This window comes from Xenopus laevis, chromosome 4L (assembly GCF_017654675.1).
Source record: "Xenopus laevis strain J_2021 chromosome 4L, Xenopus_laevis_v10.1, whole genome shotgun sequence".
In the NCBI taxonomy this organism is placed as follows: Eukaryota; Metazoa; Chordata; class Amphibia; order Anura; family Pipidae; genus Xenopus; species Xenopus laevis.
This window is the reverse complement of record NC_054377.1, coordinates 88,254,820-88,315,767: the sequence shown is the minus strand read 5'-3', so window position 1 is coordinate 88,315,767 and position 60,948 is coordinate 88,254,820. Positions and strand designations below refer to the sequence as shown.

At 38.7% G+C, this 60,948-nt stretch overlaps 1 protein-coding gene across 1 annotated transcript; it reads left to right on the top strand.

Moving 5' to 3' along the window:
- Window positions 1-4,192: 4,192 nt before the first annotated feature.
- Window positions 4,193-24,333, top strand: lrrc41.L (leucine rich repeat containing 41 L homeolog). The gene is made up of 10 exons (XM_018258377.2): window positions 4,193-4,471; window positions 5,670-5,756; window positions 6,613-6,683; window positions 8,480-9,587; window positions 12,114-12,347; window positions 13,309-13,473; window positions 14,936-15,034; window positions 16,359-16,481; window positions 18,142-18,217; window positions 23,829-24,333. Exons 1-10 carry the CDS (start codon window positions 4,369-4,371, stop codon window positions 24,046-24,048), a joined length of 2,286 nt encoding a protein of 761 aa, XP_018113866.1. The 5' UTR covers window positions 4,193-4,368; the 3' UTR covers window positions 24,049-24,333.
- The last annotated feature ends 36,615 nt before the right edge of the window (window positions 24,334-60,948 follow it).

The window sequence follows — 60,948 nt, the reverse complement described above, 5'->3', positions numbered from 1 at the left end:
GGGCCGGTATTACAAATTTACCGGCAATGCAGTTGCTGGTAATTTGTAATACCCTTTAAAAAAAAGCCCCTGGCCTGCCCCCAATTCGCAAAGAACTTACCTTTTTCCAGCGCCGTGGACGTCCCTTCGATGTTGCTCCGCCCATTTTGCGGCACGTCTCGTAGCTACGCCCCCTTTTTACATTTTTTGTGCCCGCCCCCCATTGGCCGGTAATCTTTTTGAGTAAAGGTGGCAACCCTAACAGATACATCATAATGCATAACAGATGAGTCTGTGGATTAAAAAGGAGAATTTAACCCTACAAATTAATCTGGCTAAAAATGCCATATTTTATATACTGAATTTATTGCACCAGCCTAAAGTTTCAGCTTGCCAATAGCAGCAATGATCCAGGACTTCAAACTTGTCACAGGGGGTCACCATCTTGGACACTCACATGCTCAGTGGGCTCTGAGCAGCTGTTGAGAAGCTAAGCTTAAGGGTCAGTGCAAATTATCAAGCAGGAAATGAAGTTGGCCTGTAATATAAGATGATGCTACAGGGCTGATTATTAAATTCTGATGCTAATTGCAATGGTTTTTGTGCTACCATGTAGTAATTATCTGTATTAATTACTTAGCCTTATATTTGAAAGCTGTAAAGAGTTAGAAGAAGGCAAATAATTCAAGAGCTATACAAATGAATACCAATTGAAAAGTTGCTAAGAATTGGCCCCTCTATAACATAACAAAAGTTAACTATTAGTACCTCTTTAAACAGACAGAAAAACAAACAAAAACCAACCAATACAAGAAGAAAAGAGGGCCCTGCACCTATAAGACCACCACACTGCAATCTTCCTCTGCTTCTTGGATCTTCTATAGCGTACCTGAGCCAGAGTAAAAAAAACAGCATTCTCAGAGCTTTCAACCTGGCAGAGTGCGCAGTCTGGGGACCTGCGGGTATGTGACCTCTAAAGATGTGCACAACTGCTCCTGAAGCCAAACAGACTGCTCTGTGCATGTACATGCACATTGCTCCAGTCGATGTTACTTAGTTAGTCAAAAATCAGCAGAAATCGAGGGAATGTATTGAAGTGATTGGAAACCGGGGACACAATTTAGTGGGGGGCGGCTCTACATTTTCACTCTGTTGCTCATACTCTCCATTTAGAGCAGGGGTGTCCAAACATTTTGCAACGAGGGCCAGATTTAGTGAGGTGAAAATGTGTGGGAGCTGACCATTCAGCCTGACATTCTTTGAACCATTAACATCATTTAACTCATTTAAACAAGGAATTGCATAGCGGTAGCAGTAATATTTGGGCACATTACTGAAATGATCTGCCACTTGGTCTATACTGCTGCCTGTGTGCTGAAGGTGTTAGCAATAGACTTATACTGGGACGTAGTGACGTGCTGCTCTCGCATACTTCTTTAGTTTACTGTACAGGCACGCCAGTACGTCTATTGACACCTTCAGCCCTAAAGAAGTATGCAAGAGCGGTACATCACTATGTGCCAGTACATGTCTATTGCTAACATCTTCAGCACATAGGCAGCAGTACAGACCAAGTGGTAGATCATTTTACTAATGTGCCCAAATATTACTGCTACAGCTACGAGATTCCTGATTGCACTGTGCTGGCGGGCCACATTATTATTAATTTCATGATGGAGGCTGAGGGCCGGTGTAAATTTGAAAATGGGCTGCAATTGGCCCCCGGGCCTGACTTTGGACATGCTTGATATAGAAGATCCATGAAAAACAAGCTGGCAATGTTACTCTCCTAAAATTTTGGTACACCCCAGTGATTGTACTTTACACCTTTCCTTTTCGCTTAAGGGCAAACATGGACCAACTTACAAAGGAAAGTAAAAATTGTTGATGATAATTCATCATGGTATTTAGACAATATTAAAGGGGACCCGTCACCCAAAAAAACCCATTCCAAATCCTATTTTATCACATTAGTCAAGCAAAATGAACTTTAATTACACTATAAATTATTTGAATCTTGTTTCCTTCAGTCTGGGAATTCATAATTATAGCAAGCAGGCAGGAGCCATTTTGTGGACAGTGTTATTAAGGTAAGTCTTGTATCATTTTAGAATCTTGTTTGTGCACCAGAATGGGGGACCCGGTGCCCTGGCTACACAATTAAACGGTAAAGAGAATGGGGGAATGTGTGAAGAACAGTGACATCTAGGAAGTGCTAAATGGAAAGTGAAAGTAATTGTCTGCCCCGCCTCTATGCCACTGGCATAGAGGAGGGGCAGACAATAATTGATTGACAGCTGAGATTTTTAAATGAGCTTACAACAGCTATGAATGCTTTAATAAAAAATAGAAATTGGATTTCATGTTTAATTTGAAAAGGACTTTTATTATACAGATTTTTTGTCTGGAGGACAGGTCCACTTTAATGCAATAAACCATGATAATTTTCTGCAATTTCTGTCCCTCTTCCCCTGTTCCCAAAATGGTTGCACCCTAGGTAGACACCTCAGCTCCCTAATCCTAGTTCCAGGCCTGGTTATCTGGTGCCTATACCATTTCCCAAAAATTTTAGCAGAATGCTTACTCAGTTTTAGGTTTTACAACATGCACCACTCATATAAAATATATACATTTTATATACCATATAAGTAGTTTAAAGAAAAACAACCTGCATAAACAAAGTGATAGTGTCTCTTTCTTTTAGATTACCTGAAGAAACAATTGGCACCACAGCCCGGGGTGATCCTGGCCCCTCTGCCACCCTTAGGCAGCTTGCTACTGCCCCCCCCCTTGAACCTTGCTCACCTTTTTGGTGCTAAGGGTTGCCACCTTTTCAAAAAAAAATTACCGGCCAGTGGTGGGGGCGGGAACTAAGGGGGCGGAGAATGATACATGGCGTGTTGGCCAGAAGAAAAGGTACATTTCCACCGAAGGGCCCAAGGGCTTTTGTTAAGGGTATTACAAATTACCGGCAGCTATATTGCCAGTAAATTTGAAATACCGGCCCAGCCTTGGCAGGTGTTTTACCGGCTAGGTCGGTAAAATACAAGCCTGGTGGCAACTCTATTGGTGCCGGAGGGGCCCAGGGTAGGAAACAATTGGATCCCAATTCGGGAATTCCTGACAGGACATTAACGTTAATGGGATGGCAACCAGCCAATAGCTATTCGTTATAACCCCGCCCACTGATGCAACAGACCGACCCTAGACCGTCACCCGCCCTGTGCCTGTTGTCATCCACCCCAACCCCTATGTCAGCCGCCCTGCCCCTTGCCCATAGTTCACCTATGGAAAAGGTGGCAGCCCTAGTCCAGGGGAATCCACGATGCTAGCACAAAGAGAATTGTGCTCTCTGCCCTTGGAGAGCTAAATTTCCATTTTGAAAACTGGAAATTTGGCTCTTAAAGTTACCAGGAGCAGGATTTTTGCTGCACCTGCTAACCATTGGGGACTGCCTCCTGAGGCGAGTTTTTCAACTCGCCTCACTGGAGCAGCGCCTAATAGGGTTGCCACCTTTTCTGGAAAAAAAAATACCAGCCTGCCTATATTTATCTTTTTTATCTTTTTTCCCTATTAATAACATTGGGATCAACTGGCATTTTTACCGCCAGCCAGGTGACAACCCTAGCACCCAACCACAGAATAAATAAGATTTTTTTTTGCCAAGACAGGGTCCCCCCATCAAAGGGGCCAAAACGAGGGTAAGGCAAGAAGAAAAGGTACGTGTTTTCGCACCCAGACCCCCACCGATTTGGTCTAGGCATATGCCTCCTCTGTAGTGTTGCCACCTGGACGGTAAAATGATGCTTGATGCCAATGTCAGGTTATGAAAGTTTGAAAATAATTCTCCTTCTCTATTTTGTGTTACAAAGTATCTTATTTGCACCTGGTGTTCTGTGCTATCTGCCAAAATCCTATTAAGTTAGAAACTTTGTTTCTTTTTCTGGCTGTTCGGTGCAGAGAAAATAGGGACTTTCCAGTTCAAATGAGGGGACTGCAGGTTGAGCTGTCAAAAGAGGAACTGTCCCTCCGAAAAAGGGATAGTTGGGTATTTCATTTACCATTTTGATTAATTCTAGAAATGAAAAACTCTCATATAAATTTCAATTAAAAACGCTCGCAACAACGAGTTTGGGCATTTTATTTGAGTTACACCAGGTTACAATCTACTGCCATAAGACATTTGACCTTCGCAAGATGGCTAGTTAACGGCGATGCCACCTTCCTCACGTGATCTAAACAGAGCTGGCTGACCTTCTCAAGATGGCTGCCCTCTATCCTCGCTAAGTGGCTCGTCGCCCGTTCTGTTCCCTCTTGACTTGTCCGCTGCTTTTGGTTTCGGTTCGCCCCTGAAATGAGTAAGTGGATGTAATCAGGGTAACCCAGGCCATGGATCATGCGGTGGAAGATGCTGGAGGGACGGCAACCCTATTTGAGCTTTGTGCCAGGGTAGTGAATGCCAACATGGAGAAACTGGAACATGACGTGTGGGGTAAGTCTGTGAAACACCCGGGCGCCCTGGTGACGTTTGGGGGAATACTAGCATTCCTTTCATTTCTCTATACTCTTCTCACAAACGGAGGTTTTCTTGAATGCTTGTTATCTATCCCACTTGTTATTTAGCCCTGCGCTGCAGCTCTAAGTTTATTGCAACCCCACGGGGTTACTGTGGGAACTGCGGTTTCTCTATGTAGTTTCTCATATCAGGTATTGTGCTTAGAAAGATAAATGCTGATCACAATCCCTACAAGCAGGAACCTTACGTGGCATTGACAGTGTGTATGTTGTATGGCTGCTTTCATGGTCCATAGAAAGTTTTATAACTGCTTTAATGATGTCCCCATTAACCTTGATAATGAATTGTTTTACAGAGCTCCAGTGTGTGATAAATGAGTATTTTATATTTAAATAGAAGTCAAGCGCATTTTCAAAACCTCTGCTTTCGCTAAGGCTTTTTTTTTAATCCGCTTTAAGGGATGCTAATGCCTCTTTTATAATTCTATTTAATAATTATTAGCCCTGCTACAATAACTGTTGTGTTATTATGCCCTAAGTCAGTGCCCCTGGCTGCTAAAATGAACTGGTTGGTGACTGTTTTGTTTTAGCTGCAGAGCGTGAGCCAATCAGAAGCAAGTTTGCATGTCACGCCATGTGTACTCAATTGGCTCCCACTCCCTAATGTAGGTTGAGTGGCCTGTGTGATTACTATGATGGGTGGCTACAGGTAGCATAGTGCCAATGTCTTAGTAGGTACAAAGAAAGAAAAAAAAATTAAGAAAAGTCTGGTAGTACACACATGGATTTACCATATTTGTTATTCATCCGCCAAGCACACGTCGTTTGTATACTCCTGTCATCTCAGGGACATAACACAATAGGGCAAGCGGTGAGAGAGGTTCATCTTTAACATTCATAACCTTTCCTTCCTTCATATAACATGCTTCTGCAATATAGTATTAGTATATAGTATACACCTGAGATATGTTTAGAATAGGTCAAGGGTCTTCAGTTTGATTCCTGTGCACAGCTTGTTGTTACCCCGAGCCTTTGTGGGTTTCCTCCCACACTCCAAATAACTTACGAGCAAGCTAAATGTCTTCTGATGTAGTTCTCTCTAATGTGTGAATGTGATTTATATTGGAGGCCATTGAGAAAAATTGTTTCTTACTTGGAAATGCTTGTTCTTACAGGGCTGCCAGCTGTTGTCCTGCAAGGAATTCTGCCACTATTAAACATTTATTATCTTGAGAGAATAGAACAGACTGCTGTTAAAAAAGGTATGATTGTACATTAACATTATATCTGGGTGTGATGATTTGAAATGTACTTCTGCAGCAACACTGTAAAGGTATTAAATAACCAGTATCACCAAGAATAAAAAATATTAATTTGACAACATTTGAATACATTTATATGTAAAAATCATATGTCTTTTATACAAAGTAAAATACTTAGTTTTTAATGTACTGTAGCATCACCAGCCATCTGGTCTATTGTGTTAATAAAACTTTAATATATAAAAAAGTGGCTAAGAATTAGAAATTGTGTGACGTACTATAAGTTAACTTAAAGGTGAACTACTACTTTAAGGGAACATTGTGTGTAAATGCATTTATAGTACTTTTATTTCTTGGTGTTGCTGGTCTGTTGAAGGGACTTGTTTTTTTGAGGTAGATAATTAGATAACTGTCATTTAAGCCTCCGTTTTTCCTTGGTTGTGACTGTTTTGTAAGCAGGAGTCCATTATAGAGAGGTTTATTTATGCACTGGTAATCTATTGTCTACCTCACAAGGATCAAAGGATTGGGTTTGGATACAATTCAGCAATTTTTGCATGATGTAGAATGATTTGAATTTGAAACCCTTATATTCATAATGCTGTGTGATAAACCATGAGGCTTGGAACTGGAGCCTGATGTTTCTCACTCCCATCAGTTACAGCAATCTAGACATTTGCTTTTATTACCAAGTTGCACCTGTGTTGGTATTCGAGGACCAGAACAGAATATCCTCAGTTTGCCATGGTAAACAGTGGTATGAACAGATGATGGGGAGGGGGAATGATATTGGGAGCTGATTATTGCATTGTTGGCTAAGGTATGGCTTTTTTCCTCCTCTTTTTTTTTTTTAAAGGTCTTTCTACTCAGTCTATCTGGTGCAAGCTGTGGAATGACGTTATGAAAAGCAAGCCTTCTAGGTTTGGGGTGAGTTAGGAACTAGTGTTCGCATCATCCAAAGAGTGAATAGTGCAAAATAGAAAAAAAGGAACTGCTAACTTAAAGCAAATACAGGTATGAGATCCGTTATCCGGAAACCCGTTATCCAAAAAGCCCCAAATTACAGGAAGGCCATCTCCCATAGATTCAAGTTTAATCAATTTATTCAAAAGTTTAAAACATATTTCCTTTTTTTTTTTAATAATAAAACTGTACCTTGTACCTGACCCCAACTAAGATATACTTAATACTGACTAAAGGCAAAACAATACTAATGGGTTTATTTAATGTTTAAATTATTTTTTAGTTGACTTAAATATGGAGATCCAAATTACAGAAATATCTCTTATCCGCAAAAACCCAGGTTCCAAGCATTCTGGATAGCAGGCCCTACACCTGTATCTAAGCTATATTGTAATTTTAAAGGGTATGCCACCCGTCCAGCAATTCAAGTAAATGTGCTTCAGGAATTGATTTTAGTTTTTTCATAGTAGTAGATTTTGAGTAATAAAGAGGCTTCTGCTCTCTCGAGAAATGGATAGATTACCTAGAAACTTCTACCTTCAGCCCAGTCCTACTCTCTGTGGCCAGCAGATAGCCTCATACACAGACAGATCAGTTTAAATGAATAGTTCAGTGTAAAAATAAAAACTGGATAAATAGGCTTTGCAAAAAAAACATTTCTGAACAATTCCTTTAAAGCTAAGTATATATATATATATATATATATATATATATATATATATATATATATATATATATATATATATAGTGAAATAAAGAAGCTTGCACTCACAGGACTTATCAAAATCAAAAAAGGTGTTTATTTGGATCAAAAAACAACTAACGTTTCGGCTCACACTCAAGCCTTTCTCAAAGTGAACATACAAACACTCACCAACCCTTTAAACCCTAAAATGGCGGGAAACAGAACATAGTGACGTCACAGTGACGTGTGTGGGGGATTTTCCATTAGGGAACAAGGAAAACAAATCAAAAAAGCAACAAACAAAGAAAAACAGATCAAAACAGTTTGATCTGTTTTTTCTTTGTTTGTTGCTTTTTTGATTTGTTTTCCTTGTTCCCTAATGGAAAATCCCCCACACACGTCACTGTGACGTCACATATATGTATGTGTATATATATATTGAATATATATATATATATATATATATTGAATATATATATATATATATATATATATATGTATATATATATATGTATATATATATATGTATATATATATATGTATATATATATATATGTATATATGTATATATATATATATATATATATATATTGAATAAGTACCCCCTCTTGTAAAATATAAGGATAAGTTACCAAGCAAGGAGTTTCCCGACCATATAAACACCAAAGTGATTTCTAATATCCTCATATTTTGAAACAGGGGGTACTATATTTATTATAATACACAAGTTTCAGTGATTCGTGACAGAAATGACACCACTAAGCTCCGATTATAACCAATGACATCACTAAGCACTGTTAATAATATATATATATATATATATATATATATATATGTATACCATATATATATATATATATACCATATATATATATATATATATATATATATACCATATATATATATATATATATATACCATATATATATATATATATATACATACACCATATATATACATACACCATATAAATAATTTTTTTTTTATAGACTGAAGCCACATTTTTTATTTGCACAGAGAGGGTTTTATAAATGAGACCGCTATACAACTAATAAATCAACTTGTTTGCTTGCAGACTGTTACATGTTGGAGGAAGAAATTTCTAGAAGCTTTTTTTCACAATGTCCTTCGGGGGATTTTGAATGTTTCTTCTGATGAGCGTTTAAATGACCAGCGGTTTTCTCCTCTAGTGCACAGTGCACGGCATGTTTCTGAGCTTACCATTTGCAATAAGCAACAAGGTATATCGGAGCTTACACCGGCGGTGCTAGAATGTCTTGCAAGGTCTGTCGAATCTCTAAAGTTCCTCCACCTACGCTCTTCTGACCAAGCCACACAAAGGTCCCTGAGGTTGCTTCTCCACCGTCTCATACATCATGGCCAGGTGAACAGGGTTTCTCTACTATCCTGGCCTTCACCTGACTCGAATATTTTGCTTTTGATACTTAGTATAAGTGCAGGATTATGGCAGAAGAATACAAGCTTTCCCTGTCCATTTTGCATAAAAAAAACACTAAATGATAACAGTGATGTGCTCCAGGTAAAAAGACCAGAGACAGGCCTTCTGCAGTCCTCTAGCTCTACAGATTTCTCATATATGCATTCTAAGCACAATGTTGAAGAGGACACAGGCAGCCAAAGTGCCTTGCTAAGCCTGCAGCCTTTGAATATTAGTCACAGTGTTGTCACCGGCTGTTCTGATCGCAGCAGTGCTGAAACCCCACCACGTCGAGTATCTAGGAGCACCCACTCCAGTAAAGCAACATGTCATAAATCATTGCTGCCTCCCAATACTTTTGGCAGTAAAGTAGCATCTACCTCAAGAAAAAATCTCAAATCAGGCGCAGATATTCAGGACGGCATTCGATCAGAGCCAGATGACTTGTATGATTTCATTTTCAGTGTTCCCAGCACGGGAGAGGGAGAAGTTTTGAACATGAACAAAGGATATAAAGAAAGTGCCAAGGAGCCTTCAGAAGTGTCTACAGTGCACTTATTTGATGACTTGCCTCCTGTGGAGGAAAGAAGCATTTTTAGTCAGATTCCAGATGGTGCCCATCGTTTTCGAAGTGTGAGAGCTCTTAATTTGCACAATGTTCCCCTCACACTAAGCTCTTGCCGCTTTCTGTGTCATCTTCTCCGCTCTTGGGTGTCATTGGAAAGGTTGACCATGGCATACAATGGTATGTGAAAATAATTTTTATTTTTAAATGTCCATGTATTGCATATACTTGTAATTGAGTAGCCAACCTCTTTTGTTAGTCGTTTCTAATGTTACAGACAAGATGTGCTTCAGAGGGGATATAATAAACATGTAGAGCTATAGACTAGTTTAGTATAAAATTCACTAATTAACTTTTTCCGAGGTCTAGTGCAGGTTGTCATATTTTCTTATAATGATAAATGTCGGCTTTTTATATTCTCGCTCTTCCCATTTGATTCTCCATTGAGGATGTAGAATTTTTGCCCACAATGATTAAGTCTATCTTGAATTTGAATAAATACTTACTCAAAGTTTTCAAACCATTCAAATTCACTCAGAATATTAACCAGACATCTTTATTTGAGGTATACATTAATACAGAGTATTAAATAATAGCTCACGAGTACATGGGGGACCATTTAGCATTAGAAAATGTTGGTATTTAATCATTTATTCGTCCATGAGGCTCATCTGATGGTATCCAATTATCATCCTTGTTTTAGCATAACTGTGTCTCTCTTAAGGAAAAACGGACTCACTGTCTCAGCACATTAGCCAAACAGGTGTCTCTATGGCAAAATGGCTAATCCGCTATGTCAGCACAGTGTCCAAAATGGTATTAGTGCAGTTGGCGTTCCTGAGATTATTTGTGAATTTCTTGGCCTTGCACTAGGAATACTTGTGACAGAAGATAACATATGCATTCCTTGTTCTGTAGAAACATTCTAAGACCCTAGCAAATAGGATGACCTTTAACTTTGAACTCTAAAGTCCTTGTAGAACACAGCAGTTCTGTGTCAGTGTCCTGTTCGATAATCTTTGTTTCTGCAGGTCTGCTTGGGGGACACAGGGACAGTGGGGTATAGCTGGCACCACTAGGAGGCAGGACACAATAAAAAAAAAATAGAAACTCGATCCCTCCTCCTCCTGCTATACCCCTCCTCTGTAGGCAGAGACACTCCGTTTTGTTGTGTCCTCAGGAGGTTAGGACCGTCTCCTGCATTCAGGAGTATTTTAGTATTTATTTTCCTCTTCTTTTTATTTCATTACAATTCCTTCACATTATATGGAGCTGGACAGCTACACTGAGTAGTCTGATCCATTACTTCAGGATGTCACCGGGGTCTCTTGTGCTCTGCACTGACCATCCAGCATTGATTCCCTCCCTTTGTCATCTCCTCCAAGACGTACCATCGGATCTGGTTCACGTACCATCGGTGGTGCCAACGTAATTGTTTCAATTCACTAAAGTTTTCCACTCCACACCTTCTGGCCTTTCTACAGGAGGGACTGTCCTTGGACATGTCCCTCGGGTCGCTGAAATCTGTTTCCATCCTATTCCAAAGACGTCTTGCCTTGTTCCCCGATGTTAAGATTTTTCTTCAGGGAGTGGCCCACATAAAGCCACCTCAACCAGGAAATTACGATTCCTACCTTCTGCCCATCCCTTTCCAATGCGAAGGAAGCGGCACTGCACACCCTCCACCCCGTTAGGGCCCTCAAGTTTTACCTGCACCGGGTCGAGGACATCCGTCAATCAGACTCCTTGTTCACCCTTCCCTCAGGCCCTCTCAGAGGCACACCAGCTACTAAAACTACCATATTTCGCTGGGTAAAACAGGCCATCCAGAGATCCTATTCATCACAGGGTCAGGTTCCCCCAGACTCAATCAGGGCACATTCCACTTTCGGAATGTGTGTGCCCTGGGCTTTTCGAAAACCAAGCCTCAGCGGAACAATTGTGCAAGGCTGCAATGTGGACTTCAATCCATACTTTTGCCAAATTTTACCAGTTTGGCACCTTTGCTGCATTTGACACCCACTACGGCAGGAAGGTACTTCAGGCTGCAGTTGCTGGTTCCATGTAGGCCTCTACTTCCCGCCCTTGATTCAGGGGACAGCTTTAGTACATCCCCACTGTCCCTTTCTTTGATATTGACCAATATAAGTGTTTTTAGCATACATCTAAAACACCAATATCTACTGTACACAGGTGACAGGAGAAAAAGGGACATAACATAATTATAGTGCTAGCTGTGCATTCTGTAGCCTATTTCAGATCTCGCTTTGCACCTTACAGATAAATAACAAGATCACAATACTACAATGCCATTGTGTTCTTTTCCTGCATGTAATATATGAAAAAGTTCACATGGTGCAGAGACTGCATTTTCTGAATAGTATCATTTATAGACTACATATATGCATGTTTGGATAAGAATATCTGTTTGTACAGACGGCTGCAAACCTTTTTTTTTTTTTTTTTTTGGAAAGGCCCTGTCCCTTCCTGTTCATTAAAGGTTTACTTTACAACAGTAGACTTAAGTATTCATATCACCTGCTTTTATTAAATCTTGATAAAGGCCTTTATTATTAATGATAATAATAACATACAGGTCACATGTAAAAAACACAGTCACTGCTCCCCACTTCTACCTACCTATATTTCTCTTTAGGTCCTCTGTGCATGCTGATATCTACTGAAAACACTTTCTTTTTGTTTCAGATTTAGGTGCCAACATCTTCCTTATTGTGGAAGCCCTCTCTGCACTTTCCCAATGTCCAGGTTGCTCTCTTAGTATGTTCTCCATTAGCGATTTTACAACATATGTCCCCACTTTGGACTTGGCCAACACTATCCTGACCACATTTCCTTCACTTCAGCTTTTGTCTCTCAATTATGATCTGGAGAACCACAATGAGAAGGAGACACCGAAAGACATTCCAGCAGAATTCAAAGGTACTCTTGGTCTTTTTAAGGGAAAGGCCATGGAAAATGATCCCTACCTGTACAATAAAGTTTTTTATTTTTCCATTTTCTGCATATCAGACAGAGAGCATAAAGGGAAATAAAATATATAAACATAACTTAGTCTAAATAAGAGAGAAAACTAGTATTTTTATGAGAGATTTACAGTTTCCACTTTTGGAACAGTAAAAGGCAACATGTTCAGTGAAAAAATTACGCTGGATATAAATGCAAGATTTCCTGTGGTAGTTTGGCCATTTTTAACCATATTGCCTGACCATCTAAATCTATGCCCTATCTTGGAGGGTGTGTGTAGCATTAGCAGAGGCGTAAGTAAGAGGAGGCACATGCTAACTAATGTTCTCTCTCAAAACATTTCTTATGCTAGGGCAGTGATTGCCAACCAATGGCTTGTGAGCAACATGTTGCTTACCAATCTTTTGGCTGTTGCTCTCAGTGGCCTCAAAGCAGGTACTTTTTATTTTTTAAATTCTTGACGTGGAGGTTTTGTTGCATTAAAACCAGGTGTACCGCTAAACCGAGCCTCCTGTAGACTGCCTATCTACATAGGGGCTACCAAACAGTCAATCACAGCCATTATATGGCACCCCATGAACTTTTTTCATGCTTATGTTGCTCCCAAACACCTTTTACAATTGAATTTTGCTCATGGTTAGAAAAGATTGGGGACCCCTGTGCTAGGGCAACATGGATAGCATTTGTTACCTGGGGAGCCTGATATAGTTCTTTTGGTGAGACGGAAGCAACTTTTGCAAGTGAGAATTTGGCAGTAAAAATGGTGTCATTCTTTTGTGACCGAAAGAGAAAGTTTATGGACTTTCTATAAAACAGATTTTTTTTTTAACAAGATTAATGAAAGTAATTTCATCTGCACGGGAGGATTTTTGTGGCTTTGAACTTACTGCACATATGGTTTTGTATTTTGCAACAGAAAACCAATTAAAACAATTAGAAATCAGGTTCCCACAGGATCCTTTGCCAGCGGGGCCATTAATTTCTGTGCTGAAAGCATCTACATTCCTCTTGGAGCTTTCCCTGGACAATGCTACCTTTAGTTGCTCAGAAGATCTGAAGTGTGTGCTTCGTACACTTGCAGGTAATATGTATGTATGTATGAATAACTTTATTTATAAAGGGCTACAAAGATACAAAGCGCTGTAGAATCTTACAGTATGCAAAAGTACACACAAGGAGGACAAGTAACGTCATAAGTATAAATACAGAAATTTAAAGAGATACTGAAACCATTTTACATCAGAGCATTGTATTTGCATTCTATTTATAATTTTGCCATAAAAGTATTTGCCCCATGCAATTACCTATGTAATCACCTATGTTCCATATTTGTGCTGCAAAAGTCCTTTAGCATTAAAAACTCTTTAACTGACAAGGTGAGACGGGACAGTCAAGTTGGCAAAACAGTCAGGTTTAAGAACTTCAAGTAACAATTATATACAAAAGCAGACCTATTGGCAAAAAAAAACCACAATATGACCTATAGGTAACTTTAAGGGGCAGATTTTTTAAGGTTCAAATTGAAATTTTAATTCGAATTTCAAGATATATCAAATCTTGCCCCATTAAAAATTCGAATTCAACTAATCGCCACCTAAAACCTGCCAAGTTAATGTATAAGTCAATGGGAGAGGTCCATTGACCAATTTGAAGATGCTACTAGCCTTCCTGACATTTGAGTTTTCTTCTGAGAAAAAACTCGATTCGAGTTTAGTCAAATTCTATTTGGGTCAGTAATATTCGTTTAAGTGTTAGATATTCAATTTTTTTTATTAATAAACCCCCCAATCAAATTTCCAGTTTATTCAAATTTATTAACATTGAAAAAATTCACATGAATTCGAAATTTGACATTTGATAAAGTGGCCTCTTAATGTACATTAATATTTTGAAGAGTAGTTTTTAGTGTCAGTGTCACTTTAAAGGACCAGTAATATCAAAAAATTTAATTGTTTTAAAGTAATAAAAATATAATAGTGTTGCCCTGCACTAGTAAAACTGCTGTGTTTGCTTCAGAAAAACTACAATGTTTTATAAAAAAAAAGCTGCTGTGTGCAACTATTCAAAGGAGAAAAGGCTCAAGTTACACAGCAGATAAGCTCTGTAGAACATAATGTTATCTGTTATCCACTATTTAACCTGTGCCATATAGCCTTTTTTTAATTTCCACCATTGCTACTCAGCAGCTTGTTTATATGAACTATAGTAGTGTTTCTGAATCACACAGATCAGTTTTACCAGTGCAGGGCAACGATACATGATATTTTCATTACTTGGCGTTACTGTTCCTTTAAGTGCCGTGTGATATGAGACACAGTAGAAAGAAGGGCCCTGCCCCAAATAGTTGACATGTTGGTTATCTACTTGTTCTACAAGCTAGTTTTTACTGTAAACTAAATGAAATACAATATTGAAACGAAACACGCGTGGTTTCATGTCATAGTCCTCGTCACGCAGTCTTGAACTGACTTCTGGATCAGTATGCGCTGAACTTGTGTAAACTAGATTAACTTGTTTTAAACGATTTGTGTGTATGTTTGCAGAACATAACAGAGCCCTCAGGAGGCTGAGCTTTCATGACATGAAGATGACAGATATGCACAGTGAAATTGTGCTCTTATTGAACTCTTCTAGCCTAGAAGGTAAAATACATGTTTGATGCAAGATGAATTTCATTTATAGCCAATAAGTGTCAGAACAGTATCTGCTCTAGAGCATGCAAACCTAGGACTCTTTGTAGGCACCTAAAGGAGTGGTTTACAGCATCTAGAAGTGACATCTTTACGGGGGGGTTGGGTAGAATAGAACGCTTTCACATTACAGAGGACCAACATGAATGCCGTTGGGCTGTTTTACCTAACCTGCTTAAATCAAACATAAATAACTGGCATGCAATATAAACTACATGTCATTATTTATGTATTGTGGGAATTCACTCAAATGTGAATTGTAGAAAGGCAACAGCATTCAAGTAACTTTCAATTCACAATGGAATTTTTAAGTGAGAAACAAAATGTAATTTACAGATTAGCCAGAACAGCCTGTTCCACTGGCATTCTGGTCGCACAGTAGTGATGTGCAGGTCGGGTTTTTCCTGCACATCACTACCGCACAGGTCTTGCTCTTTGCTGCAAAGCTTTAGCCCTCCACATAGGGTAGTAGTCCATAAAACTGTTTGCAGCCTCCAGTGTCTTTCACAAAAACCCCTTTTACCAGAGAAACCTAAATAATACAGTAGCAATGAAAATAATTCAGAATGTAGGTAATGTAATAAATGGTCTTAAGATTCCTACTTGTCCAGTAACCCATTATTATTATCAAGTATTTTTAGAGCTCCAATATATTGTACAGCGCTGGTTTGCAACTAAACATCTTTCTATGGGTTGCTAGATGAGGATTTATTACTTTACCTTGCTACACTTTTTGACAGCAAAATACTGTTTCAGATAAGCAATATGGAATTTATCCATTGCTAATTGCGTCATAATTGATCAGGTTAGTTGCAAGACACCACTTAAGATTAATTGAGCTGGCACAATGCTATGAATTGTAATACATAGAGCCCCATGAAACAAAAAAGAACATGGGGGGAAAAAACAGAAACATGGATAAATCTGAATTTGCTAGCCACCTGTTTAGTTCTGATAGGCTGTGTGGGCACTAGCCAGAACAGACTGCTTGCTAAATAATTGCTAAAATAATAAAGACTAGGATTCATTATCACTTTGTTTGACTAGGACAGAACGTTTGATTCCAGAATCAGTCAACAAGGAAATTGGCCTTTCAGTATCTTAAAGATGCTGACCCGTTCTTCCTTAAATTTTACATAAAATCTGGTACAGCACAGGGTTTTATCTGACATACAATTTATCAATGATATTTAGTAAATAAAACACGGCTTTTACCAATATATATTTAATGCTGCAATATCTCTATATTTAATTACTACTCCCCTTTGTCCTGCAGAAATCAAAATTTCATTTTGCCGACTCTTTGAAAGAGGCACAGACGAGTTCCTGGCTGCATTTGTTGGTGCCCTGAGAAGAAACCCATCTGTAAAAATCCTGAAGCTGTGTGGGAACCGACTGGGTACTGTATTTTCAGATAGTAATTTTTATTGTAATTTAGGGTTAATTGGATTAGCTATACAAAGTGAATGTTAAAGGGGTTGTTCACCTTCAAAACACTTTTTTCAGTTTAGTTGTTTTTAGATTGTCCCCCAGAAATAAAGACTTTTTTCAATTCTACTGTTTTTTTTAAGTTTTAAATTGAATGTTCCTGACTCTGGTGTTTGAGTCTGGACGCTCAGTAATTCATGTGCAGACTCTAAACCAGTGATCCCCAACCAGTAGCTCGTGAGCAACACGTTGCTCCCCAACTCCTTGGATGTTGCTTTCAATGGCCTCAAAGCAGGTGCTTTTTTTTAAATCCCTGGCTTGGATGCAAGTTTTGGTTGCATAAAAACCAGATGTACTGCCAAACAGAGCCTTTTGTAGGATGCCAGTCCCCATAGAGGCCATCAATAGCCAATCGCAGCCCTTATTTGGCACCACCCAGGAACTTGTTTCATGCTTGTGTTGCTCCCCAACTCGTTTTACATTTGAATGTTGCTCATGGATGAAAAAGGTTGGGGACCCCTGTTCTGCTCCTGTAATGAAACCCAGTGATTCTGCTCAGCAGGGACAAAGATAAGAAATGTGTAACTAAATGTATCAATTTAAAACAGTTTACAGGGTCGGCGACCCCCCCATTACCAGAGCTGCTATAGAAAGTTGTATATGACACTTTACACTTCAACAATACAAAAACACACCTAGAAAATAGAAAGCTATTGGGAAAAGTCATCATTTCTGGTGATCTGTCTGAAGCCAACTAGTTGTTTGAAGGTGAACCACCCCTTTAAACTTAAACAAGGGATTTAGTGCCCGAAGGTTCAATAAATAAGGCTTGTGCTGAACATACTTTTTGCCTATTGTTGTAACCACAAAAATATTTGTTTTTTGTTATTTGAGCTAAACAGGGCAAACTCCATATTTGTTCATTGTAAGGAAAATAATAAATTTCCCAGTTTACAAATAATTCCCTGCATCATGGACATCTGATTGTCTTTATGCTGGTAATCGAATTATCTCTGCCGCAAGGATCAAACATAGAGTAGCTTCAATTTAAAATAAAACATGTGTAGAATTTTGTGCTATGTTTGTTGCTTCAGAGCTCCACAAATACATACAAGTAATGTCAAACTGCACTCACTCCAATATGCTACATGCAATCCTTGTGCAATATTTATTTGTGCCAAGATCTCTAAATAAATATTTCACAAGAATTTTATGTTGTGTTTTAGAGTGAGTGCCGTTTGACTTTACTTGTATTTATTTGTAGTAGCTTTAGTTGCCCTGTTTGGCTCATGAAATAACATAAAACAATGTTTTCATCATAAAACATGTGCAAAACATTTGTTCAGCACAAGCCCTTTTCACTGAGTTCAAGTTGAACAAAGGGTATACTGCAATTAAGGTGCTCCATTTCTAGTGAAATACTTGGCACGGTATTAATGGCTGGATAATGATGCTGGGAATTTACTGCAGTTGGACTGCACGGGTTTGACATTCCTGCTATATCTTTGACAATGCAGTTTTATCCTTTTGGGAATTGACAGATTTTTGTATAAAAATGAAGACAAGTTAGCAGCTATATAGCGAATCTATCCTGTCAGTAATGTGTCACTGTCTTCCATTAATCTCATCAGGTAATGATGGACTGGCTGCACTGGCAGATCTGTATAACCCAGATTCATTGTCTTCTGTTCACTACCTGGATGTCAGGTATTGTTAGCATTCTCCTTCCATGTTTAATTACATTCCAGTGATTAACCCTTTAAGTGCCAGCAGAATTTCACATTTTGGTTACGCGAAATGCCAGCCGTTTTTGAAACATTTTGTGCTCTCTCACTTTAGGGGCATTTTCTGAGGGGAAACCTATAGTTTACCTAGGAAAACTATACATTGTTTTTTTCGGTAGAAACTGAGCTTTCTAAATCTGCCTGAGTTTTCATGTATTTCCACCTGTGCAAAAAAATTTATAGTGCTAAATACCAAAAAAAAATGAAAAATTACCATTTTTCATCGTATATCAATTTATACCAGAAAAATATTTCATTTTACGGATGAAAATCCAACTGATTTGGAAAGCCTTATGTCTCTCGAACGTGCCAATACCAGATATGTATAGTTTTAGGGAGATTTAGGATTTCTGTACAGCAAAAACTCCCGGCAGTATATTACCGAATTTTGAAAGCACTAAGGCAGAAAACGGCATGCTTTAGATTCCAAGGCAAAAAATCCTGAAACCGTAGGTTTACCCCAGAAAACCATACATTTTTGAAAAGTACACATTCTGCCGATTACAAAATGGGTAACTATGTCTCTCTACTCCCAACTACCAAACATAAAAGCTTGTCTGACTGAACATAGCGGTTTTTCAACAAAAAATTCAAAATTCTGAAAAATCATTTCAAAGGTTTTATTTTGCTGCTCCGCATATCCCAAACTATATTAGGTACCAAGAAAAAGCACCTGAAATATGATTGCGAGGGGTCCACTGAACAGTTTGATACCCAATATGCATAGGTTTACCAAAGTATCTGGCATTTAGAGACACCAATATGAAGTTAGCACATCCAAATTGTTCAGGACTTTACTTCAGCTACTGAGAAATCAACACATTGACTGCATTTTTTGTGGGGTAAAAACACAGAAATATATGTTTACCCCCGAAACCCATATATTTTTGGAAAGTACACATTCTACTGAATCTAAAATGGGTACCCATGCCTTTCTGCTCCAAACTACTGAGTCGCAAGGCTTTCCCAAAATTGTCGGTTTTGGTGAAATATCTGAAAATTTCCTCAAACCTTCAACTTCCCAGCACCATATCGCCCATGTATCATTACGTACTAAGAAAAAGCACCCTAAATATGATTGCCAGGGTTCCTCTGAACATTTTGGTAGTCATTGTTCATAAGTTTACCAAAGTATCTGGCATTTAGAGTCCCCAAAATGAAGTTAGCGCATACAAACAGTCCCGTGGGTAACTTCAGCTAATGAAAGATCAACACATTGACTGCATTTTTGTGGGGTAAAAACACAGAAATATATGTTTACCCCCCAAACCCATACATTTTTGGAAAGTACACATTCTACAGAATCTAAAATGGGTACCCATGCCTTTCTGCTCCAAACTACTGAGTCGCAAGGCTTTCCCAAAATTGTCGGTTTTGGTGAAATATCTGAAAATTTCCTCAAACCTTCAACTTCCCAGCACCATATCGCCCATGTATCATTACGTACTAAGAAAAAGCACCCTAAATATGATTGCCAGGGTTCCTCTGAACATTTTGGTAGTCATTGTTCATAAGTTTACCAAAGTATCTGGCATTTAGAGGCCCCAAAATGAAGTTAGCGCATACAAACAGTCCCGTGGGTAACTTCAGCTAATGAAAGATCAACACATTGACTGCATTTTTGTGGGGTAAAAACACAGAAATATATGTTTACCCCCCAAACCCATACATTTTTGGAAAGTACACATTCTACAGAATCTAAAATGGGTACCCATGCCTTTCTGCTCCAAACTACTGAGTCGCAAGGCTTTCCCAAAATTGTCGGTTTTGGTGAAATATCTGAAAATTTCCTCAAACCTTCAACTTCCCAGCACCATATCGCCCATGTATCATTACTGTAAGGGCCCGAAGGCACAATTGAAGTGAGGACCAAGGAGGAGACCAGACCAGATTCGCAGTACAGGAAGGGTTTATCAAGAGAGTAGTCAGGAAAACAGGCAATGGTTAATTCAGGCAGCAAACAAACAGGATCGATATAACAGGCAAGGTCGGTACACAGGAAATCTATAACAGCATAAACACACCCAGGAACTTGGAAACAAGACCTATAATTGGGCACATAGCAGTACAAGGAGCTGCCTTAAATAGGCCTGATTTCGCGCCAATTTGCGGACGTGCTGACGTCAGTCCGGACGCAGTTGCGTCAGTCCGGGCGCGGTTGCGTCAATCCGGGCGCGGTTGCGTCAGTCCGGACGCAGTTGCGTCAGTCCGGACGCAGTGGCATGCTGACGCTGGCGTCCTGACGCCGGCGCCCATTCCGTCGCCGGCGCCCAATCACAGGGCGGGAAGAAGGGGGCGTCACAGTACTGCGACCAGCAGAGGCCATGCGGTGAGGAAGCGGAACGCCATCTTGGGAATCAGGTACAGCATCCATTACAATTACGTACTAAGAAAAAGCACCCTAAATATGATTGCCAGGGTTCCTCTGAACATTTTGGTAGTCATTGTTCATAAGTTTACCAAAGTATCTGGCATTTAGAGGCCCCAAAATGAAGTTAGCGCATACAAACTGTCCCGTGGGTAACTTCAGCTAATGAAAGATCAACACATTGACTGCATTTTTGTGGGGTAAAAACACAGAAATATATGTTTACCCCCCAAAACCCATATATTTTTGGAAAGTACACATTCTACAGAATCTAAAATGGGTACCCATGCCTTTCTGCGCCAAAATACTGAGTCGCAAGGCTTTCCCACAATTGTCGGTTTTGGTGAAATATCTGAAAATTGCCTCAAAGCTTCAACTTCTCAGCACCATATCACCCATGTATCGTTATGCACCAAGAAAAAGCACCCTAAATATGATTGCCAGGGTTCCTCCGAACAGTTTGGTGGCCATTGTTCATAGGTTTACCAAAGTATCTGGCATTTAGAGGCCCCAAAATGAAGTTAGCGCATACAAACAGTCCCGTGGGTAACTTCAGCTAATGAAAAATCAACACATTGACTGCATTTTTGTGGGGTAAAAACACAGAAATATATGTTTACCCCCCAAACCCATACATTTTTGGAAAGTACACATTCTACAGAATCTAAAATGGGTACCCATGCCTTATTGCTCCAAACTACTGAGTCGCAAGGCTTTCCCAAAGTTGTCGGTTTTGGTGAAATATCTGAAAATTGCCTCAAAGCTTCAACTTCCCAGCACCATATCACCCATGTGTCATTACGTACTAAGAAAAAGCACCCTAAATATGATTGCCAGGGTTCCTCTGAACATTTTGGTGGCCATTGTTCATAAGTTTACCAAAGTATATGGCATTTAGAGGCCCCAAAATGAAGTTAGCACATACAAATTGTCCTGTGGGTAACTTCAGCTAATGAAAAATCAACACATTGACTGCATTTTTGTGGGGTAAAAACACAGAAATATATGTTTACCCCCCAACCCCATATATTTTTGGAAAGTACACATTCTACAGAATCTAAAATGGGTACCCATGCCTTTCTGCTCCAAACTACTGAGTCGCAAGGCTTTGCCAAATTTGGCGGTTTTGGTGAAATATCTGGAAATTGCCTCAAAGCTTCAACTTTCCAGCATCGTATTGTCCATGTATCATTACCAGCATAAAGCATCCTAAATATAAACATATGGGTCTACTAAACAGTTTGATGCCCAATATGCATAGATATACCAAACTATGCGGCGCACAGAGACTCCCAAATGACAATAGTGTATATACATTTTCACGGCTGACGCGCGCTGGCTGCTGCAATATAAGCACCTGGTGTGTGTAATATGCGACATTAGACCCCCCCCAACAGTACAGAGACCCCAGAAAACCATATATTTTCAGAAAGTACACATTCTGACAAATCCAATATGGGTAAATATGTGTTCCTACTGCAAACTGCCAAACTGCAAAGCAATGCTGAACATAACAGTTTTTATCAAATTTCTGAAAATCGTCACAAAGCTTGAATTTTACCCCATTATATGCCCCACATTTCGTAACTTATCAGCATAAAACATCCTAAATATGAACGCCAGGGGTCTACTGAACACTTTGATGCCCAATATGCATAGATATACCAAACTATGTGGCGCACAGAGACCCCCAAATGGATATATAGTAGATAAAATTTACAAGGCAAAACAAAATAAGGCAGTAAAGAGTGAAATGCAAAAAAATCCAATAAAACCACAAAAATCAATGTTTTTTTTTCCAGACTAGTGTTATCGGCCGTCAGAATCACAGTTTGAATATTTTAGCTGGGCCAAACAGGTTATACGGCTAGAAACAAGTGAACACAACATACGCAGAGCTGAAAATGCAATAAAATGGCTAAAAATTCAATAAAATGGCTAAAAATGCACCAAAATACCCAAAATTGCAATATAATCACCGAAATAACATACAAAAGATATTGCACAGTACAGTTAGCGAATACGCTATTCGTAATGGCAATAAAACATTTTTTTCAGGCAAAAAAAGAGACGATGCGATAAGAAAAAAAAAAAATCCACAATGCCATGTATGTGCGTGTGCGTGTGTACAAATGGTAAATTACATGTTATGTGCGCGTTTGTGCGTGTGCACGTGTGTGTAAGTGCAGTGAGTGTAAGTGACCCCCCAATCCCCAAAAATGTATGTGTAAGTGTGTGTAAGTGTGAATCTAAGTGTGTATTACTGTAATAAGTGTGTGTTGGTGTGTTTGTGTGTGTAATTGTTGCACTAACCTGAAAAAGTCGCTGGAGACTGTTGCAGACGATCAGGAAGAGCCCCTGGAAGAGATCTGCGACGTCATCTGTGTCCCTGTGCTGTGGGGGCGGAGATCTACGGCGCGGTGTAGGCTGCAGCAGCAGGACACGTAAGTAACACGTGCCTGCTGCTGTTTTTGGGCCCCTGGGCGATCGCGCCCCAGGGGCCACTCGATCCCCTGCTCTGCTCGTTGCCTAGGGGCAGGGGATCGAAGCGGAACGGAGCGAGCGGCTCTAACAGCCGCTCCTCCGCTCCAGAACCCGGAAGTGCTGCAGAACGTAGAATCTACGTTCTGTGGCATTTCAAGTTACTTTTCCACAGAACGTAGATTAAATTCCAACTGTAATAAACTGTATAAAAAATACAGAAATAGATGATCAACATTTTTCACAGACCATTTTCGCTGCTTTTTAATACAGAATTTTATTTGTAAAAAAATATTACACCTTGATAACTACCGTTGCCTGGTAATCAGATGGCAATGTTAAATGTATTTGAGTGAGGGTGTATTCAGAGATGGTTAGTGACTCCTAGTTAAAACCATGCATTATACTCTGACTGAAGCAGCCTGTCAGTTGCAGATTCTCAGCATCTGCAGTTGCTTTCATTTTATATCACTGCTAAATATGCACATTATACAGCAACCTTTTGGATTGGTATTTAGAATTCTGTATTTTGTAATTAGTTTGTACACACTGCCCAAACATAGCTGACTTGGTTAACAGGCTTTTTTTTAGTATCTAGGCAGTCATTGTTGCACCCACAACACCCCTTATGAAGTTGTGTCTGCTTATCACTTAATCACAAATTTGTGTTCTTATCTTACTATAGCTCCAACTGCATCAAGCCGGAAGGACTGCTACATTTCGCAAAAAAGTTGGAGCAATGTGGGAAAATCAAGTTGAGGCACCTCTCGGTTTCCCAAAACTTGCTAGACAGAGACCCAGTCATGGCCCAAGAAGCCCTGCAATCCCTGGAAGGAGTTTGTTGTGTAGTCAGTGACAACTGGGAATCGGCTCAAGCTTTCGCTGACCATGTCAGTGTCATGTAAGGTGCCACTGCGTTTGTGTTATTGTATAGACTGCATGCTGTATATGCAAGGCTGTGTCCTGGGTTGATGGGAGCAATCAGCTACTGTATTTTGCAATCAAAGCTCATCTGTGCCTCACCCTTGTGCATGTTTCTATACACTGGGCTTGGCTAATGCTTTTCTCAGCCCCACTGGTCTGTGGGGACCTGAATGCATGCACTGTGTGTTGTCCTATGGAAGAATAAACATGGCCACCAGTGTTTGCACAAAGCGCACATTTTTCATTGTTACAAGTGCATTTTATTTTATCTGTCCTTTCATTTCTTATGTAATGTCTTAATTTAAGTACTTTTTTTTTTTTTTTTTTTTTTAACAATGCGTTTACTATAGCACCTTTCCATAGATGTAAATACAATCATACACAAGCTCACTCAGCCTTTTAAACACAGCAGGTTCTGGGGCTTGAAATACCCTATCATTCTGACTTCGCTACAGGGCTTTCCTCAATTTAGATTCTCTTCTCTATTCTGCAAATGCACTAAAGGTTAGCATGCATCTGGAAGCATTATTTAAAATTAGCAGTACCATGGAAAGAAAGCACTACCCTTCCTTTGCTGTAGCTGAAGGGCATAGAAAATTTGGTGAACTTGATAGATTTGGTTTAGTGCCATATTTTGTCCTTCACCCTTGCTTTGGTGGTCTGTGAAAAACTAGCTTATTCTAAAACCATACTAACAGTTTTAGAAGTCCTTCATCTTTTCAAGCACAATGTTCCAGAAAAACCTTTCTTGCCTTGTCACTGGACACGCAAATTATATTTCAGTTATTGTGCAGTTTCTGTTGTTAGGGTTTCACTCTGTGTCTTTGGCTGAAGTGCTTTACATCTAGCTACCTACAGGGCTTTTTCTTACTCAATAAAACTTGTGTATTATAATAAATAAAGCACCAGTTGTTGGAAAATATGAGGCTATTAGAAGTAACCTCGGAGTTCCATGACCTGTAGAAAAGCACTCGGCCGGTGACTTATAAATATACAGTATATATATTCAACATCAAAGAGTAAAACAGTCTTACCAGCCATTCATTAGCTGGAGTTCTAAGACTACCCTTCTAGCTAGTGTTTTCACAATCAACAAGGTTATTTAGGTGAAACTTTAGAAATATTCAATGCCATACAAAGTTGTTGTAAAGGACCAAGAATGAAAATGAGCCACCTATTTAATAATCTTGGTGTTTTCACAATTTTTGTTTATGTTAATCGCTGTTGCTATTAAAACAGGAACAATTATACTTTGTTGCTATTAAAACAGGAAAATAATATACTTTGCAGAAAAGGTAACCATATACTGTAATTCTGAGCAGTTTATTCACCTGCATAACAATGGCAACAACCGGATTCGCATTATGATCATCGACCTGTAGCACTGAATACACACCATGAACAAGAGACATTCTGAGTAAATTGCATATAAACATATGGATCATTTTCCATCCTTTGGGTATTTATACATTCACATGGACGTCGGGGATACATTTACCCGGAGCATTATACCTGTTAAATTGACAGTATGCATTACAGAAGCAAACACATTGGCAATTCTTTGTTACTTCATATACGCATGAGGCTAATCAAGTTTCTTGTATTAAAGTATTTACAACTTTGGGAAAGGGTAAAACTGAAACATGGGCATTCAATAAAAGAAACTTGTGCAGGTCTCTTGAGATACACTGGATATTACTGTCTACTCACTGGGGCATGTGCTGCTGTCATGATGACTTTATATCATTTGGCTTTGTGTTCACTGTAGTGTCGGATGCATCACTCATTCTGTCCAACTGTATGCTCCTTTGGTGCCAGAGACTGATTAATTGCCGAACAAATCTGCGATATGCAATAAACATGCCATGTATTTTTATCTGGTTATGCAAGGCTTACATTTATATCTCAAGTAAATTCTGCAGGATGTTTGTGTTGTACTGACAATTTGCATTTATTTACCATATGAAATAGTCAGTGAAATTAATGTATCAATGTTGGCGTTAGAATAATAATTGCTATTCTTTATTGAACGTATTGTTACTTAAGTGACTGTCGTTTTATTTTGGTTTCTAGCCTGGCATTTTACTTCCTCGTTTTTTAGAGCTACTTGTGTCCTAAAATCGGAATCAGGTTAAATGCTCACGTAGCAATAGGGTTGAGTTAATGCCAACCCAATAACCCATAGCAACCAATCGGCAATAAGCTTTTACCAGCAAAATGCAGTTTAAAGAATGAAAGCAAACACTGGTTTGGTTGCTATAGCTTACTATACAGGGCACACTTTTTTCTGTTAAAGGAGAAGGAAAGTTGTTATCCACTTGGGGGTGCCAAATGTTAGGCACCCCCAAGTAAATGTATTTACTTACCTGAAACCCCGGTCCGTTGCTCCTATCAGCAGAAAACTGCTGGTTATTCCAGTGAGCACCACAGAGCACTTCTCTTCTGGCTTCTTGCGGCTGCGCATGCGCATTAGAGCGAAAAGCTGAACTTTAACTAAATTTCTACTGCGCGTGCGTCTGCCCTGGGAAATTTGAAGCCGGAAGAGAAGCGATCCGTGGTGCTCGCTGGTATAACCCTGGGCCGGTGCAGTTTTCTGCTGATAGGAGCACCGGCCCGGGGTTTCAGGTAAGTAAATACATTCATTTGGGGTGCCTAACATTTGGCACCCCCAAGTGGATAACGACTTTCCTTCTCTTTTAACTGTAATGCAAAGGTATTTTGAAAATCTGTTTATAAATATTCTTGTCATATGTATGTAAATCTGTAGACCTTCAAGGCAAAATATAAATATGCCACAAGTACAGTTGAGTCATACTTTGTTTTTCCAAAATATACTAAGACAACCATATGGCATAGGCCCTTTGTCCAGCATGCATGATATAGTGGCTTCCTTCTATTAATATGCTTTTCTACTAACTTTGTCAATGTTACAATTAAATAACCAAAAGACTGATGTGAGACAATGCCATAATTGGGACAATGTTGTGAAAATGTAGAATGCTGCTTGGATTTAACAAGCTTCTCTCAAACATGGCAGAAGTATTGTTTTAATGAGCATTAAACACACACCCTTCAATTACATTGTTTTCAAAATCAAAAGAATTTAGTATAGTATACATAGTATGAGGTATGCACAGAATCCAGCATTCTATTTGTGATTTGTTCAGTTCACTTAGGGTTTGGATTTGGTTCACTATTCAGAAAATCTTTTGCAGGAAAATTCTGTATTTAGATAAGTCAAAAATGATGGAATTGTTGCATGTTACACACACACACACTCTTATTTTTAGTATCTCGTACAATAGTCCAACATTTCAGCCCTCATTAGGACTTTACCCCAATTATTAGTAATTAAGTGATCTTCAAATTAGTAACTCTCTTTGCAATTTCTATTGCTCCACAAGTGTTAAAATATCAATATCTATAATATATATTATAATCTGTATGTAATTGCTTACTCCATGCACAGTGTATTAAACTTTTTTTATCAATCATACAGACGTATCCAGCGTTTCTGCCCACATTAAGGCCTTTATCAAGAACAATTTGTAAGTGAGTCTTTGCTTGTTGAAATACCTTAGCTACCGCCATCAGAAATGGTGCCAAATGTGACATACATGCCAATAATCATCAAAATCCGCTATTCATCTGTATGAACTTAAATGTGAAATGTATTATCTCACCTAGTGATGTCACCATTGAGCAAGTAAAATTAGTGTCCATAAGTGAAAAAAAGACCATTCACAAATATAATATATATGGCATAAAGTGTGTGTGTGTGTGTGTGTTTCAGGGTAGCATTCTAAAGAGATAATTAGTTAGGCAATAATTAGCTGTGATTTTTGTTTTTTAATAAAAAGTGTGAGCATTAAAAATATCCTGTTTGCATCCTGAACTTGTGGATCTACTAGGTTAAAGTTTCAAAGTGGTTGTTAATTCCACCCTAACACACCAAACTGATGTACAAATTTGTAAGTGACAGAAGTGTGTGATTTTTATGTGTGTGAACTATTTAGCCATATTGTCTCTCAGTATCATCCTGTCCTGCTTTTCCACATGCCCCCCCCCCCAGCTCAATGGTAGTGTCTTGGAGATCTTCCAGAAGCTCTGCAGAGTGGCTGTTTAATAATGTAGTACAAATGGGCACTGTGACTTGCAGAAGTGCACAGCTAAAGCTGCAAATCAAGAACTGGACGATTTATGGTCCATTTACAAATAGTAATACAGATATATGCTTAGTTGCTTTGATTGTTGGTCAGGACAGTTGAGGGATGCTTAAACTCTTATTAAAAAGAAGAGGGGTCTGTATAACTGCATTCAAGCATCTAACTGGCACTACTGTGTGGGCTGGGAAGACATGGGGGCAGAATTATTAATATTACAAATATTATATACAAAGAAAATATATCTGACAATCAGGAAACTTTTAACAAGTTGACAGGTATCAAATCTGATACCTGTGACAAATTCACCAAAATGTGTTTGAGGTGTGGAGTTCAGAATTAGCACTGAGCACTTACCAGTTTGTATCCTTGCTCCCCAATGCAAATCATTTGTGGGGAAAAGGTAATATTTTCGGTGCTGAATCTATTCATTGCACTGTGAAAAAGAAACTGGAAATAGTAGTTTTGTGTCGTGATCAGTACCTCTTGTAAAAAGAAAAACGTATATCATATATTTATATATATATATATTTATACACACAATATATTTGCACTCACCGAGGCTCATTTATAAACACTTGGCAAATTTGCTCCTGGGCAGTAACCCATGGGAATCAGCTGATTGCTTTCACTGTTCAACCTGCAGCGGACTGAAAAAAGCTAATAACTGATAGGTTGCTATGGTGTAAATTTGCCCAGTGTTTATAAATGGGACCCACTGTTGAGGTTAAAATGCCCTGTTGCTAACAGAAAATGTATAGATACAATGAAAAAAAATGGTCTTGCAAAAAAAAGTAACTGATTTTAATAGACAAGCAAATAAATTCTTTTGCTTTTCTATTATAATCAGTTACTCTCAAAAGTACTTTGAGAAAGGCTGCAGCAGCCGAAACTTCAGTATGTGCCAATAAAAATACATTTAATTTTTCCCAGGAATCTGAAGCCTTTGTTTTTCGAGAGTGCCGATATTCCACCGTTGCTATATATATATATATATATATATATATATATATATATATATATATATATATATATATATATATATATATATATATATATATATATATATATATATATATATATATATATATATATATATATATATTTTTTAGCATAATGCAAACAGCCATATTTTGAGACAGTTTGCAGTTGGATATTTTAAAGTGTTTAAAATTAATACATTTTTGTTCAAAATATCCTAATAATAATAATATAATCTAATATAATAACCTTATATATCCATGGTTCTGTGTGCTATGTCCACCAATTTAAAACTTTCTAGAAAAAAATGGAAAAAAAAACCATACACATCTCTAGGAAGCCATTAAATATGTCTTCACCTAAAATTTCTCATTATTTGTAGTGTTTTGTAGATTTTCATGCTTCATACATATTCATTTACTTCATTTCCTGTACACATTGGTCACGATTGAACATTTCCTAGAAAAGCCATCAATGCCAAAGGGCTACTTACAGTTAGGGGATAGTATACCCACAGTATGTGCACCATTTTTTCAATATAAGCAAGAGAAACAAACAAAATAAAAATACATTTTACCTTTTACTTTAAAGAACTAGTTTATATTTGTAATAAATCATCATCAATGAATTGTTTTGATTTTACACTCGCTAGCTAGATGAGTTAATTTAACTCTGTATTCACGTAGCTCTGTATAAACAATCTCTCTCTTCAGCCCTTTTGGTAACTATAATGACAGGAGTTTATCATGAAGGTGGTGTATCTGGTCACTGGTATTCTAAGTACCTTGCAAGGTACATGGAGCTGTTTAATTTTCTTTTGTTCTCTAGAAATTAAAAAAAAATTATTTAAGCAATGCGCAAGTACTGTTCATTGAACTCATGTCATACAAAAAGAAACTGAAATTTGTTACTGATGGCTTAGTCCAAGCAATATGATTGGAACAGCAGGAAGTGAAGAGGAGCTGCCATTCCTCCTGTTCACCTGTCCATGCACTATGTGCTGGTGCACAAACTAGTGCCATACGGGATACAAACCCAGCTTTACCTATTATCTGCTGATATCTGGCAGTGATGATTGACCTGTTGGAAGAAATAACATACAAGTTAGTACCACAAATGATTTAAAGGAGAAAGAAAGGTCCAATTGTTGGGGGTGCCAAATGCTGGGGTACCCCAAGTTTTGTAATCACTCACCTGATACCTTGGGCCGGTGTTCCTGTAATACTGCACTGCCCCGGGGTACTAGCAAGCAATCCTCTTCCATTTTTCTTCAAAATCCCACAGCTGAAGCATGCGCAGTAGAGCGAAAAAGCATCCTTTTTTGTTAAAGTACGGGGCTTAATTATGCTGTGCATGTGCACCCACTCACTTGCAAGTACCCTGGGTGGGTGCAGTTTTCTGCTAACAGGAGCACCAGACCAGTGTATCAGGTAAATGATATAATCCTTGGGGGTGCACCACTCATTGATTGGACCTTTATTCGGTATCTCCTCTACTTACTATATACAATTTAAACAAACATTGCAAATTTTAACACAAAAAAAATACCCAATTCTTGTGTGTGGTGTAGTGACATCTGGAAGATCCATTTTGTAAAGTGAGGAGGAGTTTAGACCTGTGGTAATGACACGTATGTGCCAAGGAAATCATACATACCTCTGACTGTAATGTTTCTATGCTGCTGTTAGATATTTTTTAAACAATTTGCTTATTGGTACTGTTAAGTTTGGTATAAAGCGCACTAATAAAATGTGATTACAAAATGTTGGCAATGAGTACATGTTCTTCCAGTTAATATGAAAACCAAGCAATGATTTTGCTTTCATTTGTAAAAGGCCCAGACAGATGCATCCTAAAAATGTACAGCTGTTTCCTTACACTTACAGTGTTTGTTATAGGGGACAATGTAACAAGCCACTGTACCTTCATGTATATTTAGAAGTTGATGTATAATTATTTCTCTCACAGGAGAGAAATAACACAGGCTTCAGAGACTACACCCCTTTCTTCTAAGGTGTTCTTATTTTCATAGTAACCTCTGAAAGACAGGATCAACTCAGCTGGCATTATCGCTACTGAAAAATTATCCCTCCCTAGGAGCCCAAAAGACTCACCAGCAGAAAAGTGTCAGGAGAATGAGGAATATTCCCAGGCTTGTTCTACTCATTAAATACCAGCACACAGTTTTCTGGTAGCTCCCAGCTTACTTCTTTTCCGGAGGATCACAGGTTACTATTCCTTAGTTCCTAGACAGTCCCTTACTCCCTATTCAGGAAAACCAATCCTCCAACAACACTGTAGCATGCAATTGTCCCAGAGGGGCAAACAGAGCCAAACACTTCCTGGGCAAGACTGGCATGGCACAGATGAAGCCTTTTTATATGTAAACATCACTGTGGACACCAGTGGCATAAAGCATTCTGACTGCACCAAAGACATGGCAGTTATATTCTGAGATGATTTGTAATTGGTTTTCATTTTTTATTATTTGTGGTTTTTGAGTTATTTATTATTTTATTCTCCAGTTTGCAATTTCAGCAATCTGGTTGCTAGGGTCCACACTACTTTGGCAACCATGCATTAATCTGAATAAGAGACTGGAATATGAATTGAAGAGGGCCTAAATAAAAATATGAGTAATAAAAATTTCCAGTAACAATACATTTTTAGCCTTACAGAGCATTTTATTAGATGGGGTCAGTATCCCCCAATTGATAGCTGGAAAGAGTCAGAAGAAGGCAAATAATTAAAAAATTATGAAAAAGAAAAAATGAAAAGTTGCTCAGAATTAATCATTCTGTAGCATACGAAATGTTAACATTAAGGCAAACCATCCTTTAAAACAAGACATCAAATGGGCCAATTCTTAAAGGAATTGTTCAGTATAAAAATAAAAACCAGGTAAATAGATAGGCTGTGCAAAATAAAACATGTAATGTATAAAGACTGGAGTGACTGGATGTCTAACAGAACAGAATTGCTTTGCAGCTCTCTTAGTTTCCACTGATCAGTGACTTGAGGGGGGGCACGTGGGTCATAACTGTTGCTTTTGAATCTGAGCTGAATGCTGAGGATCAATTGCAAACTCACTGACCAGTTATGTCCCATGTGGCCCCCCCTTCAAGTCGCTGACTAACTCAGCGTTAAGAGAGTTGAAAAGCAGGAAGTAGTGTTCTTTTATGTTAGACATCCAGTCACTCCAGCCTTTATACATTACATTTTTGGCTAACTTTCTATATTAGAAACATTTTTGATTTTGCACAGCCTATCTATTTACCCGGTTTTACACAGAACTGTTCCTTTAAAGGTTCACCACAATTGCTACAGTACTTTTTCTCTGTTACATTAAATCAGTATTTTGAACTTGAACTAAGCTGCATGAATCCATATTGGTGGCAAAACAATCTTAATCGCTGTATTTCATGTTTAAATTATTTTTAGCAGGCTTTAATTTGGTATTGGCACGGATAATTTCTGAATTTAATAATGATGTTTTGTTTATTGACAAGTGAGCATTTAAATCTAGCTACTTTTTCTCTATTGTACAATGGCACAAATGAAGTAGGCTCTTACCTACTCAGGCCCAACCTGCTGCCACTCCCAATATTAATGTGTGCCTGACTTCAGGAGAAAGCCCTGCCCTACACATCTAGATAGACGTGCATGTGTCCCCTGGCTGCTTCTGGGGTGTGGCAAGTACTCAGCAGATCCTCCACAGTACTCACACTCCATCCTGAACAAGAGAACTCTCATCTCTGTTCACTTATGGCCAGGAGAAAGTGACATATGAGAAAGAAAGAAAACTCAGCCCCTACATAGAAAGCCTTATATTTTTACATCCTGAACTCCTCCAAGATACCACAAATACCTCCCATCAGGGCATAATAAACGTCTATGCACATCTTTTGCCTCCTCCAAGGCTATACCCATGAGTGAGGCATGCATTCCTCAGGACCCAGATATTATGCACGTGTAGGCCCAATTCCAAAAAAAGCCTCATCTGCGTGTGCATCATCAGGGTCAGTCACAGTCACACTGATGGTGCGCACAAAGATGAGGCTTTTTTTATTGTCAACGCAGAGGTATTTTCCAGTATGTTGTATATGCAATTACACTAAACTTACAGAGAGGAATTACCAAACTCCTTTTTGGAAACTTTCAATTCATTGAGAGCTTCTGCCCCTGAAAAATATCTCAAGCACAAAATCCCTTCAGACTCCTCTCAGACTCTGAACTTCCAAGGACCAAACATGAACTAGCTGCAATTTTCATGTTTTGCTGGTTTAGCTCAAGAAGTAACAAAACAGATTTTTCATAATTAAAAAAAAGTATGTTCAGTTTAAATCCTTTTCATTGTACTCATGTTGAACAAGTGGTATACTGTCCCACCATTTGATGGTATAATGGTTCAGTTAGGTTACTGCAAAAACTAGGCCTGCCCATCTGTCCCTCTTCCTGTCCGCTTAAGTCTCTGGCTGTGCAGCGGAGCTGGTGGCAATCAGCACACTGCACTGTAGGATAGGAACCAATCAGCAGCTAGGCCGACCTGATAGGGAACCGAAGGCTGCCATTGCTTGTGTGACCTATTTATCCTATATGTCTCCTTTTAGTATAATGTAGAGAGTGATATTCTTAGACAATTTGCAATTGATTTCATTTTTTATTATTTGTGGTTTTTAAGTTATTAAGCTTTTTATTCAGCAGCTCTTCAGTTAGCAATCTGGTTGTTAGGGTCTAAATTAGCCTAGCAACCATGCATTAATTTGAATAATATATATATCATATGGAATCTATCTATCTATCTATCTATATATATATATATATATATATATATATATATATATATATATATATATATAATATGGAATATAAATAGGAGAGGGCCTGAATAGAAAGATGAGTAATAAAAAGTAGCAATAACTATACATTTGTAGCCTTACAGAGTACCCCATTTGAAAGCTGGAAAGAGTCAGAAGAAGGTGGTAAATAATTCAAAAAATATAAAAAAGAGAAAATGAAGGTAAATTGAACAAATTGCTCAGAATTAGCCATTCTAGAACATTAACTTAAAGGTGAACCACCCCTTTAATGATTCTCTGCACATAATTTCAGTTGTTATGAGTTAAACATGTAATAAAGGATTACAAAAAAATAATACACTCCAAATGTGTGTATGCTTTACTGTACATTCACAAACTAAACCACTCAAATGATGCATACGGTCATGTTTCAAACAATATACATTTTTTACTGCAATGTTTTTTTTATACACATTATAATATAAAATAATATATTAAGACAAATGAACCACATCTCAAAAAGTAATATATCTTAGTATGCACCAAAATGTTCTAGTAAATACATTAAATATTATACCGATGTTGCAGTTTCTGGAGTGTTTTCTGTAGAGCATAACCATTGGGCACTACATACAGAAATGGTTGTAAGACTTTTTTGCTTCAATCCCCCTGCCAAGGAGTTTCTTTGGTGGGCCCCCCCTTAACTCATAACAAGGTAACATACAAATGAAAACAGTACATACAGGCAGACAAAATAAATCATTGTGCATATCCTAACAGCTATATATCACTTTCCAATATTTATTCATGGTGACTAGTTGAAAAACTGCATTAGCTCAAACCATTTTTTCAAAAAGTGACACCCACAAGTAGGGTACAGTAGATGGCAGCAGAGACCTGCAAGGATAAAGCCTGTGTATCATGTCCATGCGCTGACATGTTACCTTCAAATTGCATACAACAATGTAGGGTATTGACAAAATAGCAAAATACACATTGGCACGTGATGATCTTGCCTCAGAGTTTTATACTACCATTAAGGACCAGTAAACTGATACAGGCTAACCTGATGTGTTGTCGCATTAAAGCAGAACCGTAAAAAAATTTGTCAAAATGGCCTGCAATTCAGCAATATACAGGATTTTCCAGTTCTCCGGTCTCCCAGATTCTTCACTCTTTCAGCAAATGATTTCATAAAGCTAAAGGACACCCCTTTGCTCCTCATGGGATCGGTGGTGGAATGTGAATGCGTTGGCAGCATCCCAAGCAGACAAAAGCACTGGGTCTTGCAGCCCTCCCTTGTCAGCAGAGTGATTCCACAGGGACAGATCCGAGGCACAGTTTGTACCATCTGGAGGAGGCCTGACTTGATGCCCATTCACACAGCGACGACACCTAAATCTAAATAACCAGTTATATTTATTTTTAGTCCAGCAGATAAAGCTATAGACTGTAGATGTATGAATCAAAAACAGAAGGTAACCTAAGAGGTTAACATAATTTTCAGCAGGCAGGAGAAGACTCCAACATCTTAGAAATAAAAGTACTGAAATTGCTCATCTTGTTGCACCCTTGAAGTTACACAAATATGTCAATATCCAGTTGCACCAACCATTTAGGAAAACCCTAGATATAGCAGCCGTCAATCATGCAACATCAATAAAAAGCATTTAAACATATTCATGGCCTAGGCACCGTGGCACATCACTAGTTCTCTATTTCCTTTCTCTGGATTCTACCTAGTCTTGTTTTGTTCCTTGTTCTTAGTCCTCCTGCTCTTATTCTGTTCCTGCTCCTAATCTTGCTCCATTCTATTCCTGTTCTAATAACCAATTCTTCCCTCACTGTCCTTTTCCTGTCAGGCCTATTCCTGACTCTTTATTCACTCCTGCTCCATTCTATCACCAGTTCTTCACCTACTCTGTCCTGGTCTCTACGTCCACTTCACTTCACCAGTTCATCGCTCACTCTGTCCCTATCCTGCCAGACCTTGATTCTTTGAACCTTGTCATCCTGTTCTTGTTCATGTTCCTTCATCACCATCCTGTGTACACGATACTTGTCTTCGCCTGAAGACTCCTCCTCTATAGAATCCCTTACTATCCTTTAGACAGAGCTACTTATGGTGCCCGGCACTCCTTACTTGTGAGTATACTGAACAAGAACGTTAGATACTTCAATTTCAATAACCTCATACTCCTGGCACATTTTCTGCTGATACAATCATAATCTAAATCTTACAAAGAAACCTACTGAGGGGTTATAAAACGTTCCACTATTTTTGCTTGCTTCTTTATTGACATGGTTCCATCCAAGCGTATGTAAAGATATCTTTAAGTGAAAATAAGGATAAAATAAGATGAGAAAAAGATAAGAAATTTAAGATGATGGCTTTGACTGCCAGACAGTACTGCAGTTAGGCACTAATTTTGCACATTTTTAACATCTTATTGTGGCTAGGAATCAAAATAACTTTAAAATAAATATTTCACACATATTAAGTTATCACTTACTAAAAACTATGGACAAAATAGCCAAATTTTTCATAATCACTATACAGAAGAAAGCTTGTACAGATCCTGTTTGTACTGGTCTGGCTGTTTAATAGCATGAGATATTACAAATTTGGAGTAGATACTAGTTTTATACTGTTATTAAAATGTATTCTTGCTAAGGAATGTCTGATCAAATGGGAGCTTCAACCCAAGTCTAAAAACTTCTGGCATAATCACTTCCACTGCAACACCAAAAATCAGTTGAATATGTCCTACTTCCTTGTCCGGCAAAGGAATTGCAATGAAAAATGGGTGAAAATATAACCCTGCCTTTTTGTGTGAATTGGTTTAACTCAAATTTGCCTAAATATACTAATCGCTGCTATGAAAGAGACCTTTACTTCCAGCAGTAACAAAAGAAAAGTTGGAATTCGTAGAGAAGAATTACCTATTGCAAATATATGTGCAACATACATAAAATGCATAATGTACCTACAATAATCATTTAAATATTAGGGTATTCCTTCCTTTAAAAATATTTGATTTTATAGACTGCATTCACATATCAACATGTTGACTGTACAAAAGCCATACATGCCTAAAGTTTCTGCATGGCACATGAAGGCAGTCCTTGCTAATGCACTGAGTTTAGCAAATGCCTTGTAGATCAATGAATTCTCTTAACTGTAACCAGGAAGGGTCAATTACCTGCAGCAGACCACTTGTTCTATCTTTATTGGAAGATACTTTGACAACATATCTGACATTCTTCTACTGAGACACCTGAAATGAAAAAACATATCCAAATAGCATAAACAATTTGCAAATTTTAATGGTGAGAAGCATTGTTGACATAACCAAAAGTAGACAATAACATACCTCTCCTTTCTGTCTGTCAGCAGCACTGGCATCGGCATCTCTCCCCTTTAAAATGGGGATTTCAAAGCGCTTTTTAAATTCGTGAGCTGTACCTATGTGCAGGAAGATACATTAATAGGAAATGTGTATACAGGCATGGGACCTGTTATCCAGAATTTCTGGGACCTGTGGTTTTCCAGATAAGCAGCCTTTCTGTAATTAGAATCTCCATACTGTACGTTTACTAAAGAATCTTCTAAACATGAAATAAACCTAATAGGATTGTTTTGCCTTCAATAGGGTTTAAATCACATCTTAGTTGGTACAAGGTACTGTTTTATTATTACAGAGAAAAAGGAAATCATTTTAAAAAATGTGAATTATGTGATTAAAATGGAGTCGGTGGGAGATGCCTTTCCATAATTTAGAGCTTTCTGGATGCCATATGTGTATATATACTTCTTTATAATTTACAGTGTGTGGTCTGAAAAATATCAAGTTTACATGGATATAATAAGTGAGGATGTGCAAGAGGGTCAGTATGAATAATTGTATGTGATTTTTTCAGGTACTGCATTTATTCCATTGGAATTCTGGCAACAAGCGTTGTCAGTGCAGTTTCAGTCAGTGCACTCATTTATCAGTTTGAATATTTTTCAGTAGCTACTGAAGCCAGAGGGAGAGCTGACCATCTTATGCGAACAAAAAATACCAGAAATTGTAGATGTAGTTGGTGCCCTTACCAAAAATGCCAGCATTAACAAAGTGCACCAGACTGAAGTATTCCAAGAGGTCATTCTGAATGGGTGTTCTAGAGATAAGTACACTCCATGCAGTGTTGAGACTGTTGAAAGCTTGGTAAATTGGATTTTCAGAATTCTTAGTCTATGCCCCTGCAATTAAAAGCCAGAATACTGAACAAAAAAATTTAAATCAAATACACTAATAAGTAGTTATGAATGGTTAACATAAGTACAGAAAACTGATATTGCCGAGTGAGCAATTGTTTTATCAATACAGATGCCACTTACTACCCTTTGTTTTCCTACTTCTTCCTTGATGGCCTTATTAGAATCCTAATCTTTCTTAGTACTCCGAAAATGAAAAGTCTTTAATGCAGTAAACTCACCAAATGAGCAATGTATTTATTCCCTATCTATTTCTTTAAATAAAGTTTTCATTCGTTTATATTTGCAGTTTAGCCAGTATTTTCTCATAAGCATATTATTAAATCCTCTGTATATCACATTCAAATATCCTTTGCAGCTAAACGGAAACATTTCAACACAAAAAAAAATCTGTCAGTTTCTCTTCTCTTTTGAATACACAAAGTTTAATCCGGGCTTTATGTGAATATTTTTATTCGCATCTTAGTTGCTTGTTCTATAGTGCATGTAATTAAAAATTTACATAGCATTAGAACTGTGCTCAGAATGAAGAAGCAGATGGAGGTGAGGATGCCACTGCACAAACTATAACTGTAAAGCTGCACCAAGGATGCTTTTAGAAACAATACCAAATATGAAACTTTCCAGGGCTTCAAGAATAATGAGGAGCAATCATATGCCTCTGCACTTAATGGTTCCCCTGTTAAAACATGTATAAAAAAACTATATATATATATATATATATATATATATATATATATATATATATATATATATAAGAATTGCAGCAAGCGACGGCACTCCTAGGAATTTCACCAAAACAGCAGTGATATGAATCAAAGGTGAGGTTTAATAAATCCTACGTTTCGGTTCCTAACCGGAACCTTCGTCAGGGAAACGACCTTCGTCCCTGACGAAGGTTCCGGTTAGGAACCGAAACGTAGGATTTATTAAACCTCACCTTTGATTCATATCACTGCTGTTTTGGTGAAATTCCTAGGAGTGCCGTCGCTTGCTGCAATTCTTATTACATATTCCTTGACTGGCACCCAGGGCGAATATGGACACATGGTTGTGCGCTCCTTATGCCTTTCTATATATATATATATATATATATATATATATATATATATATATATATATATATATATATATATATATATATATATATATAATTATATATATATATATATATATATATATAGAGAGAGATATATATATATATATATATATATATATATATATATATATATATATATATATATATATATATATATATATATATATATTTAGGGAGTCCCATTTAGGGAGTCCCATTTAGGGAGTCCCATTTAGGGAGTCCCATTTAGGGAATCCCATTTATCAAAGGTAAATGTGAATTTTTTTATAATTCAAATATTCGAATATACAAAAATTCAAATCGTATTTGATGCGTACGAATCGTTTTTTTCTCCCAAGAAAAAAACTCAAATGTCAGGAAGGCTATTAACATCTCCAAATGGCTCAACGGACCTCTGCCATTGACTTGTTCATGAACTCGGCAGGTTTTAGGTTTTTAAATATTCAAATTAGGACTGTTTCCATGGTCGAGGTTTGATAAATCAAATTTACATTCCAATAGGGGGATTAAAATTCAAATGTGTGATTTTTGAAAATCAAAAATTCAAATTTACTATTCGACCCTTGATATATCTGCCTTGTAATGTATATAATACACTGGAGCCATGAATATCCTGTCAATGATATCCTAAATAATTAATGGTGCTTAGTGATGTCATCAGTTATAATTGGTGCTTAGTCATGTAATTTCTGTCACAAGACTCACTAAATAAATAATATACCCCCTTTAGTAAAATATGAGTTTATGAGGTCACCTCAGAGTTCCATGACCAAATAAAAGGACAAGGCCAAAGGCGGTGACTTGTAATATCCTTATAGTTTACAATATATTAACTATATATGTTTGTAGAATGGTAAATGCTAAATATTGTTATAAACATCCACTGCCATTACCTCATAACATATGACCAGCCCCACAATGCCTTTATGCAGAACTTCAGCATGCAGGAGAAATGTTTCATAGAAAATGATTACAATTGGGGAAGGGACCCGCATTCCATGTTGTTTCATAAAGCCACCTACAAAAAAACCAACTCCATCAGTTTTCTTTAAAAAAAAGTATAACACATATATAAATATATATATATTTATTGTGCAATAAAAAATTCTGCTTACTGAACCTTACTAAGTTTTTTGTCAATCTCTTCCTTGGTGCCGCCATCAATATTCTTCCTCCCAACCACTTGCTCACTTCACTTTACCAGTTTTTTTTACCACCAGACTGGATGGACAAACCACTACTGCCTTTTCAATTTCTGGTTTGGCATCTGGGTTTTCTCTAAGTAAGGTCCACATGAGTGTGATGTACTGTAGAATCTTTCCCAGCCCCATTTCATCTGCCATGATACATCCATGACTCCCAGAGATACGCCGCCCTGTCACACATTCCAAAATAAATTTCACTCCCTACAAAAGAAAATGGAACTGCACAACAAAATAACCATTGTCTCTATATTTACATACTACTTTGCAAAATAATAATGACAAATTCCTCATTTAATAGAAATAATTGTGAAAGGGAAAGTATGCCTTGCAAGTACATATGATCTGAAGCTTAACAAATCATTTTATATCAGGGCACTCTCATGTCTGGGAGATGCATGATGTAAAAGTTTTGCAGTTACCAAATTGTGGTAGCACTATTTACCAGTGCTGGCAGCAAATTTCTTCAATAGACTTCAAATGAAAATCATCACCACTTGTTGAAAGGCTTTAGACAACACACCACTGTCTGAACTGGAACTTTAATAACATTTAAAATAAGATCCTATGAGCAGGGAGAACATTTTTATCTCCATTAGTGCTCTTGGGGAAAATATATAAATGGAGAGCAACTCCATAATTCTCCCAAATGCAGGGTTTATATTGTTCTCTCTTTTTACAAGCTTGATTGTGGAAGTTCTTTCCATGTGCCTCTATATACAATATTTATTGGGCAAAGGCACAAAACTGAAGTTGATGGAGATGGCAATTAAAATAAATTTGGTTGCCACTGGTTACTACCCAGGAGTAGATTTGCCCACTGTAAAAAAAATTACAGTATAAGAGACTAATGTAGGCAATTTACATAGATCCATGGATTTCAGCTACAAAATGAAAGAATCACAAGCCAAATATACCAGACACAAACACAAAATCAGAAAGAATTCTTCAAAAAAATAGTTATCCAATGATATCCAATGTGACTTGCCAAAATGGTTGTGGTCCAAGATGGAGATTGCCTCCACTTTAATGACAGTAATGACACTTCCTTTACTCTCCTCTGTGCTTATGAAGGCTTGAGCAGTTCTAATTACTGTATATGAGGCAACTGTTCAACCCTTGTTTGCTCTGATAGAGTTCAGACTGGACCTCTTGGAGGCAAAGATGTTGCTTTGCAAGACAAGTCTTTATTGTGACACACGTGAAGCTGTGCTCCAGCTTTCAATAAGGAATTAGGAATAATTGCAATGACTTTGAGTTTACATTTTCAAGACTGTGCAAAAAATTGAGAATGAGTATAGAAAGTTTAAGATATTTTAATTGCTATTTTTAGGCATGTATACATGAATCATTTGCAAGCTTGCAGTGTAACATGCCAGCTGTGATGTGTATGTAAACTGCCTCCCAAAGATCAAAAAAACATGCATTATTTCTCTCTAATGTGGTCTTAACACTTTCCCAAGTACTGGATCAACCACAACATGGACTGGAAAGAAAGAAAATAGTCAATCACTTTTATAGATCAATGGCAAATCACATGATTTTACATTATTTTACTTATTTCTAAGTAAATTAACATATTAGTATATCTCAGAAGTAAAATACATCATGTTACTTTTATTAGAACATTGGCAAACGGTTCTTGTTTGGTTTCAATAGGCCACATGAGCCAGTTCCTGTGTGATTAATTATACTGTTTAAATCTGGACACAATGTCACTGGACCACAATAATTTCTGATGAATTGCAGGCAATGCTGCTTTTCATTGGCCACACATGCTATTGTGGCTCCTCAGATGACAGCATATTTAATTTACAAGGGAACAAAACTGGTCTGATTGTACCAAAGTCCCTCAGAATGTTAACTTTTATTAACACTCAACATACTCCTGGCTGGATGTGCCTAAATGAGAGATGTCCAACATAATCCACAAGTTTATGATGGGTCTGGTTGTGAGGGCCTTTTTAGGCCTATTCTTTGATGTGCATTCCATTCTAATACAATAATTATTTCAACAATATTAGTTATATAAATGTAATCTTGTGTCATTCCATATGGGGAAGGGAATGATGTTTGCTAGATGCAGGAAGGAAAATACATATTTTGCCTATATTGCATATTTTGTCTTATATTCAAAATAACATTATTTGAGATTAGAAACTCTAAGTGAAGTTACAAATGGCTGAAGATTTATCATCAATAGGGTTATCTTTGCCACTCTTGTCCTCCACCAAGTACAACCTTGGGGGTTCCCCCTGACCCGTTTTATGCATCCCTGCAAAGCCAAGTGGTTGGGTATTGGTCTGATTTTTTTTGGCATTCTGGAAACCTCAGTAATTCAAATCATATTAATTTTGTCCTTAAAAGCTATTATTTTCTAAGATTTGCAACTGACAAATTTCTCAGCAAATATTCTCCACAAAGCTTCTCAAATCTCTGTTTCTATAGCTACACAGCAAGTTTGCCACCCTTTAAAGGAATAGTTCAGTGTGAAAATAAAAACTGGGTAAATAGGCTGTGCAAAATAAAAAATGTTTCTAATATAGTTAGTTAGCCAAAAATGTAATGTATAAAGGCTGGAGTGACTGGATGTCTAATAAAACAGCCAGAATCCAACTTCCTGCTTTTCAGCTCTCTAACTCTGTCAGCGACTTGAAGGTGCATTTCTGTTCAGTGAGTTTGCAATTGATCCTCAGCATTCAGTTCAGATTCAAAAGCAACAGATATGACCCATGTGGCCCCCCTCAAGTCTCTGATTGGTTACTGTCTGGTAGCCAGAGTAACCAGTCAGTGTAAACCAAGAGAGCTGAAAAGCAAGAAGTAGTGTTCTGACTGACTATACATCAAATCACTCCAGTCTTTATACATTGCATTTTTGGCTAACTAACTATATTAGAAACATTTTTTATTTTGCACAGCCTGTCTATTTACCCAGTTTTTATTTTTACACTGAACAATTCCTTTAATACAGTTCTCTTAGTAACCTAGCAACATGCCCACTAGCATTCATTGGTACAACAAGGTGTACTGTATATTGTCTGTGCATAAAATGAATATTGTTGTGGCCAACAGCTACCAGATATTTACCTATTCCTTGTACTTCCCACAACCGTTCTTTATTTCACTAGTCTACTTACTTGTGAGAAGGCCTCAGAGTCAAAGAAAACCCACAGAGACACAGGAGGAACATATAAACTCTCAGAGCCATGGTTAGAACTGAATTCAGGAAGCCAACACTTTAGCTGTGCTAGCCCTTGAGCTACCATACCACCCCAAGTACACATAAATATGTATGAGCTTCTTCAAATGGGTCATGGAGAGCTCTTCTTATCCCAGCTTTTAATTCCCAAAGCCCGCAGTCCTAGGCTTCCTAAAGTGGAAGCAGAGGAGCAAATTTGTTTTAAGAAATGTACACATCTAAACTTGAATCTATAGCAGAAACTGTTAATAAAGGATTAATATTGAATCACATCTATTTACAGTAGCATGAACATTTGAATGATATATTTAGCACAAAGTAGCGATTACCAACAAATCTAAAAAAAACTAAAAGCAATAGAAGTAGAGTACCTTGTATTATTCCTCCCACATTTACATGTACATATAGTACAATAATTCACCACCACCTAAGAAGTGTCAGTTCCATAAACAACAAAGAAAGTATTATGGAGCTATTATGCATATTATGAAGAATAACTTACCTTGATAGTTTGGAGAGGGGATCTTAAACGGCTTTGACAATATGCTTCGAATAAAGGCACCAAAGAACATATATTATTATGGTTAGATGATACACAACTTAAATTACTTGTGTGAGTATAACTTTAACAGGAAATGCCGTTTTATCCAAAATACTGTGGCACCATTTAGCAGATAACACAACAGGAGAGAGTGCAATAATCCGGACATTAATACAATGTAAGGAGTGACAAAAACATAAATGAGAATTGGTTTATTCAGTTGCCAGGTTAATCCTCTTATTTGACTTTCTATGTTGAAAGCTTATCTCTGTGATGCCTTGCCATTCTGGCTTTGTGACAGAAAAGATTTCCCTATCATCTACTAAATAAAATCTAAAAGATTCATTTTGGCAGTATAATAAATAAAGATCATCTCTATGCACTGTATTCAAGTCTTGGAATCTACATACAGTATTACAAATTCCAAAGGAGATGCTACATTAACTGAATTTCTATTGAATGATAATTTTTGGTCATTTTTTTTCATTCAATTTTTTCTGTACATGGTAGTTTACATTAATAACTTTTTTAACATTGTTTTTGCTCACCTGGGGTAATGACATATCATAGATCTGATTTTCCAGCCTAATGGCTGCAATTCCAAAAATTAACTAACAGAGGTGCATGCGCCCGAAACGCTTCAAGCTTCTGCAACGTGCCTGTTTTACCAATGGTTGAATAAAGCTTTGGATTTTTAAAAAACGCTGGTGTGCGGAGCCATCTTCTTTTCCGCTTTCTACATTTTATTTCTAAAAAAGCACAATTTGACATTTTTAAAGGGGGTTCACACTAAGGATACATGTTCTCTCTTCCTGGAACCCACCTTGCAGGGAGGTGGGTACAGGAGTCTGAGCAGGTTACAAGCCCTGTTCCGGGTGAGTGCTCTAGAAGTGAAAGTTAGAGGCAGTGTATTTAGTGAGCAGCTTTCTGGCTCCAACAAGGAGTAGTTATGGTTAGCACCCTTGCAGTGATAAAGCCGCCAGTGAGGAACACAAGTGGGTGAGCCCAGGAGCAGGGAAAGTGCCAAGGAGCAAGATTCCCTGTGGGATCCCTTGTGCTGGGTAAAATCACCAAAACAGGCTGCACTACCCCCTAAGAGGGATCTACTTGCAAATCTGTGAAGGGTCTTCAATGAGTATTGTGTATGTATCTGAAGATTTATACTGCCTAAATGCTGTGAACAGATCCACTACCATTTATTAAATAAACAAATTTGTTTGAAGCAACCCACTGGACTGCTGTTACTGTTGGAAAACAACAGACGGAGATTGTTCCAGTGCATGTTACTTAAAGGAGAAGGAAAGCCCCAGGGCGCAAAACCCCTCCCCCCCTCCCCTGTGTTTCCCCCCCTCCCTCCTCCCCCCTGGCCTACCTGTCCCCCTGGGCAAATGCCCCTAACTTGTTACTCACCCCTCTGCGCAGGTCCTGTCCACGGAGTTCACAGTCGCCATCTTCTCCCACGCGCGTCTTCTTCCTGCTCTGACCGGCGTCTTCTGGCGCATGCGCAGTAGGAACAGGTACCGGTACAGCTCTATTGCGCATGCGCCGAATGTCACGAAGTGAAATCGGAAAACTTTGTGACATTCGGCGCATGCGCAGTAGAGCTGTACCGGTACCTGTTCCTACTGCGCATGCGCCAGAAGACGCCGGTCAGAGCAGGAAGAAGACGCGCGTGGGAGAAGATGGCGACTGTGAACTCCGTGGACAGAACCTGCGCAGAGGGGTGAGTAACAAGTTAGGGGCATTTGCCCAGGGGGACAGGTAGGCCAGGGGGGAGGAGGGAGGGGGGGGCAACACAGGGGAGGGGGGGGGGGTTTGCGCCCTGGGGCTTTCCTTCTCCTTTAAGGCAGGGAGGGTCTATTGTTGCTTAGCAATGTGATGTCATGTTTGACCTGTAACCCTGTGCAGTTTCCTTCTTCCTCTTCCTGTGTATGCTCTCTTTGAAAAGTTCCTGTTGCACACATGTTATGCTGAGTTCTATAAAGCAACCAAGTTACAGTTCACACAGAATTAGGTGTGTCTGTCCTCACTTACAGAGAAGCTGCACATGCAGTTCAGATAAGCTCTCTGCTAACAGTTACTTTCAAACTGGTTGGTCTGTGCACCAGGAGACATACAAGAATCACCGGAGGGGAAGGTGTTTAAAGGGGTCAACATACACTGCTGGGAGTTGCAAGGAGTTGCCCTCAGCCCAATAGTATCCTGGATACACTGGCAGCAAGTCACACTACGTAGACAAATTCCCTACCACTTCAGTTGAACTGAAGAAGTCATTTGGATGAGTGGTGAAACATTTTCAAGGAACAAAACTTGAAATGTCCAGTTGCCTTTGACTTTGAATTCTATTAGATACTGTATATTATGACATGGATAAATGAGAATCTTCATAGACACACACTACTTAAACACCATTCTCAGGCCCACCCATGGTGTGCCACACATATATTTGCACACTAGACAACACTAAGGGGCAGATTCATTAAGGGTCGAATTTCGAAGTTAAAAATACTTCGAAATTCGACCCTCGAATTGAAATCCTTCGACTTCGAATATCGAAGTCGAAGGATTTAGCGCTAAATGTTCGTTCGATCGATCGAAGGATTTTTCGTTCGATCGATTCGAAGGATTTTAATCCAACGATCGAAGGAAAATCCTTCGATCAAAAAAAGGTTAGCAAACCTATGGGGACCTTCCCCATAGGCTAACATTGACTTCGGTAGGTTTTATCTGCCGAAGTAGGGGGTCGAAGTTTTTTTTAAAGGGAAAGTACTTTGACTATCGAATGGTCGAATAGTCGAACGATTTTTCGTTCGAAACGTTCGATTTCGTTCGTATTCGAACAAATTTAACCAATTCGATGGTCGAAGTACCCAAAAAATACTTCGAAATTCGAATTTTTTTCATTCGAATCCTTCACTCGAGCTTAGTGAATCGGCCCCTTAGTTGTAGCTAGTGCTGTAAAGTACCCTGGTAAATGGTTTAACAAAGTACAGTAACCCCTGTAACATTATTATACCATATTCATTTTTCATGTAAAATAAGAGGACACTTACATGTTGTTTGCTATCAAGACACGGTGGCCTATTTGTAAATTGTGCTAGAGGTTTCCAAAAAGGTGAAATCCAGTTTTCTTGAATGTCCTTGTTACTGCTGAAACGTTTTGTCTTCAGAACCTAAAAATGCCATATCATATAAAGAAAAGAGGATTACTATAATGGAGATAAATTGAGGTGTAGAGTCAGGCAGAGTTGTAAACTGCATTGAATGTGAGAGTCATTTAGTTTTAATCTGAAAGGTAGCAGAAGCAAGTTTAGACTTTATAGCTTAGAGTTTAGAGCAGTATGGCAGAGGAGGAGCAGTTTTAAGGTATAGTGGCAGCAGCAGTTATAAACTGGAGAGGTAATGGTCTCTGGAGGAGAAGGACAATTAACAGAGAATTACAGCAGTCATGCTGTCATATCAGCTGAGTTCATTAGAATTTTGGGTAGCATCATGAGTGATAAATTATTGAATTTTGGAAGTATTCCTTTAGTCAATGTGACATAATTTAGTGATTGGCTGGATATGAGAAGTGAAGGACAGAACAGAATCAAAGATAACCCCTAGGCATTGGGCTTGGGAAGATGGTGTTATAGTGCAGTCTTTTAATGGTATAGACACTTTGGGATGCTATGGGCATTCAAAGCAGGAAAGAGAACCATTTCTGTCTTACATGGGTTTAATTTAAAGCCCTCATCGTCAGATAAGCTACCTTGCTTTCTCTTAGCCAACTGACTTGGAGCAATACTTCTCCTCTAAAATCAAAGCAAAACCCAATTATTTTTAGAGCTAAATATGTGCAAACCACACTGATAATGCCTGCTTAAAGAGGATATGGAATGATACAAAATGGGAACTTGTGTGTTCACCTTCCAACACTTTTTGCAGTTCAGTTAGTTTAAATAAAGACTTTTTCCATTTATTTTTCATTTTCTGTGTGACTGTTTTTCTAATATTGAAGTGTAATTGTCACGAATCAGCACCCTAAATCCAGAACCCAAGCTAAGCTCCCTGGTCTCGGCTCTCACTTCTGCCTATAACCGCCACCTTTCACCTCGGGAGGAGCCCTCGGCTAATTGGATGCCACCAGGTCTTATTTGAGAGAGGAGCAAAGCAAACGGCTCTGGATGAGCAAAGGGGCATGATCGTCTCACCAGGATACTGGAATGGAAGAATACCTCAGGAGGGCAGGCCAGACAACACAGCGTGGAACAGGCATACCGGGCCAGCACAAGCAGAGTAGAATAGTCAGACATGCCGGAATCAGGATTGGAGAGTGTAGAATAGTCGTTGGACAGGCAAAGGTCAGATTGGAGAGTTCTGAGTTAAACAGGCAGGCTATGGTTAGGATTGAAGATATCAGAGTAGTCAGGCAGGCAAGGGTCATGATTGGAGAAATCAGAGGAATAAAGAAGGCAGGCAAGGTCAAACACAGAAGATCAATCAGGATTCACGAGGAATAAACACCCAGGAACTTTGCAAATAGAACCTAACAACGGGCAATGATATCAAACCAGACTTCCCCTTAAATACAGTTTGAATTGGGACATTGCGCATTACCGTCATGCTCCAGCATCACTGCGCCTTTAAAAAACGGAAGTGCGTGCCGCAGGCACCAAAGAGGAAGCCGCACTGGAGAGGAAAGGACCTATGAGGCAGGCGTCCCTGCCTGAGCCGCGGCAGGTGACCCCGTCGCCCACTAGATCCCCAGGGAGAGCCACTGGGCTACCAGGGTAAACTTTATTCTATACAGTAATCTGTCATTTTTCACCTTCTAAAGCAGCTCTGGGAGGGGTGGTCGACGACCCTGTAAACTGTTCTAAATTGATACATTTAGTTGATACATTTCTTATCTTTGTCCCTGCTGAGCAGAATCTCTCGGTTTCATTACAGGCAGCTGTTAGACTTGATACAATAGTTGCTAATACTCCAGAGATGCGGCTGAGAAATGTATCAACTAAATGTTACAAAATCGTTACAGTTTAGAGTCTGCACCTGAATTACTGAGCTGCCAGACTCAAACACCAGAAACTTAAAGGGGAACTCCGGTTTCCAAACCAAAATTGGATAGAGGCCCACATAACACAGAAACCCCTAATATACCCATTACAGTTACCTGTTTCTTCAAAAACTATAAATAAATGCCATTTTCTATGCTGAAATCCAGCTGTCCTTCTCTTTCTGCGTCATTTCTGCAATCCTGGCAGAGAAGGAGGGACTGATGTTACAAATGTAACAACTACTCCACAGCTTACAGACAGCATGCAGGAACTACATAAACCACAATGCATTGCACTTTGATGTTCTGTTCCTTATTGAAATCATATGTGCAGTGAAATGTGGGGGTTGGAGGATGCAGGATAAGGATAGATGGCTGCTGATACAAAGTAACAGTAGTCAGTCAGCTCAGCAAAGTAGCCAGACAGATCAGCAGAAGAGCAGGGGGCTAGGCTTAGGGAACTGCTCCAAACCATTACAAATCATGAAAAGTCTGCATATTTTTTAATTGATGCATATTGCAAAGTTGCTTGAAATTATGTTTGCTTTTTCAAAAAGCTTAAGTTATGTTTGTACAGAGTTCTCCTTTAAACTTAGATTTTGCAAAAAGAGTATTGAATAAAAAATGGAAAGTAATTGAAAAAAGTCTATTTCTAGGGAACAATCTGAAAACAACTGAACTGAAAAAAGTGTTTGGAAGGTGAATAACCTCTTTAAAAAATATGATACAGAACAATAATCCCACATTGTACATGTGCAATACCAGATATGAACAAGAATGAGGATACTGGTCTGGAGGAAGTACTCTGTTGCTATAATACTTATGAGTATGACACCAGGAAGAATATGAATATGTTTAAAAAGACAGTTTAAGGGTCAATAACAATAAAATAAGTATAATAATTGATTTATGTACATATCGCCCATGCATTAAGTATCACTTTATATTAATTTATATTTTAATTCTGTCTGTTCTAAATGACATCTGCAAATATTTCTTGACACATGATATGAATTTTGAAAGTTATTTCTTTTTTTTTTAACTCACACAGTTCTTATATATTAAATGGCATCTTGTCTGCAAACCTGTGTAGTTTAATTATAGAAATGGCCTTAGAGCAATTGATTTATCATCTGCAGATATGCATGAGTATTGCCAGCTGTACATTACATTGGCAACTTAAGTATAATGACACTTTTTTTTGGTCGGGGCTTTAGGATCTATAATAAATGCACATAACTCACCATATTTACTTAGGCAGGAAACATGGTACTCATGTGTGCAACAACACACATGTGTGCGCATGGTCAGTTTTAAATTTTATTACAATATAAACATTGCCCCAGTTCATATTAAACTCTCCCGGGCCCACTCGCATAGCATGCCGGGACACATTATTTTACAGTTCCCTGAAATCGTGACGCTTGATAAGAATTGTAGTTCCGTTTTAATGTGAAATCATTTGCATCTGATAGGCTGTCAATTAAACTGGAAACGAGAAAATCAAATCATACTTACCGAGATTTTCTTTTCCTGAACTGGAACATGGCAGTGGGCAACTATGGGTTAATCCCCCCTGCTGTGCAGGTAGGCAGGAAATTAATAAAAGTTCAGCTTCTGCCCCTGGCCACCATCTTTGTCCTACTGAAGTCTCCCCCAATAGGAGAGGCTTTCCATGCTCCAGTCCAGGAATAGAAAATCTCGGTAAGTATGATTTGATTTTCTCACTTCCTGGTCCTTACACATGGCAGTGGGCAACTATAGGATGTACAAAAGTTAACACACATAGTTTGCAGGAGGGCATTTATTAGTTAGAAATAGCAGACTGCAAAACTGCTGTAGCAAACAAGGTAGGTTTTTTGGCAATACATCGAATTTGTAATGGTTTATGAAAGTATGCATAGAAGACCAACTGGCTGCTCTGCAGATGTCTTCCGATGCTGCACAGGCTTGGTATGCCCAGGACGCTGCCATAGACCTTGTAGAGTGTGCTTTTACAGGATTTGGTACAACACTGGCCTTAAGTTCCTAGACTTGTGAGATGCATTGCTTGATGCAGTTTGCTACTGTGGAAATGTGAAATGGCTGAAATTTGACCCTTTAAGGTAGAGATGCTGAGACCTAATGCTACTCTTTTTTGTATGAATTCAATCACTTGTGTTTCCGTCATGTTCGAAAGGTCTGTGTTGGATTCTTGGATTCCCAGACTACAAAGCATTTTTGGATAGTAGCAGGTTTTCTGGCTGCTAGAAGTATATTTACTGCCTCCTGAATTCTACTCAGCCTGTCTGTTAGCACGTTCTGCGTTCCCGGTACGTGTTCTGCTTTCAACTCCCTGATGTGTGTTTCTGCCCATGTTAAAATAAGCATGGTCAGATGCAATAGATTTTCTGATTTTGTTCCACCTTGTTTGTTCAAATATCTGACAGCAGTGCAGTTGTCTGATTTTATCAGAACTTCCTTGTTCAGAATTTGGTGTTGAAATTTCAGGAGACTCAATTGGATTGCTTTTAGTTCTCTCCAATTGGAGGAGTGGCATGATTCCTGTGCTGACCATATACCTCTGATCGTTTGGATCTCTAGGTGAACACCTCAGCCATGTCTGCTGGCATCTGTGGTAATTGTGATCCAGTTCTTTTGATGTAGGCTGATTGGGACTGTTAGTGATTCCATCTGTAGCCACCATGATATCGATGAGAGTCTCATCTGAGATGTGGATTATCTGTTCTGGGTGATTGTAGTTGTGATCCCATTTTGTTAGTAACTCAACTGGAGAGGCCTGGAATGTATCCTCGCCAATTTCACACAGTCCACTGTTGCTCCCATTTCCCCTAGAACTTGTTGGCACGTTCTTTCTGAGATTGAACGTGATTGGATGAGGTTGAAAATATGTTGTTTAAGGTTTGAGACCTTGTGAATTATTGTGAGGCTGACGTTGAAGTTTGTTGTGTTGATGATTGTTCCCAGAAATTCTAATGTTTTTGTTGGGGATGGGTGACTCTTCTCCCAATTGATGATGATTTTGAAGGTAGTTTGATTTTATTAGTAGTGTTTTGGATGATGCTTTTTTCAGTATGTCGTCTAGGTATGAGAATATCTGGATGTTTTCCAGTCTCAGGTTTGCTATGACTGGAGCCAGTACTTTTGTGAATATTCGAGGTGCGGTTGACAGTCCAAAAGGCAGAGCTCTGTATTGGAAGTGTTGGTTCAGGATGTGAAACCTTAGAAACTTCCTGTGCTTTCGCTTTTCTGGTATATGTAAGTAGGCATCTTTGAGGTCTATTTTTGCTACCAGTCTCCTTGGCTTAAGCACTGTGCAATCGATCATTTTGAATGTTGGGATGTTGAGATGTGTGTTGAGTTGCTTGAGGTTTAGAATGGCTCGATATTCTCCATTTGGTTTCTTTCTCAGGAAAAGATAAGAGTATAAACCTTGATATTGTTGATTTTTGGAAACTCTTGATATGTATCTTTTCTCTAGAGGATCTGAGATTATCTTTTGTAATGCTACGGCCTTTTTGATCTATCTTGATTTGTCTGATGTTGTGAAGGCTTCTGTTGGATTTGATGTATCCTCTGGATATAATATCCAGGACCCAGCTGTCCTTGATTTCTCGAGCCCACTCTGCTCTGTGGGATGAAAGTCTTCCTCCAATGTTGTGCAAAGGGGCTCCCAAACCTTCAGGGTCTTTTCTCTGTTTTAGGTTCAGCCCTTTTTGTACGGAATGACTGGTCCTTCTGTCTCCATTGTCTGGAAAATGATCTTCCAGGCTTATATTGTTTTGCTTCTCTGAAAGTGGTTCCTGCTTTTGGGCCTTGAAAGCCTGGGTCCTTTCTTTCCCTCCGATCTTGAGATAGGAAGGAGGATTTCCCTGCAGAGGCTTTGGAGATAATTGAATCTAATTCTTTCCCAAATAGAAGATTTCCTTTGAATAGAAGGGAGCACCATAATCCTCTTCTGGCCACTACTGATGACTACATTGTTTTGCCTGTAAGTTTGACACTATCCATTGAAGCTTCAGCTACAAATTCATTGGCAAGCTTTATGTCTTGTAGAATATGATTGAGTTTTTGTCTGCCATCTCCTTTTTTGATTGTTTCTTCTAATTATTGCAACCAGAGTTTGTTAGCTGTGGTTACTGTGGTAATAGCTACTGCCATTTTGCAGGAGGTGCCTGCTGATGTATATGCCCCTTTTAAGGCGACAAGGTGTCTTCTTTCCATGGGATCCCGGAGGGAAACTCCTTCATCCACAGGAAGTGTAGTTCTTCTTGCTATCCTGGTGATAACAGCGTCTACCTTTGGAGCGAAGTCCCAGCGCTTGATAATGTCTGCTGCAAAGGGGAACATCCTTTTAAATCTTTTGGAAAGAGAAAACCTTCTAACCGGGGTTTCCCATTCTTCTTTCACAGTTTAATCAATAATTTTGTGTAAGGGAAAAAGGTGGTTCTTTTTAGAGATAGCTTTGAACATCTTATCTGATTTTTGCGGTGAAGTGGTCTCTTCCATGTCCAATGTCTTGCATAGAGCTTTAATTAGTAGCTCCACCATTTCCAAATTAAATACTGAGTCATCTTGTTCAGATTGAGTACATTTTGCCTTCTGAACTTGAATCCAGAGAATCTTCTCTAGTTGGGCTACTGTAGTTCATTGTATGTTTTTGAGGGCATTATTGAACACCTGTGACACTATTGATTTCATGTTTTTATTAAAGGAATCCTTCATCCAGACCATCAATTCTGAAAACTGTGAGGACAGTTGCGCTGCATCCTGAAGGCATTTTTCACAGAGCCTTTTATCTGGTAGTGCTGTTTCCCTACAAGAAACAAATTGTTATCTTGCTGATTTACTTCTTCTTTCAGTACTAGGTGAGCTCCTGTAAACAGATTTATAGAATAGAAAGAGAGAGAGAAGAAAGAAAAATAAATAGTTATTCCAGATAGCTTGCTGGAGGTTGTCTTTTGTGTTCATCCCATAAGCCTCTTTGTGTACAATCACCCCCCGGAGCCCGAATAAGACCATCTGGAGCTCATGATTCACCCTGCAAATATATTTGCATGAAAGGGTTAAAAGAGGTCTCACTTTAAAATGGTAGGACCGTGCAGGAAAAAACAGTACTTACAGTGGTACCTTTAGGCAGCACAAAAACACACTTGGGATGAGTCTTATTTAGATGTGTCTTACCATACTCTGACAGCCCTGGGGGGGGGGGAATGCTGAGATTTAAACTTGTCAGAATCTTTGTTTCCATTGCGTCCAAATTATTGCACGCATGCGCATTGTTGCTATTGTTGCTTTGTCGCCATTTTGGAAGCTGGAGGATCATCGGCGTCTTAGTGCACATTTGCCTTTTTGGCGTTGCGACTTACTGCACTGGAGGCACGAACTCACCAGAGCCTGGGACTCCTCCTTGGATTCACATAAGAATTTAGGGGTACCCCAGTCCAGGAGCTTTAGCAGTGAGAGGCAGTCTGCTGGCATGTCGGGGGGAGACTCAGGAGGAAAAAAGATGGCGGCCAGGGATGGAAGCTGAACTTTTATTAATTTCCTGCCTATCTACACAACCTATAGTTGCCTACTGCGATGTGTAAGGACCAGGAAACTACAGTTCCCAGAGATGCCTTGCATTATCGCATAGCCACCAAAGCCCTTCTACAAATGAGCGACAGGGAATGTCATAGATTGGAGGGTGGATTAGACGAGGAGCCAGTGAGAAGTAGAAAGGAGTGGGGAGACTATAAGGTTGAAAGCTTGAAAGTAACATACTGTATATCATAGTATAATCTTTTTTTTAAAAAAAACATTTTTGGAGGGAGTGATCTTATATATAACTTATTAAGGATCATAACTTATTTTACGGTAGGGCACGATGACATTTCTAGTTACTCAAGTCACAGCTATATGGATAACCTGGTTTGATGAGAGTGATGTGAAATAACAATCTCCACTTTAGTAGTCCTATTGCTGTAATTTTAAAACCATATTTTAATTAGTGTAGATGTCGTGGCAGAAGAGTGTAAATCACAAATAAATGGTGGTATAACTAGAAGTTAAACTGGTTGTTCGCCTAAAGCCATAGACGTATAGATGTAGCTTTACGTCAGACGAACGATCATGCAATCTCCTATCCTACCACTAACCATTCAAATTAAATAAAGTAGTAAAAAGAACAAACCAGTCAATGTTCTGGCCGTTAATTCACAGTCACAATGGTACAAAATTTATGTCCGACCAATAGTAATGACACATACCCACTGACATCGTCAGATAGGCAATACATGCAGTGATTATCGTTACTGGACAGAAATCTTCTAGCCTGTCCAATCGACTAAACAACTGTTTTTTTTTTTTACAGTTTTTCCATAATCTAAGTTTAATATCCCTGTCTCTGGAGTTTCAGTCTTACCTGTTTCAGGTGACTTCAGTTTCTGTTTTAGGCCCTCCCTTCTAAATGTTGGAAATAAGAAGATATTATTAATATACATTGTTTCTGTCGACTTCCTATACCTCCTGGTCCCTCAGCAGGTGCAGGGTCTGTTTCTCTATAGGTATCCTTGCACATGAAATATTTTGTGATGTCTAAGGTCCTTTGTTATCAACTGGTTTAATGTGTAGAACTGTTTTGTTGTGTACTGTGGAGCAATCTGAAATTGATGGGTAAAGAAACTGATGGTAGAGAAAGGCTGAATTGGAGAGAAATGCTAGGGGTTAATAATAGTTTTCCCGTCTTGACCTCAGGAAGGAACACTTGCATGGCCTAGGGGTATATAACTCTTCCATATAAAACTGGGGCTCTGAGATTCCTCCTTCTTTGTTTTGCCTCTAATTGGTCTTTCAATCGCGCATTCTGTCCATTTTGCTCTTCCTCCTTGCATGTTAGAGTCAGAAATTTAGAAGCTCTGGGATTGCTTGGAAAAGCTCACATTACATGAAGCAAGAGACCCCTGCCAACACTTTGTGCATGAAGCTGATAGAGAACCTGAACACAGAAGAGAGAAATCCGTAAGCGTGGTACTGATAAGGTTACAGGCATGGGAGAGATAAGTTTTCCTTCACCTGTTGACCTTGGGCTTAATGTTTTTTTACATTTTTGTTAACTGCATTATTTTTGTCTTTTACAGTATTTGCTAATATTGTGAAATTAATATTATTTTCACAGGCTTTTTATGCTTTGAGGTGCTTTAAAAGATTACTATTAAGAGGTGATACATTAAACTGAAGAAATAGCAGTAAAAGTGATATTATACACCCTTGTTACCTTTACATGCAGGGCCGGAACTAGGGGTAGGCAGAGTAGGCGGCTGCCTAGGGCGCCAATCCTGAGGGGCGCACTTTTAAGTGTTTTTTTTTTTTTGGTTTTGCTTATTTAATAATTTATTTAAGAAATCATGGTCGGGCAAAGTCCATTTTATCCCCGGCCTCACCTCCCTCTTGCCGGCAATTGATAGCTCCCTCCTGCCTCCAACTGTGCGGTGCGATGTGTTGGCTCGTCGGTGCAACGCGCGTAAGTGCGTCAATGACGTCACTAACGTGACTGGTCGCAGGAGAGAAGCTGAGAACTGACAGGCCTAGGCGCGTTTGTGGAGTTTGTGCTCGCTGCTCTGTCTCAGCCTTGCATGCACAGTTCAGGCTGAACTTCTATTATTGTTACGCTTCCTGCTGGCACAGCAATCCCAGGTACAGATTTGAGGGCCTTATTTTTGCTATTGTTGCTGGGCACTGGCACAGTTTTAAAAATACTGGGGGCAATATGATGTGTAACGATTGGGGACAATATGCTGGCTGCTGGGCTTGTGTGCCAGCAGTACAGGAGGGCTGTATGATTGGTGGCTGCTGGGCTGGGCTTGCTGGCACAGGTATGACCTGGGGGGCTGTATGATGGATGGCTGCTGGGCATGCTGGCACAGGTACGGGGGCTGTATGATTGGTGGCTGCTGGGCATGCTGGCACAGGTATGCAAAGCTGTATGATGGATGGCTGCTGGGCATGCTGGCATAGGTATGGCAGGCTGTATGATGGGTGGCTGTCGGGCATGATGGCACAGGTAGGGGGGTTGTATGATGGATGGCTGCTGGCACAGGGGGGGGGCTCTGGAAGAAGCTCTTGCCTAGGGTGCCAAACTACCTTGGCCCGGCCCTGTTTACATGTGATCCATTCACACAAGTATCTCCCTTTGAGTACATTAGGAAGTATGAGGTGCACTGCAATATCCTCATGGGCTATTAGCTGAAGGGGTGATAATGATTTATAATAGTTTAAATTTGGTTAGCGTTTGTTCACTTGTAGTTGGTATAATTGTTTAATGCTTGGCTGTTTTTTTTCTGATATACAATAAAATAAAGCTTTCTGTCAAGAATACCAGTGGAATTACCTCTACTGCAATCTGGTGCAATTTTTTTCAAAAGACCGTGGTAGCAGAAAGATTTGTGTTGGTTATGATATTGCATCCAGATAAACGCAGCTTGCTCCTGCAAGGTAAATGGTTAATGTACGTTACACATATTTCCCTGAATACAGATTTGCACCCATGTTAGTAAATGATGACAATGATGGCTATTACTGTGGAAGCGGAGGTGATGTTATATAGTGGAAGGACTACAGCACATGAAACTGCTTGAACAGCTGCATGCAATTTTTTATCCCATCAGGCATCCTATCGGAAATCAAATATTTAATATGAATAACTAGGGCTGCACCAAATCCACTTTTTTAGGATTTGGCCAAATCCTGACTCCTTTGTGAAATATTTGGGCTAATACCAAAGAGAATAGGAACCCTAATTTTCATATTTAAATGAGGGAAACAAGGGGAAAAGAGAAACATGCGGTTAAATAATTTTTTTACTCCTTGTTTGTGTGATGAAAAGTCGTGTGATTTTTCAGATTTGATTTGGCCAGGCACTTAGATTCAGCCGAATCCTGATGAAAAAGATTGAATCTTGGACCGATTGGTGCATCCCTATTAATATCTCAATGTAGGCCAGCTTTGTAGGCCTTTGACAAAGTTTTATACCAGAGAGAAATATGGGTTAGGCACCAATGGGGGGGGGATTTACTTTGCAAATGCACAGTTCACCCTCCACTGTGACCTAACTTGGGAAAAGGTACAGGAAATGCATATGTAGTTATTGAGGTGGGGTAACTAGTATGTTGATGGGGCAGAGAGGCTTTGAGCCTCCACTTTCTAACTAGGGCAAGCACTTCTCTTCCCACCTCACTCCTGTAATACCATTTTGGGCTACAAAATCAGTCCGTGGAAGGGAAAGAGAGACACTGAACATCATATTAACTAGGCAGGGAGAGTTTCCGCAAGATGAACACAGAAAGGTCACAGGGGGAACTTGAGATTGAGAACTCCAAGATACACATACAATTCAGATAGAATACATGTCTTCTGCTAATTTTAATAGTGGGTACTTAAGTTCCTTAGTTTTTTTTAGTTGCATTGATTAAAGATCCTTGCCACACCTCTCAATCCCTGTTGTAAAAGCCACATTTATGCTACAATTACCCTTTATTTGCTTAAGTTCTTAAGTTCCTCTACTATAACTTGAGTGTGGGAGGTGCAGCTCAACTCTACCATTACTAACAATATGTTTGATTTTAGAAAAAATAATGTTTGCTGTACTGTACAGTTTATTTAGTAAGATGGCCACAATCATCTCAGGGTTTATCTTTGCCCCTATTGTTATCATGCAAAGATTGCCATCTCACTTAGTTGCCTGATATTTGCTAAGTGAAGGCCATTCTTTTCAAGCTGTAGAGTTAAACTGTTAGGAAAATCTAACGGCTATGTACAAAGATAAGTAGCTATTTTTCTCATCTAAAGGTATAAATTACATGTATATACTTCCATTTCATAAACCACCAGGTGATTCTCTTTATCACCAATTTTCCTTTCAAGATGCAGATGTTCTTGCGAAATATGAGCAATCAGCAGTAATTTACAGTGTTTTGTGCAACAGGACAGGGAACATATCCTGTCCTCAGTACAGTTCTGCCAGTTAGCAGGCTCTTGTCTCGATACATAATTAAAAATGTGATTTCAGGTCTTTTTCCCTGTTAAGAGTCTTTTGTAGGTGTTTTATTTGCTCCTTTCAGAACTAACCAAAGGTTTTAGTATGTATTCATTCTTTATGCCTTATGTAAAGTCATTTTCTTTTCTATTTAAAGTCAGAGCCATAAAAAGGAGAAGTAGAAGAGCCAGGTACCTGGGAAACTATATAGCTGTTTAGCAGTTGATGTGAACCAACAATCTTTTGGGGCCATTTTGGTCTTTCTGCTGTAACTCCAATATGGATTCAGCAACCCTAATGTTATTCAGAAAATGTGCATTTGTTATTGCTTATACAGTACATACATAGAGGAAAAAAATAACATTCAAAAGATTCAACCAATTGGATCAAAAATATGCAAATGAAGCAGGAGAGAGAGCATGTGCAGTGCAGATTCATTGGTGAACTTCCTTATTTGGCAACCTGCATCTCTTATACAGAGCCTGTCCACAATCATAGATCACAAAGTAGAGAACTGAGAGTTTGACCCACTTCTATGGTATGTATCTCCATACAAAAACGGTCTTTAGGACATGGGCTGTTAAATTAGCTTTATTGTCCAAAAGATGAACGACCCCTTTAACAACATTATAGATTGTTGCATTTACAGACTGACATAAGCTGGCATTTGTAACTCTGGCTTCTGTCAACTGCAGGGATCAATAAAAGCTTGTTTACTGGTGCCTACATATATTAACCCTTTAAGTGCCAGCAGAATTTCACATTTTGGTTACGCGAAATGCCAGCCGTTTTTAAGCATTTTGTGCTCTCTCACTTTAGGGGCATTTTCTGAGGGGAAACCTATAGTTTACCTAGGAAAACTATACATTGTTTTTTTCGGTAGAAACTGAGCTTTCTAAATCTGCCTGAGTTTTCATGTATTTCCACCTGTGCAAAAAAATTTATAGTGCTAAATAACAAAAAAAAATGAAAAATTACCATTTTTCATTGTATATCAATTTATACCAGAAAAATATTTCATTTTACAGATGAAAATCCAACTGATTTGGAAAGCCTTATGTCTCTCGAACGTGCCAATACCAGATATGTATAGTTTTAGGGAGATTTAGGATTTCTGTACAGCAAAAACTCCCGGCAGTATATTACTGAATTTTGAAAGCACTAAGGCAGAAAACGGCATGCTTTAGATTCCAAGGCAAAAAATCCTGAAACCATAGGTTTACCCCAGAAAACCATACATTTTTGAAAAGTACACATTCTGCCGATTACAAAATGGGTAACTATGTCTCTCTACTCCCAACTACCAAACAGAAAAGCTTGTCTGAACATAGCGGTTTTTCAAAATAAAATTCAAAATTTTGAAAAATCATTTCAAAGGTTTTATTTTGCTGCTCCGCATATCCCAAACTATATTACGTACCAAGAAAAAGCACCTGAAATATGATTGCCAGGGGTCCACTGAACAGTTTGATATCCATTATGCATAGGTTTACCAAAGTATCTGGCATTTAGAGACACAAATATGAAGTTAGCGCATCCAAATTGTTCAGGACTTTACTTCAGCTACTGAGAAATCAACACAT

Bases quoted from the DNA above. Each gene is read 5' to 3' on its own strand.
- lrrc41.L (XM_018258377.2), top strand. From the start codon at position 4,369: ATGGATCATGCGGTGGAAGATGCTGGAGGGACGGCAACCCTATTTGAG. The intron at 4,472-5,669 runs GTAAGTCTGTGA...TTGTTCTTACAG, and splicing joins ACTGGAACATGACGTGTGGG to GGCTGCCAGCTGTTGTCCTG. The intron at 6,684-8,479 runs GTGAGTTAGGAA...GTTTGCTTGCAG, and splicing joins GCAAGCCTTCTAGGTTTGGG to ACTGTTACATGTTGGAGGAA.